General features: G+C 42.4%; 2 protein-coding genes and 1 long non-coding RNA gene across 3 annotated transcripts; all 3 read left to right on the top strand.

Moving 5' to 3' along the window:
- The first annotated feature begins 12,423 nt into the window (after positions 1–12,423).
- LOC311114380 lies at positions 12,424–13,651 on the top strand. The gene is made up of 3 exons (XR_014611099.1): positions 12,424–12,612; positions 12,738–12,797; positions 13,034–13,651. It is a non-coding gene; the product is annotated as an uncharacterized lncRNA (long non-coding RNA).
- Positions 13,652–25,133: 11,482 nt separating this feature from the next.
- Positions 25,134–44,818, top strand: LOC311114379 (tripartite motif-containing protein 16-like). Its single transcript, XM_084189636.1, has 6 exons — positions 25,134–25,736; positions 25,807–25,902; positions 42,217–42,450; positions 42,554–42,713; positions 42,839–42,898; positions 43,135–44,818. The coding sequence occupies exons 1-6, from the start codon at positions 25,155–25,157 to the stop codon at positions 43,641–43,643; spliced, it is 1,641 nt and encodes a 546-aa protein (XP_084045762.1). The 5' UTR covers positions 25,134–25,154; the 3' UTR covers positions 43,644–44,818.
- Positions 44,819–53,897: 9,079 nt separating this feature from the next.
- LOC311114378 (tripartite motif-containing protein 16-like) lies at positions 53,898–65,634 on the top strand (the record flags this gene model as incomplete). The annotated part of the gene is made up of 6 exons (XM_084189635.1): positions 53,898–54,479; positions 54,903–54,998; positions 63,264–63,497; positions 63,644–63,803; positions 63,929–63,988; positions 64,225–65,634. The coding sequence occupies 6 exons, from the start codon at positions 53,898–53,900 to the stop codon at positions 64,737–64,739; spliced, it is 1,647 nt and encodes a 548-aa protein (XP_084045761.1). The 3' UTR covers positions 64,740–65,634.
- Between the last annotated feature and the right edge of the window lie 6,455 nt (positions 65,635–72,089).

Raw genomic sequence — 72,089 nt, 5'->3', positions numbered from 1 at the left:
TTTAGCAGACGCTCTTATCACACCATAGTGCTATCAGACTTCTGATACCAATGCAGGGTGAAAGCGGGGCCACACGATGTGAACCGCTATAAAAAATGGTATAGAAAAGTATTTTGTATTTTCAAAATATATTGGAGTGCAGTTCATCCCAGCATAATTCAAATGACTAAATACTCAGAAGTAATTAATATATGTATTTCAAATGCATGTAACATAAATAAAAACTATCTCTGCCGACTACCAAAAAATCTGTGTACACTTCCTTATCAAAGAAACCACACCCCTTCTACATACAGAGTACACATTTTTGTCATTTACTAGTCACTTTATCAAACCATAGTGCCATCAGACTTCTGATACCAATGCAGGATGAAAGGGGAACACAAAATGTCCAACCCCTATAAAGAATGGGATAGAAAAATATGTTGTATTTTACAACAACAAAATGTTTTTACAAATTACAGGTCTCAAAAGTATCTTGTTCCAAATACATAGGATTGTAGTTCAGGCCAGTGCAATACAAAATGACAAAATAGTCAAAAGTCATTGAAATATGTATTTCAAATACGTATTAACAGAGATACTGCCCATCTCTGTCTCCACATTATCTTCTGTAACATGTTGAAGGGAATGCCTGCTGTTGGAAGCATACTCCACCCTAAAGGCACTCTCCAATTAGGGCCACATCCTAGTTAAGCAGTACACCTTGCTGCAGTCAACTCTCTATGCCCGTTTGGTGAGCCACCATGCGGCTGGTGGGGTCTCCAACCCAGCCACTATCTCAAAGACTATGGACCTCTTGATGAACTCTTTTGATGTAGTTTTGATTGGTATGGTGGCCAAAGACATTTCAGTTATAGTTTTGACTTAAAGGGATACTTCAGGATGTTGTCAATGAAGCCCTATATTTATTTCCCCAGTCAGATGCACTTGTGGATAACATTTGTGGTGACAGAAATTGACTTAGGTACAAGGTAATTAAGTAAGATGACATACAGTTAGTCTTAAAGGTACTAAACGTAAGTTATTGTGTGAAGAAGATATAATGAAGAAAACATTCTGCCAGTAAAACTTCATTAGAACAGTGTGTCGCACAAGTTCCTCTTTCTGGTCCTCTGTCTAAACCAACTGTTCTAGGCGGAGTGCCAAAAGAGCTTCTGGGTGAGGGGCAGCATCCTGTTGTTGATCCTCTGTCTAAACCAACTGTTCTAGGCGGAGTGCCAAAACAGCTTCTGGGTGAGGGGCAGCATCCTGTTGTTGAGATAGAAGTCACAACAGCTCAGCATTAGGGTTGAAAACTGAGATGTGTCAGTTCTCAGAACCCTGTTCCGAGAACTGAAACAACACCCTGATCTTTTGAGTTTGTAAGTGATTGCCCAGTAATTATGCTCTGAGGAGAGATACAGTGAGGGAAAAAAGTATTTGACCCCCTGCTGATTTTGTACGTTTGCCCACTGACAAAGAAATGATCAGTCTATAATTTTAATGATAGGTTTATTTGAACAGTGAGGGACAGAATAACATAAAAAAATCCAGAAAAACGCATGTCAAAAATGTTATAAATTGATGTTTCATTTTAATGAGGGAAATAAGTATTTGACCCCCTCTCAATCAAAAAGATTTCTGGCTCCCAGGTGTCTTTTATACAGGTAACGAGCTGAGAATAGGAGCACACTCTTAAAGGGAGTGCTCCTAATCTCAGTTTGTTACCTGTATAAAAGACACCTGTCCACAGAAGCAATCAATCAATCAGATTCCAAACTCTCCACCATGGCCAAGACCAAAGAGCTCTCCAAGGATGTCAGGGACAAGATTGTAGACCTACACAAGGCTGGAATGGGCTACAATACCATTGCCAAGCAGCTTGGTGAGAAGGTGACAACAGTTGGTGTGATTATTCGCAAATGGAAGAAACACAAAAGAACTGTCAATCTCCCTCGGGCCTGGGGCTCCATGCAAGATCTCACCTCGTGGAGTTGCAATGATCATGAGAACGGTGAGGAATCAGCCCAGAACTACACTGGAGGATCTTGTCAATGATCTCAAGGCAGCTGGGACCATAGTCACCAAGAAAACTATTGGTAACACACTACCCCGTGAAGGACTGAAATCCTGCTGCGCCCGCAAGGTCCCCCTGCTCAAGAAAGCACATATACAGGCCCGTCTGAAGTTTGCCAATGAACATCTGAATTATTCAGAGGAGAACTGGGTGAAAGTGTTGTGGTCAGATGAGACCAAAATCGAGCTCTTTGGCATCAACTCAACTCGCTGTGTTTGGAGGAGGAGGAATGCTGCCTATGACCCTAAGGACACCATCCCCACCGTCAAGAGAGAGAGAGAGAGAGAGAGAGAGAGAGAGAGAGAGAGAGAGAGAGAGAGAGAGAGAGTGAGAGACAGAGACAGAGACAGAGACAGAGACAGAGACAGAGACAGAGACAGAGACAGAGAGAGAGAGAGAGAGAGAGAGAGAGAGAGACAGAGAGAGAGAGAGAGAGAGAGAGAGAGGACATCAGGTAAAGTTCTGGAGATGAGGGAATATGTGTGCAGAAAGAAACCCTCCAGTATGGTTAACCTCAGTTAGGCCCAGTATGGACTATCAATACAAGTGACCATTTAGAATGTGACCCAGTTCAATGGGTCTTAACAGAACTGGGGGATGTCAGCCATGAAGTTGTCTAAACACAACTGGAATATAATTTGTTTGTGATTCATTGTTAATGGATTTTCCATTAGGAACACAGGGGGAAAACCTAACACAACAACACACATAACACACAACCAATAAAAACAAAGGGGGAGGAAACCACTAAAGTCATTACCATATTGTCATTTTCTAACGACAGGGAGAAAACATGTAAAATCTAGAAGACTACTTTAGATCTGGTCAGAAGAAGCCTAGTGCACTACGTAGGGAACAGGGAGAGATTTGGGACAGAGACAGTAACTCCTGTATGGAAATCTTCATTCTAATGACAGTGAGCAAATCTCCACCCTATTCCCTATGTAGTGCACTACTTTAGATCTGATCAGAAGTAGCCTAGTGCACTACGTAGGGAACAGGGTGTCATTTGGGCCAGAGTCAGTAACTCCCCTGGGTATGAATTGTCTCTCTATCTTATCTGTCTATGCTTGGTTGACCTAGCAACTGGGTCTGTTTTAATGTCCAGACAGCATGTACCCAACAGTGAGGTCAGTGGGATTGGAGAGAGTCCCCTCTCCCTCTCTCTGTCTCCTCCCGAGTATCATTTCTTACTCGGCAGGATCCGTCCACGTTATCGGAGGGCTCCTGGCAAGCGGGGAGTCGCCGACCCGCGTTCAATGTGCCGGTCCGCTTAGCGAGTGCGTCCCGCACGCCCCCATGTCTTCTTTTTTTTCATTTTCATATTTTTGAAAAAATAATTTTTCATATTTTTTTTTCTGCTTCAAAGTAGATTAAGTGAAGCTTCACCTCCATTCAGGCAGTTATCACACCCCCCACCCGGATTCGACCCCACTGGTCATTTAAAGACGTGTTTGGCTACGGGCACGTGGTAAGTTATGCGTTCACCTGGTAGTCGTCTTTTTTTTCATTTTCATATTTATGAAAAAAAAATATATATATTTTTTTGGTAGTCATTTAGCAGACACTCTTGTCCAGAGCGACTTACAGTTAGTGATGCATATTTTCTTCATATTTTTTATTTTTTTTTATATATATTTTTTTCTAGCTTTATAAAAAAACAAACGGATAAAAACCTGGTTTTCCTATTTGAAAAAAGTTGAAAGGCAACGTGGATCTACTGTGGTGTAGTTCTTCCCAGCATTGCAACCAAATCAGATTTGTATTACATATTGCCTGGAGTGATTTAAAAAGGAAAGAAAGCTCTAATCTTTACCCAAATGGTCTCAAATTATAGGCCTGATCACCCTGGACCAATGCCTGTTGGTAATTTCAGTAGAACCAAGCAACTCAAGTAGCTATTCAACCTCAAAACTACCTGGTTTTGCTATACATTCAAAACAGCAGTATAATGTGAATTTTTTTTATGGGCATTTAAAAATGACAGAAAATCTTTTCCTAAATGGTCTCAAATGAGCTGTACTCTCAGGCCCATGGGAGAAAGGGTTTTACTAGGCAGGGAGTGTAGAACAAGATGCATGGAGCTCCAGAGGTCATAAGGTCAATGTGGGCCTGCATGGATGTCAGCAGGGCATGAGGGAGAAGGCCCAAGTGAATAGGTGTGTCTGTGTGAGTGTGTGTGTGAGTGATGTATGTTGTTAAGCTATGGAATTAATTGTACAGCATTGGATTGGTGTTGGCATGGGGTAGAGGGAGTTTACATATACCAGTCATTTCCTTTTAAATCCATGAAGGGAAGTGGACAAGTTCACACTTAGAAAGGAGATAATAGTTCCACACCTCATGTGTCCTGATAACTACAGGAATGGAACCATATTGAGGTTGGCTGCTTTCTATACGGTTTGATGGGAGAGAGAGAGAGAGACAGAGACAGAGACAGAGACAGAGACAGAGAGAGGAGAGAGAGAGAGAGAGAGAGAGAGAGAGAGAGAGAGAGAGAGAGAGAGAGAGAGAGAGAGAGAGAGAGAAGAGAGAGAGAGAGAGAGAGAGAGAGAGTGAGAGACAGAGACAGAGACAGAGACAGAGACAGAGACAGAGACAGAGACAGAGACAGAGACAGAGACAGAGAGAGAGAGAGAGAGAGAGAGAGAGAGAGAGAGAGAGAGAGACAGAGAGAGAGAGAGAGAGAGAGAGAGAGAGAGAGGACATCAGGTAAAGTTCTGGAGATGAGGGAATATGTGTGCAGAAAGAAACCCTCCAGTATGGTTAACCCCAGTTAGGCCCAGTATGGACTATCAATACAAGTGACCATTTAGAATGTGACCCAGTTCAATGGGTCTTAACAGAACTGGGGGATGTCAGCCATGAAGTTGTCTAAACACAACTGGAATATAATTTGTTTGTGATTCATTGTTAATGGATTTTCCATTAGGAACACAGGGGGAAAACCTAACACAACAACACACATAACACACAACCAATAAAAACAAAGGGGGAGGAAACCACTAAAGTCATTACCATATTGTCATTTTCTAACGACAGGGAGAAAACATGTAAAATCTAGAAGACTACTTTAGATCTGGTCAGAAGAAGCCTAGTGCACTACGTAGGGAACAGGGAGAGATTTGGGACAGAGACAGTAACTCCTGTATGGAAATCTTCATTCTAATGACAGTGAGCAAATCTCCACCCTATTCCCTATGTAGTGCACTACTTTAGATCTGATCAGAAGTAGCCTAGTGCACTACGTAGGGAACAGGGTGTCATTTGGGCCAGAGTCAGTAACTCCCCTGGGTATGAATTGTCTCTCTATCTTATCTGTCTATGCTTGGTTGACCTAGCAACTGGGTCTGTTTTAATGTCCAGACAGCATGTACCCAACAGTGAGGTCAGTGGGATTGGAGAGAGTCCCCTCTCCCTCTCTCTGTCTCCTCCCGAGTATCATTTCTTACTCGGCAGGATCCGTCCACGTTATCGGAGGGCTCCTGGCAAGCGGGGAGTCGCCGACCCGCGTTCAATGTGCCGGTCCGCTTAGCGAGTGCGTCCCGCACGCCCCCATGTCTTCTTTTTTTTCATTTTCATATTTTTGAAAAAATAATTTTTCATATTTTTTTTTCTGCTTCAAAGTAGATTAAGTGAAGCTTCACCTCCATTCAGGCAGTTATCACACCCCCCACCCGGATTCGACCCCACTGGTCATTTAAAGACGTGTTTGGCTACGGGCACGTGGTAAGTTATGCGTTCACCTGGTAGTCGTCTTTTTTTTCATTTTCATATTTATGAAAAAATAATTTTTTTATTTTTTTGGTAGTCATTTAGCAGACACTCTTGTCCAGAGCGACTTACAGTTAGTGATGCATATTTTCTTCATATTTTGTATTTTTTTTGATATATATTTTTTTCTAGCTTTATAAAAAAACAAACGGATAAAAACCTGGTTTTCCTATTTGAAAAAAGTTGAAAGGCAACGTGGATCTACTGTGGTGTAGTTCTTCCCAGCATTGCAACCAAATCAGATTTTTATTACATATTGCCTGGAGTGATTTCAAAAGGAAAGAAAGCTCTAATCTTTACCCAAATGGTCTCAAATTATAGGCCTGATCACCCTGGACCAATGCCTGTTGGTAATTTCAGTAGAACCAAGCAACTCAAGTAGCTATTCAACCTCAAAACTACCTGGTTTTGCTATACATTCAAAACAGCAGTATATAATGTGAATTTTTTTTATGGGCATTTAAAAATGACAGAAAATCTTTTCCTAAATGGTCTCAAATGAGCTGTACTCTCAGGCCCATGGGAGAAAGGGTTTTACTAGGCAGGGAGTGTAGAACAAGATGCATGGAGCTCCAGAGGTCACAAGGTCAATGTGGGCCTGCATGGATGTCAGCAGGGCATGAGGGAGAAGGCCCAAGTGAATAGGTGTGTCTGTGTGAGTGTGTGTGTGAGTGATGTATGTTGTTAAGCTATGGAATTAATTGTACAGCATTGGATTGGTGTTGGCATGGGGTAGAGGGAGTTTACATATACCAGTCATTTCCTTTTAAATCCATGAAGGGAAGTGGACAAGTTCGCACTTAGAAAGGAGATAATAGTTCCACACCTCATGTGTCCTGATAACTACAGGAATGGAACCATATTGAGGTTGGCTGCTTTCTCTACGGTTTGATGGGAGAGAGAGAGAGAGAGACAGAGACAGAGACAGAGACAGAGACAGAGACAGAGACAGAGAGAGAGAGAGAGAGAGAGAGAGAGAGAGAGAGAGAGAGAGAGAGAGAGAGAGAGAGAGAGAGAGAGAGAGAGAGAGAGAGAGAGAAGACAGAGACAGAGACAGAGACAGAGACAGAGACAGAGACAGAGACAGAGACAGAGACAGAGACAGAGACATAGAGAGAGAGAGAGAGAGAGAGAGAGAGAGAGAGAGAGAGAGAGACAGAGACAGAGAGAGAGAGAGAGAGAGAGAGAGAGAGAGAGGACATCAGGTAAAGTTCTGGAGATGAGGGAATATGTGTGCAGAAAGAAACCCTCCAGTATGGTTAACCTCAGTTAGGCCCAGTAAGGACTATCAATACAAGTGACCATTTAGAATGTGACCCAGTTCAATGGGTCTTAACAGAACTGGGGGATGTCAGCCATGAAGTTGTCTAAACACAACTGGAATATAATTTGTTTGTGATTCATTGTTAATGGATTTTCCATTAGGAACACAGGGGGAAAACCTAACACAACAACACACATAACACACAACCAATAAAAACAAAGGGGGAGGAAACCACTAAAGTCATTACCATATTGTCATTTTCTAACGACAGGGAGAAAACATGTAAAATCTAGAAGACTACTTTAGATCTGGTCAGAAGAAGCCTAGTGCACTACGTAGGGAACAGGGAGAGATTTGGGACAGAGACAGTAACTCCTGTATGGAAATCTTCATTCTAATGACAGTGAGCAAATCTCCACCCTATTCCCTATGTAGTGCACTACTTTAGATCTGATCAGAAGTAGCCTAGTGCACTACGTAGGGAACAGGGTGTCATTTGGGCCAGAGTCAGTAACTCCCCTGGGTATGAATTGTCTCTCTATCTTATCTGTCTATGCTTGGTTGACCTAGCAACTGGGTCTGTTTTAATGTCCAGACAGCATGTACCCAACAGTGAGGTCAGTGGGATTGGAGAGAGTCCCCTCTCCCTCTCTCTGTCTCCTCCCGAGTATCATTTCTTACTCGGCAGGATCCGTCCACGTTATCGGAGGGCTCCTGGCAAGCGGGGAGTCGCCGACCCGCGTTCAATGTGCCGGTCCGCTTAGCGAGTGCGTCCCGCACGCCCCCATGTCTTCTTTTTTTTCATTTTCATATTTTAGAAAAAATAATTTTTCATATTTTTTTTTCTGCTTCAAAGTAGATTAAGTCAGCTTCTCCAACATTACGTTTTTTTCTCTGCTTCAAAGTAGATTAAGTGAAGCTTCACCTCCATTCAGGCAGTTATCACACCCCCCACCCGGATTCGACCCCACTGGTCATTTAAAGACGTGTTTGGCTACGGGCACGTGGTAAGTTATGCGTTCACCTGGTAGTCGTCTTTTTTTTCATTTTCATATTTATGAAAAAAAAAAAAAATTATTTTTTTGGTAGTCATTTAGCAGACACTCTTATCCAGAGCGACTTACAGTTAGTGATGCATATTTTCTTCATATTTTTTATTTTTTTTGATATATATTTTTTTCTAGCTTTATAAAAAAACAAACGGATAAAAACCTGGTTTTCCTATTTGAAAAAAGTTGAAAGGCAACGTGGATCTACTGTGGTGTAGTTCTTCCCAGCATTGCAACCAAATCAGATTTGTATTACATATTGCCTGGAGTGATTTAAAAAGGAAAGAAAGCTCTAATCTTTACCCAAATGGTCTCAAATTATAGGCCTGATCACCCTGGACCAATGCCTGTTGGTAATTTCAGTAGAACCAAGCAACTCAAGTAGCTATTCAACCTCAAAACTACCTGGTTTTGCTATACATTCAAAACAGCAGTATATAATGTGAATTTTTTTTAGGGGCATTTAAAAATGACAGAAAATCTTTTCCTAAATGGTCTCAAATGAGCTGTACTCTCAGGCCCATGGGAGAAAGGGTTTTACTAGGCAGGGAGTGTAGAACAAGATGCATGGAGCTCCAGAGGTCACAAGGTCAATGTGGGCCTGCATGGATGTCAGCAGGGCATGAGGGAGAAGGCCCAAGTGAATAGGTGTGTCTGTGTGAGTGTGTGTGTGAGTGATGTATGTTGTTAAGCTATGGAATTAATTGTACAGCATTGGATTGGTGTTGGCATGGGGTAGAGGGAGTTTACATATACCAGTCATTTCCTTTTAAATCCATGAAGGGAAGTGGACAAGTTCACACTTAGAAAGGAGATAATAGTTCCACACCTCATGTGTCCTGATAACTACAGGAATGGAACCATATTGAGGTTGGCTGCTTTCTATACGGTTTGATGGGAGAGAGAGAGAGAGACAGAGACAGAGACAGAGACAGAGACAGAGACAGAGACAGAGACAGAGACAGAGACAGAGAGAGAGAGAGAGAGAGAGAGAGAGAGAGAGAGAGAGAGAGAGAGAGAGAGAGAGAGAGAGAGAGAGAGAGAGAGAGAGAGAGAGAGAGAGAGAGAGAGAGAGAGAGAGAGAGAGAGAGAGAGAGAGAGAGAGAGAGAGAGAGAGAGAGACAGAGACAGAGACAGAGACAGAGACAGAGACAGAGACAGAGACAGAGACAGAGACAGAGACAGAGACAGAGACAGAGACAGAGACAGAGAGAGAGAGAGAGAGGACATCAGGTAAAGTTCTGGAGATGAGGGAATATGTGTGCAGAAAGAAACCCTCCAGTATGGTTAACCCCAGTTAGGCCCAGTATGGACTATCAATACAAGTGACCATTTAGAATGTGACCCAGTTCAATGGGTCTTAACAGAATTGGGGGATGTCAGCCATGAAGTTGTCTAAACACAACTGGAATATAATTTGTTTGTGATTCATTGTTAATGGATTTTCCATTAGGAACACAGGGGGAAAACCTAACACAACAACACACATAACACACAACCAATAAAAACAAAGGGGGAGGAAACCACTAAAGTCATTACCATATTGTCATTTTCTAACGACAGGGAGAAAACATGTAAAATCTAGAAGACTACTTCAGATCTGGTCAGAAGAAGCCTAGTGCACTACGTAGGGAACAGGGAGAGATTTGGGACAGAGACAGTAATTCCTGTATGGAAATCTTCATTCTAATGACAGTGAGCAAATCTCCACCCTATTCCCTATGTAGTGCACTACTTTAGATCTGATCAGAAGTAGCCTAGTGCACTACGTAGGGAACAGGGTGTCATTTGGGCCAGAGTCAGTAACTCCCCTGTGTATGAATTGTCTCTCTATCTTATCTGTCTATGCTTGGTTGACCTAGCAACTGGGTCTGTTTTAATGTCCAGACAGCATGTACCCAACAGTGAGGTCAGTGGGATTGGAGAGAGTCCCCTCTCCCTCTCTCTGTCTCCTCCCGAGTATAATTTCTTACTCGGCAGGATCCGTCCACGTTATCGGAGGGCTCCTGGCAAGCGGGGAGTCGCGGGGAGTCGCCGACCCGCGTTCAATGTGCCGGTCCGCTTAGCGAGTGCGTCCCGCACGCCCCCATGTCTTCTTTTTTTTCATTTTCATATTTTAGAAAAAATAATTTTTCATATTTTTTTTTCTGCTTCAAAGTAGATTAAGTCAGCTTCTCCAACATTACGGTTTTTTCTCTGCTTCAAAGTAGATTAAGTGAAGCTTCACCTCCATTCAGGCAGTTATCACACCCCCCACCCGGATTCGACCCCACTGGTCATTTAAAGACGTGTTTGGCTACGGGCACGTGGTAAGTTATGCGTTCACCTGGTAGTCGTCTTTTTTTTCATTTTCATATTTATGAAAAAAATATATATATATATTTTTGGTAGTCATTTAGCAGACACTCTTATCCAGAGCGACTTACAGTTAGTGATGCATATTTTCTTCATATTTTTTATTTTTTTTGATATATATTTTTTTCTAGCTTTATAAAAAAACAAACGGATAAAAACCTGGTTTTCCTATTTGAAAAAAGTTGAAAGGCAACGTGGATCTACTGTGGTGTAGTTCTTCCCAGCATTGCAACCAAATCAGATTTGTATTACATATTGCCTGGAGTGATTTAAAAAGGAAAGAAAGCTCTAATCTTTACCCAAATGGTCTCAAATTATAGGCCTGATCACCCTGGACCAATGCCTGTTGGTAATTTCAGTAGAACCAAGCAACTCAAGTAGCTATTCAACCTCAAAACTACCTGGTTTTGCTATACATTCAAAACAGCAGTATATAATGTGATTTTTTTTTATGGGCATTTAAAAATGACAGAAAATCTTTTCCTAAATGGTCTCAAATGAGCTGTACTCTCAGGCCCATGGGAGAAAGGGTTTTACTAGGCAGGGAGTGTAGAACAAGATGCATGGAGCTCCAGAGGTCACAAGGTCAATGTGGGCCTGCATGGATGTCAGCAGGGCATGAGGAGAAGGCCCAAGTGAATAGGTGTGTCTGTGTGAGTGTGTGTGTGAGTGATGTATGTTGTTAAGCTATGGAATTAATTGTACAGCATTGGATTGGTGTTGGCATGGGGTAGAGGGAGTTTACATATACCAGTCATTTCCTTTTAAATCCATGAAGGGAAGTGGACAAGTTCACACTTAGAAAGGAGATAATAGTTCCACACCTCATGTGTCCTGATAACTACAGGAATGGAACCATATTGAGGTTGGCTGCTTTCTATACGGTTTGATGGGAGAGAGAGAGAGAGACAGAGACAGAGACAGAGACAGAGACAGAGACAGAGACAGAGACAGAGACAGAGACAGAGACAGAGACAGAGACAGAGAGAGAGAGAGAGAGAGAGAGAGAGAGAGAGAGAGAGAGAGAGAGAGAGAGAAGAGAGAGAGAGAGAGAGAGAGAGAGACAGAGACAGAGACAGAGAGAGAGACAGAGACAGAGACAGAGACAGAGACAGAGACAGAGACAGAGACAGAGACAGAGACAGAGACAGAGACAGAGACAGAGACAGAGACAGAGACAGAGACAGAGAGAGAGAGAGAGAGAGAGAGAGAGAGAGAGAGAGAGAGAGAGAGAGAGAGAGAGAGAGAGACAGAGAGAGAGAGAGAGAGAGAGAGGACATCAGGTAAAGTTCTGGAGATGAGGGAATATGTGTGCAGAAAGAAACCCTCCAGTATGGTTAACCTCAGTTAGGCCCAGTATGGACTATCAATACAAGTGACCATTTAGAATGTGACCCAGTTCAATGGGTCTTAACAGAACTGGGGGATGTCAGCCATGAAGTTGTCTAAACACAACTGGAATATAATTTGTTTGTGATTCACTGTTAATGGATTTTCCATTAGGAACACAGGGGGAAAACCTAACACAACAACACACATAACACACAACCAATAAAAACAAAGGGGGAGGAAACCACTAAAGTCATTACCATATTGTCATTTTCTAACGACAGGGAGAAAACATGTAAAATCTAGAAGACTACTTTAGATCTGGTCAGAAGAAGCCTAGTGCACTACGTAGGGAACAGGGAGAGATTTGGGACAGAGACAGTAACTCCTGTATGGAAATCTTCATTCTAATGACAGTGAGCAAATCTCCACCCTATTCCCTATGTAGTGCACTACTTTAGATCTGATCAGAAGTAGCCTAGTGCTCTACGTAGGGAACAGGGTGTCATTTGGGCCAGAGTCAGTAACTCCCCTGGGTATGAATCATTTGGTTCTGCTCCCTCTCACTCTCTCTCTCTCTCTCCCTCTCTCTCTCTCTCTCTCTCTCTCTCTCTGTCTCCAGAGTTATCAGTCTCTCTCCAGTACCAGTGTATCTTCAGACTTACCCAGCATCGTTGTCCGTCCTCTTCAGTACTTTGGAGATGTGAGTAAGACTGTGTCTGAACTGAGAGAGAAACTAGAATACGTCCTTAAAGGAGAATGGACCAAGATCTCCACTACAGGTGTGTTGAAAATAATAAGAACATCAACTTTAGACCATTGAAAGTTCCCTACTAGTCATATACATGTGGAATATGGTGTGATGGTAACATTCCCTCTCTCTGTGAATGTGTTTGTGTGTCTGTAGTGAATATAGTGGATGTTGTACTGCCTCCAGAGCCCAAGACCAGAGAACAGTTCTTACAATGTGAGTCTCTTTATTCTGAAGTAACTAACAGTCTCTTTTTACTGACACTCCTAACAATCCCTCTAGAAATATATAGCAATAGTGGATCTAATCAAAGACTGGGTATCTATCTGACTCCTCATATTTCTCTGATTTGATCTCTGCTGTGCTCTAATCAAAGACAGGGTAGATACAGTATCTGACTTCACTTATTGTTCTAACTCCCCTCATTGGTCTCTGCTCTGCTCTTCTCCCAGATTCCTGTCAGCTCACACTGGACCCAAACACAGCACACACACGCCTCTCTCTGTCTGAAGGGAACAGAAAGGTGACCGATTCAGACCAAGTCCAACCATATCCTGTTCATCCAGACAGATTCACCAACTGGTGCCAGGTTCTGTGTAGAGAGGGTCTGTCTGGACGCTGTTACTGGGAGGTGGAGTGGAGTGGGGAGGATGTTTATACAGCAGTCTCATATAAAGACATCAGCAGAACAGGGACAGATGGTGGATTTGGAGACAATGACAAGTCCTGGAGTTTACAGTGTTATAGTGATGGTTATTGTTTCAGACACAATGATGTTGAGACTGAAGTATCAGGCCCTCAGTCCTCCAGAGTAGGAGTGTACCTGGATCACAAGGCAGGTACTCTGTCCTTCTACAGTGTCTCTGACACAATGACCCTCCTCCACAGAGTCCAGACCACATTCACTCAGCCCCTTTATCCTGGGTTTTGTCTCTATATTGGTACTGCTGAGCTGGTTAAACTGTAGTAGGGTCCACATAGATACTAGTCATGCTGGTGTAGTCTATAGCTGAGCTGGTTAAACTGTAGTAGGGTCCACATAGATACTAGTCATGCTGGTGTAGTCTATAGCTGAGCTGGTTAAACTGTAGTAGGGTCCACATAGATACTAGTCATGCTGGTGTAGTCTATAGCTGAGCTGGTTAAACTGTAGTAGGGTCCACATAGATACTAGTCATGCTGGTGTAGTCTATAGCTGAGCTGGTTAAACTGTAGTAGGGTCCACATAAATACTAGTCATGCTGGTGTAGTCTATAGCTGAGCTGGTTAAACTGTAGTAGGGTCCACATAGATACTAGTTATGCTGGTGGTGATGGTCCGCAGATAAAAATGCTGTTTTTCTGTACAATTATTTTTGTCTGACTGATTTAATCTTCAGAGTGTAATTAAAACTTAATAACGTATTTTTATCAAATGCAATGTTTTAATCTTATACATTTACATTAATCATGATGTATGCTGTTAATGTATGTTGGTTGTCATTCAGAACCATTGAAATGTTTTCTCAATTGGTTCTCTGTCTCAATGTAATTTTCCTCAGCATCATGGAACAGGTAGTGTTACTTACTTGCTAATTGAACTATATGGGCCGGTTTCCCGGACACAGATGAAGCCTAGTCCTAGACTAAAAAGCATGTTCAATGGAGATGTCCGGGAAACCGGCCCTAAATTTGGCATCTTTTATTCTCCCATACTGCTCAGTCAAGCAACATTAAACCTGTCTAGCAGGTGGTGCTATTAACCAAACAATAAAAACATCAGCTATCTTGACTTGCCACTCAGTATATCAGTAATGTTCAGAATTGTACTTTAATATAATTGGAGATTGATGGTCTTTTTAATCCACTATCTAGAGTCAGGAACAGATGAAGTTAGGTCTGCTACTGTTCAGTTATTAAATATGATTCATGGTGATGGGAAATAAAAAATCCATCTAGTAGTAGTTTTCCTTTGCTATTTATTCCAAGGTGTGTCTTTAACTTGTAAATGGATTGTGTTGAAGCTGGCATGTGGTGTGGATGATAGAATAGAGTGAATAGAGGAGAGAAGAGAGGAGGAGAGGAGAACATCATATAGAAGACAGATAAGATAGAGAGACAATTCATACCCAGGGGAGTTACTGACTCTGGCCCAAATGACACCCTGTTCCCTACGTAGTGCACTAGGCTACTTCTGATCAGATCTAAAGTAGTGCACTACATAGGGAATAGGGTGGAGATTGGAGATTTGCTCACTTGCATTAGAATATTAGAATATCATACTGTAATGTTAGTGGTTGCCTCATTAGAATATCATACTGTAATGTTAGTGGTTGCCTCATTAGAATATCATACTGTAATGTTAGTGGTTGCCTCATTAGAATATCATACTGTAATGTTAGTGGTTGCCTCGTTAGAATATTAGAATATCATACTGTAATGTTAGTGGTTGCCTCATTAGAATATCATACTGTAGTATTATTGGTTGCCTCATTAGAATATCATACTGTAAAGTTAGTCGTTGCCTCGTTAGAATATCATACTATAATGTTAGTGGTTGCCTCATTAGAATATCATACTGTAATGTTAGTGGTTGCCTCATTAGAATATCATACTGTAATGTTAGTGGTTGCCTCATTAGAAAATCATACTGTAATGTTAGTGGTTGCCTCATTAGAATATTATACTGTAATGTTACAGTGAGGGAAAAAAGTATTTTTATCCCCTGCTGATTTTGTACGTTTGCAAACTGACAAAGAAATGATCAGTCTGTAATTTTAATGGTAGGGTTATTTGAACAGTGAGAGACAGAATAACAAAACAAAAATCCAGAAAAACTCATTTCAAAAATGTTAAAAATTGATTTGTATTTTAATGAGGGGAATAAGTATTTGACCCCTCTGCAAAACATTACTTAGTACTTAGTGGCAAAACCCTTGTTGGCAATCAGAGGTCAGACGTTTCTTGTAGTTGGCCACCAGGTTTGCACACATCTCAGGAGGGATTTTGTCCCACTCCTCTTTGCAGATCTTCTCCAAGTCATTAAGGTTTCGAGGCTGACGTTTGGCAACTCGAACCTTCAGCTCCCTCCACAGATTTTCTATGGGATTAAGGTCTGGAGACTGGGTAGGCCACTCCAGGACCTTAATGTGGTTCTTCTTGAGCCACTCCTTTGTTGCCTTGGCCGTGTATTTTCGGTCATTGTCATGCTGGAATACCCATCCACGACCCATTTTCAATGCCCTGGTTGAGGGAAGGAGGTTCTCACCCAAGATTTGACGGTACATGGCCCCGTCCATCGTCCCTTTGATGCGGTGAAGTTGTCCTGTCCCCTTAGCAGAAAAACAACCCCAAAGCATAATGTTTCCACCTCCATGTTTGATGGTGGGGATGGTGTCCTTGGGGTCATAGGCAGCATTCCTCCTCCAAACACGGCGAGTTGAGTTGATGACAAAGAGCTCCATTTTGGTCTCATCTGACCACAACACTTTCACCCAGTTCTCCTCTGAATCATTCAGATGTTCATTGGCAAACTTCAGACGGGCATGTATATGTGCTTTCTTGAGCAGGGGGACCTTGCAGGCGCTGCAGGATTTCAATCCTTCACGGCGTAGTGTGTTACCAATAGTTTTCTTGGTGACTATGGTCCCAGCTGCCTTGAGATCATTGACAAGATCCTCCCGTGTAATTCTGGGCTGATTCCTCACCGTTCTCATGATCATTGCAACTCCACAAGGTGAGATCTTGCATGGAGCCCCAGGCCGAGGGAGATTGACAGTTCTTTTGTGTTTCTTCCATTTGCGAATATTCGCACCAACTGTTGTCACCTTCTCACCAAGCTGCTTGGTGATGGTCTTGTAGCCCATTCCAGCCTTGTGTAGGTCTACAATCTTGTCCCTGACATCCTTGGAGAGCTCTTTGGTCTTGGCCATGGTGGAGAGTTTGGAATCTGATTGATTGTTTGCTTCTGTGGACAGGTGTCTTTTAAACAGGTAAAAAGCTGAGATTAGGAGCAGTCCTTTTAAGAGTGTGCTCCTATCTCAGCTCGTTACCTGTATAAAAGACACCTGGGAGTCAGAAATCCTTCTGATTTGAGAGGGGATCAAATACTTTTTTCCCTCACTGTAGTGGTTGCGTCCCCCCTTTTTCTTCTGTTGTGTTTTCCCTCAGTGTTCCTTATTGAAAATCAATTAACAATTCATCCCCGCCCAAAAAATCCTATTACGGTTTTGTTTTAATCACTTTGGTACTATTTTCACAAGCAGGTGGTACATTTTCACAACTCTTAGTATAAAACTCCTAGCTGGTCACGCTTGTAAAGCAGCCAGTCTTTCATTCAAAACCTGTCATTGTGCATTCATTTGGATTGGAAACATCTCTCACCACACAACCATTGATCAAAATATAAATGTAATGAGAGCATTGGTTTAATCACCAAAACAACTTAAAACTAATCAATTGAAAATATATCATTAACTACCAGTTAATCCAGTAGCAATCACTGCAAGATAATTGTTTCAAATAACCCTTAGAAGTGCTGAAATTAATATGCTACAGTACTGTAGATGACAGTTTACATTAGGCAATACACTTACATTACCCAACAACATTGACAATCTATCATTTCCATGATATCTATCCAATGTGTAATCAAAGGTGTGATCAATGATGACATCCTCTACAATCATTCATGGGGAACATTTTTTATTTTTCTGATATAATTGCAACATACAGTACTGTCTGTAATTAGATGTAAGACATTAAATGAAACATTACATGAATGAAAATAAAATAATGTTTAGCACACATTAATTAGCATCAAGCCTATCTAGCGCATTTGGCCATAAATTCTCATCCACATCAGTAAATGTCCTCATTGTTCATGCACCGCTGGAGAAACCTTTCGGCATGTTGAATCAAAGCTTGACATTGGTCTGCATTGATGTCATCACATGCCTCTTCCATGGCCAGAAGGAGGGTGGCACGCTCATGGGGATGGCGATCGTACACCTTCCACCTCCATGATGAAAACAATAATTTAATAAGGTTGAGGAAGGAGAGTACCGGGGGGCTGGTATAGGGTCACGAATCAGGGAGGGACCTGAAACCATGCCTGAACCACCTCTGAATGGTGGAACCTGACATTGTCCCACACAATGACATAGGTGACCCCTTCACCTTGACAGGCCTGCTCCATTTCATTGAGAAACACAATGAGGTGTGCAGCGTGGTAGGATCCAAGTAATGGTCTACGTCCTACCACACCATCTTCAGAGATAGCTGCTGCACTTGGAAATGTTTCCCCCGCGTTGTCCAGGCACTTGGACGGACGCCCGTCGGCAAATAGGGTTCCGCCCACGGCGCCAAGTTTTGGCCCAGGTTGAAGCCCGCTTCATCAACAAAGATATACTAGTGATGGTTCACAGCAGCATCAAGCACCATCACCCTCTAAAAAATATATTTTGGTTAGTTCTTTTTACAGTATAGTTCCATTATGATATTGTGAAGTAGCATGTGCATTAATAGCAACAGTAATACAGTGTATTTATATAGTGCTGTACCTGAACATACTCGGCCCCCAGTTGTTTCTCCCAGAAGGCTCCAGGTCAATGTGTTTCATAGATACCTGGTGCCTCTTCAAAAGGCGGGTGATTGTTGGTAGGCTGATGGATGCCACATTGGCAAAGGTGTCATCATTCTCCTCAATGGCCTGCTTTATTTCAGACAGACGTATGTCATTCCTGGCCCTCACCATTTCCACCACTGCCCACTCCTGCTGGTCGGTCAGCACACGGCCACCACCACGGGGTCTTCTGTCAATTCTGAGGGTAGAACAAGAGTATACTGTCAGTAGATCATACTGGAAGAATACTGGAACAAGTTATGTGAATTTACATGCATTACAACATGTAATTTATTGTAAATGTAATGGTAAAGCATAGTGCATATCCTTCAGACTTACCGGTTTTCTTGGAGAAAATGTTCTTATGATCTTATTGACAGTTGATCTTTTCAGATTGGGGTGAACTAATCTGTCAGCCTCTGCCATGGTAAGGCCTCTGTTTACCACATGGTCAACGACAATGGACCGGACTTCATTAGACACAACAGTTCCCTGTCGTCTGCCTCCCTCTCTCTGATGTCCAGCTCTTTGACGGGACCCATGTCCACCTCTTTGACCTCTCTGACCTCTTTAATGGGGCCCATCCCTCCTCTCTGATTGGCCCCTTGTCCACAAGCTCTTTGATTTCTTCCTCTCCCTTGCTGTCTATCCTGCTCCATGTTGAAAGAAATGTTCATAAACATCCTTTTATATGGTGACCAATTGTGGTTCACAATATGTGGAATCAATTAGCAATAATGAGCAGTCATTATGTATGGTTATCATGTATCATACATGTTATCTAGATGTTTATACTTTACAAACACATTTTATTTCTGTAGTTCTCAAAATCCTTATATAGTAGACAAACCAGTTTAAAATCTATAGTTTTACCAAACGGTTAAGTGATTAACCATTAAGCGCAGTTAGACTAATTGAAGGTCAAATGTATTTAAACAAATGAGAAGAGAATCATATGAAAAGTATTGTGAGCATTGCATTGTGAAAGGTATTTACTTTATATGAAAGGCATTTCTAGATGAAACACTGATTAGGTTTTGGTGAAAATGTTACTGTGTGGTTTTGTGTTTTGTACTTAGTCAATTGAAAATGTGCTTCAAGTTTTGAAGAAAAAAGTAACAGCCTTTTTGACGAGTCATATAAAGGGATCATCAGGAAAGGAAAGGTCCCAGAGTCTACATTTCTAGGTAACAGTCAGTCCTGGACTTTGGAGTGCTATCCCCCCATTGTAGGGTTTGGCCCAATGCTAATAAAAGAGAAATATCTGTCCCCTGGTCCTCCAGAGTAGGAGTTGACCAGGACCACAGGGCAGGAACTCTGTCCTTCTACAGCGTCTCTGACACAATGACCCTCCTCCACAGAGTCCAGACCACATTCACTCTGCCCCTCTATCCTGGGTTTGGGATTGGTACAAAATCATATCTCAATAATTACCAGTAGGTACAGATGATTTCAACCATTTCAGACATATTGATGGAGAGCTTCTGGGTTATTAACAGTCTTCCAGTAGGCCTATGATCTGGTTCAATTCCCCCTTTTTAAAGTTATTGTAAAAATAAAAATAAAAGCCTGGTCCCAGATCTGTTAGTGCTCTTGCTAAACAGATGGCATGATGGCACATACAGACTGACACTCAGGCTTCAGACTTTTACTGTCTACCTGATCACCTCTTGGCTGTTGCAATCCTCTGGAAATGGGTCTCTTTTTCTCTTGATGTAAACTGTAGTACTGGCAAACCAGTCAAATCAGAAACTGGGAACATTGTTGATCCATTTATGATCAGATGAGAAGAGTTAAATCACCCATGTACATGTATGAATCCAAACAATTCAGTTGTCTGAATCACTTACTGAATCAATGTGGTCTTTCAAAATAAAAGTCATCATCATGACATTGGAATTGCTCTACTATTGAATTGATTGACCCAATGAATCAGCTATTTCAAGTCATCTATGTACCATTTAGACAAATAGATGACACATAACACACTCCCACATCACATCACCTGTCTCAATACTGTCATCTGTCTCAATACTATCAACTTTCTCAATGCTGTCAGCTGTCTCAATACTGTCATCTGTCTCAATACTGTCATCTGTCTCAATACTGTCACCTGTCTCAATACTGTCATCTGTTTCAATACTGTCACCTGTCTCAATACTGTCACCTGTCTCAATACTGTCACCCATCTCAATACTGTTGTCTGTCTCAATACTGTCATCTGTCTCAATACTGTCATCTTTCTCAATACTATCAACTTTCTCAATACTGTCACCTGTCTCAATACTATCAACTTTCTCAATACTGTCACCTGTCTCAATACTGTCACCTGTCTCATCTGCACAGACTAGTAGGTCTATACTGTCTAAGAGAAAGAAGCATTCATTTGGTTCAAACGTCTCTTGTCTGTCTCTAATACACCAGTAGGGGGCATCCTAACCCTAGCTTCCAGAGTTCAGAATACTATCCTCCATGTTGGCAGTTGGTTCCAAAACTCCACATTCTAACTTCATCTCAACTACATATGGTGTCCATTGACATTGTAAATCTCCAACCCATTTTGTCTCTGTGTACGAACAGTGTAGCAGCAATAGGTGTGTCAGAAATACGTGCTCAGCCAGCCCCAGTAGGATGTACTAGGGGAGCCAGCTGGAAGCAGGCCATGGCGGACACCTGGAGCACCTTCCCTGACAGGGCCTGCTCCGTCAGAGGATAGCCCTTCCTGTGGACCTCAGACAGGCCCGCTACCAGGACAGACTGGGCCGCACACGCATGACCCAGCACTGAGAGAGGAGAGGAGGGAGGGGACAGGGAGAGAAACAGAGAGAGAGGGAGAGAGAGAGAGAGACATTAACATTGACTGGCTCATTGATGAGGATGGTATTTGTGTGTATGTGTCTGTGTCTGTGTGTGTCTGTGCGTGTGTGTCTCTGTCTGTGTGTGTGTGTGTGTGTCTGTTTGTCTGTTTGTCTGTCTGTCTGTCAGTGTGTGTGTCTGTGTGTGTCTGTGTGTGTGTGCCGTGTGTGTGCTTACTGATGACTCTGTCGGGGGAGAAGGGTGTTGTGATCTCCACATGAATCTAGGTAGCCATAACCAAATCAGCTAGTCACTGAGAGACGATATATCAACACAGAGATGGGCAAAATATACTGTACATCAAAAATGGATCTTGTTAAAAATACCAGATACTCTAAAGACTAATGTATCAAACTTAAATACAAAATACTTTTGTAGTTGTATGTAGATAAAATACAAATACATACAGGTAAATACATTTGCTAGTATACACCTTCACTACAACAACATTCTCAGTGACGGAAGAAAACAGCTTTTAACTTTCTATGACTGTGATATGAGATTGTTCATCTACCCTAGTTGAATGTACTGATGGTAAGTCTCTCTGGATATGAGTCTCTGCTAAATGACTAAAATGACAATGTAAAAATGAACAATTGCAAAGCACACTGGGTATTATTATTGGCCTTCTTTTGGGTGCAGAGCTCATTATTTTAATACCCAGCATATTTTTCAAGTGTTCTTTTTTACATGTATATTTAGTTCATTTAGCAGACACTCTTATCACACCATAGTGCTATCAGACTTCTGATACCAATGCAGGGTGAAAGCGGGGCCACAAGATGTCAACCGCTATAAAAAAATGGTATAGAAAAGTATTTTGTATTTTCAAAATACATTGGAGTGTAGTTCATCCCAGCATAATTCAAATGACTAAATACTCAGAAGTAATTAATATATGTATTTCAAATGCATGTAACATAAATACAAACTATCTCTGCCGACTACCAAAAAATCTGTCACACTTCCTTATCAAAGAAACCACACCCCCTCTACATACAGAGTACACATTTTAGTCATTTACTAGTCACTTTATCAAACCATAGTGCCATCAGACTTCTGATACCAATGCAGGATGAAAGGGGAACACAAAATGTCCAACCCCTATAAAGAATGGTATAGAAAAATATGTTGTATTTTACAACAACAAAATGTTTTTACAAATTACAGGTCTCAAAAGTATCTTGTTCCAAATACATAGGATTGTAGTTCAGGCCAGTGCAATACAAAATGACAAAATAGTCAAAAGTCATTGAAATATGTATTTCAAATACGTATTAACAGAGATACTGCCCATCTCTGTCTCCACATTATCTTCTGTAACATGTTGAAGGGAATGCCTGCTGTTGGAAGCGTACTCCACCCTAAAGCCACTCTCCAATTAGGGCCACATCCTAGTTAAGCAGTACACCTTGCTGCAGTCAACTCTCTATGCCCGTTTGGTGAGCCACCATGCGGCTGGTGGGTCTCCAACCCAGCCACTATCTCAAAGACTATGGACCTCTTGATGAACTCTTTTGATGTAGTTTTGATTGGTATGGTGGCCAAAGACATTTCAGTTATAGTTTTGTTCTTAAAGGGATACTTCAGGATGTTGTCAATGAAGCCCTATATTTACTTCCCCAGTCAGATGAACTTGTGGATAACATTTGTGGTGACAGAAATTGACTTAGGTACAAGGTAATTAAGTAAGATGACATACAGTTAGTCTTAAAGGTACTAAACGTAAGTTATTGTGTGAAGAAGATATAATGAAGAAAACATTCTGCCAGTAAAACTTCATTAGAACAGTGTGTCGCACAAGTTCCTCTTTCTGGTCCTCTGTCTAAACCAACTGTTCTAGGCGGAGTGCCAAAACAGCTTCTGGGTGAGGGGCAGCATCCTGTTGTTGATCCTCTGTCTAAACCAACTGTTCTAGGCGGAGTGCCAAAACAGCTTCTGGGTGAGGCGCAGCATCCTGTTGTTGATCCTCTGTCTAAACCAACTGTTCTAGGCGGAGTGCCAAAAGAGCTTCTGGGTGAGGCGCAGCATCCTGTTGTTGAGATAGAAGTCACAACAGCTCAGCATTAGGGTTGAAAACTGAGATGTGTCAGTTCTCAGAACCCTGTTCCGAGAACTGAAACAACACCCTGATCTCTTGAGTTTGTAAGTGATTGCCCAGTAATTATGCTCTGAGGAGAGATAGGTATTTTATTTTGCCTTTTCAATGCCTTTTCAAAGTGATTTGTGAAACATTCATTTTTAATAAAACTCCAGGACATTTTCCTGTTTAAACCGGTCCTTTGCCTCCAGTGTCCTGGTCATGCCCTGAAAACCCCCTGCAGACAGAGTATTCTACTACCACGGATGGGTAAAAATTACTACATACAATTACAAAATACAGATATAAAAATACCATCAAGATCAATGTATCAAAATAAACTACTAAATACTTGTATTTTGTAATGTATTTCATTCAATGTAATGTATTCATTTTAAATACAAAAACACATTTGCAAGTAACCGATCCGAACACCAACAACATTCTCAGAAACAGTGACAAAACCTTTTTTCTTGCTATGACAGTGACACTGTATTTTGCTATCTACCTTAGTTGAGCAAGTCACTCTGGATAAGCTAGATGACTAAAATGTAAATGTATATGTGAAAATGAACCTACCAAATTAACTGTAAAGCACACTGGGTATTATTATTGGCCTTGTTTAGGGGCGGAGCTCTTTAGAATAATACTCAGCATGCTTTGCAATTATTCATTTTTACATCGACATTTACATTTTAGTCATTTAGCAGACGCACTTATCCAGGGTGACTTTTAATTAGTGCCTTCATCTTAAGACAGCTTGGTGAGACAACAAAATATTACAATCATATCAAGTACATTTTCCCTCAACAAAGTATTTATCAACATGTTTACATATACATGTATATTTAGTTAATTTAACAGACGTTCTTATCACACCATAGTGCTATCAGACTTCTTATACCATTGCAGGGTGAAAGGGGGGCCACAACATGTGAACCGCTATGATAAATTGTGTAGAAAAGTATTTAGTATTTATTTGGAAAATAAAAAATACAAAATGCATTGGAGTGTAGTTCAGCCCAGTGTAATTCTAATGACAAAATATTCAGAAGTAATTAAAATACGTATTTCAAATACATGTAACATAAATACTAACCATCTCTGCCTACTACCCAATCAATCAATCAATTGTATTTTATATAGCCCTTCGTACATCAGCTAATATCTCGAAGTGCTGTACAGAAACCCAGCCTAAAACCCCAAACAGCTAGTAATGCAGGTGTAGAAGCACGGTGGCTAGGAAAAACTCCCTAGAAAGGCCAAAACCTAGGAAGAAACCTAGAGAGGAACCAGGCTATGAGGGGTGGCCAGTCCTCTTCTGGCTGTGCCGGGTGGAGATTATAAAAGAACCATGCCAAGATGTTCAAAAATGTTCATAAGTGACAAGCATGGTCAAATAATAATCAGGAATAAATCTCAGTTGGCTTTTCATAGCCGATCATTAAGAGTTGAAAACAGCAGGTCTGGGACAGGTAGGGGTTCCATAACCGCAGGCAGAACAGTTGAAACTGGAATAGCAGCAAGGCCAGGCGGACTGGGGACAGCAAGGAGTCACCACGGCCGGTAGTCCCGACGTATGGTCCTAGGGCTCAGGTCTCTCAGTTGGCTTTTCATAGCCGATCATTAAGAGTTGAAAACAGCAGGTCTGGGACAGGTAGGGGTTTCGTAACCGCAGGCAGAACAGTTGAAACTGGAATAGCAGCAAGGCCAGGCGGACTGGGGACAGCAAGGTGTCAGCATGCCCGGTAGTCCCGACGTATGGTCCTAGGGCTCAGGTTCTCAGAGAGAAAGAGAGAACGAGAGAATTAGAGAGAGCATACTTAAATTCACACAGGACACTGGATACCCAACACTCTGTCACGCTTCCTCATCAAATAAACCACATCCCCTCTACATACAGAGTACACAGTCAAGAGGAAGCCACTTCCTGTCCTCTGGTGTAGAGTTCCATGAAACAGAAAGTCATCTTTGACACTGAACAGAAAGTTATCTTTGACACTGCCATTGCTTAACCTACGGGAGAGAGCACCAAAATGGCAGAGAATCAGGAACTGTTCTCTTGCTCCATCTGTCTGGATCTACTGAAGGATCCGGTGACTACTGCCTGTGGACACAGCTACTGTATGGGCTGTATTAAAGAAAGCTGGGATCAGGATGATCTGAAAGGTGTCTACAGCTGTCCACAGTGCAGACAGACCTTTACCCCAAGGCCTGTTCTGAACAGGAGCACTGTGTTGGCTGAAGTGGTGGAGAAACTGAAGAAGACAGGACTCCAGGCTGCTCCCCCTCCTGCTCTGTGCTATGCTGGACCTGGAGATGTGGCGTGTGATGTCTGCACTGGGACCAGAAAGCAGAAAGCTCTCATGTCCTGTCTGGTGTGTCTGGCCTCTTACTGTGAGACTCACCTCCAATCTCACTATGAATCTCCTGCTTTGAAGAAGCACAAGCTGGTCAAAGCCACCGCACAACTACAGGAGAAGATCTGCTCTCATCATGACAAACTGCTGGAGGTTTACTGTCGTACCGATCAGCAGTGTATCTGTTATCTGTGTACAATGGATGAACATAAAGGCCATGATACAGTGTCAGCTGCAGCAGAGAGGACTGAGAAACAGGTAAGACCAGAACTACTTGTTGGTTACTGTCTGATAAACAAATAATTAAAGATAGAGTGATTCTCCACAGAGGCAGCTGGGGATGAGTCAGCAGAAAGTCCAGCAGAGATTCCAGGAGAGAGAGAAGGAGCTGAAGGAGCTCAAACAGGCTGTAAAGTCTCTCAAGGTGAGTATTGTTGACCAGAGGAGACACACCATTTCACTTCTCTACTCCAGTCAGAGAGAGAGAGAGGGGGGGGGGGGAGAGGGGCCCCTCTCCAATCCCACTGACCTCACTGTTGGGTACATGCTGTCTGGACTCTTTTCAGAGAATAGACTGCTTAATGTAACCGACGGGATATGAACCAGGTCTACCGCGGTAGAAAGCAACAGCTTGACCGTTACACAAAGAGGACATTCCCTATTGGGCTGAGGGCTGACACTGATTTTGAAATCGCTGGCGGGGCTACTTCATCACATAACCATGAGTAACCATGACTGACTCATGTCCCCTGTACATTAACATGGAGCCCTCTCTCTCTCTCTCTCTCTCTCTCTCTCTCTCTCTCTCTCTCTCTCTCTCTCTCTCTCTCTCTCTCTCTCTCTCTCTCTCTCTCTCTCTCTCTCTCTCTCTCTCTCTCTCTCTCTCTCTCTCTCTCTCTCTCTCTCTCTCTCTCTCTCTCTCTCCCTCTCTCTATTCAATCAATTCAAAGGGCTTCATTGACTCTATTCAAAGGAATAGAGACTTTCAAATGTTATAATTCAAGTGCAAACAGAGTGAGCCATTCGCCAGACTGAGTTCAGGAGGTGAAATGGAAATGAATGAGGGAGAGTTAAGTGAGGTAGAAGGTGTGGTGAAGAGCTCAGAACCAGAGCCTGGCATCAATGGACATGATAAAGAAGAATCTGGTGCAGTAGGAGTTACATTGTAGGAGAACGTGGATCCATACCTTTTGGCAGATCCATTTGTGGTTTCAGGGTGGGTGGGAAAGCAGTTGGGTGCAGTTGAATCAGTGAAGGTAACATGTAGTGGACTTGGGATATTTGTTTGTTACTTCTGACCAGAGGGAGTGGGCGATCCGTGTCACGCAACTTGGGTCAAAATCTGTTTCTTGCTTTGCTCTTAGGAACAGGGCACCATTGAAAGGAGTGATTTCTGGGGTAATGTTAAGTGTGGAGGTGGAGAAATTCAAGTTGAAGATTCCTGGTGTTTGTGATGCCCGCCGTTTGGTGGGATGCATCCAGTCCTTTTGAGTTTTGAGTCTTTACCCGACAAAGTCAAAGGCCAAAGAGTGATATATGATTCAGTAAAGTTAGCTTCTTAGCATTCATAGCAATGGTTATCGACTGTACCGCAGAAATGGAACGTAAATCACAGAAAATAGATGTTGTTGTGGCAGCTGCAGCGAAGTATTTGGGCATACAAGATTAGACTTCAGAAGAGTTCCAGGGTGTGTTGAGTGGTGGTGTCCCGTCCTCCCAGGCCGTTGGCATGGTGCAGGAGCAGATAGGGTCAAAGTAGTGGAATGGGGTAGTGGGTATTTAATGAGTGTAGGGTTAGTTGGAAGGGTGTTTTTTGTATTATTATAATTTCCCCTTTTCCCATTTTGTGTCACAAAGTATAATGGATTTATATTATAGTCCAGTTGGGGGCGGTAATGCAACATATTGGATGCCAACCGCCGTTAAACTCCAAAGAAGAAGAACCGTTATATTATGGCTATGTACAGTATTGTAATGATGTTCATGTCTCTCTCATTCATTAACTTTCATGGTAGTTGGTTGTGTGGGTCTCTGGTTATGAATAGGGTGCTGACAGACAATCGTTGATAGATATTTATAGAGCTCTGATCAGGACGACAATTGATTATGAGTGTATAGTTTATGGAACAGCGGCATGGACAGAATCCAGTATATAGCTTTAAGGATATTGTAGTGTATGTTATTCGTAGGTGTTACCGTCAATCAAGGAGTCTGCTCATACTGAACGTCGATCATAAGGTTTATTCAGATCATAAGCTTCAGCATGAGTAACAGGTGACATGACACCCGGAGAGCAGTAGTGTTGTCCAATTCTGATGTCTGCTCTGACCTATCTTCTTCGTGCACCCCTATTTATAACCAATGCAACAAGATGGCTCCCTCTGCTGGCCAGTTTACAATACACTTCCTGTCTATTATATGTTACATTATACTAACAACCAACATTCCATTTCGTCATGAAAAACATTTAACAAAGGCATAATCTTCAGATACGATATTCCCCCCTTTCGAGACGAAATAAACGTCTCGAAAACAAACAGAATAAGATTATGACTATTAATCATTTATCTCATTGAATATTCTTAACCTTAAACCCAAAAACATTCTCCTCTAGAGTGTAAATACCTTTCTATGAAATACCTGTTTATGAAGTGTGAATACATTACTATGACATATGAACAACTGTTTATGAAGTATGAACACATTACTATGAATTATGAATAAATCTCTATGGAGTGTAAATACATTACTATGAATTATGAATATATCTCTATGGAGTGTGAGAGCGAAAAACTGTCCAGCAGCCATCCATCCATATCAATCAAGACAGTAAAATTCTCTCACCGTCCCTCTGCCCCAGGCAACCACCGTCGGTACTCCAGATAACCTCATAACTCATGTAAATGCATTTGAAACTATGATGTAATTAAATACCCATGTAAACAAAATCCTATCCATAAATATCCACTCTCAGGCTGGTCAACCCATAGGACCTGAAAGGGAATCTCTCCCTGCTTAAACATTCTGTCCCTAACCCCATCGAAACAAACAAAAGCATCTACGATCCTCATCTGCATTCAATAACCTCAAACATAATTATACTAAAATCAATACCTAAGAATATGACACAATTATGTATTACACATCAAATATGTCTATATTTCATTGCAGACACTGGAATGTAGTCCACTACACTTCATCTCCCTGTAATGTCCTCTTCCAACGGACTTGTTGATGATGGAATCAGCCACACCCTCCTTGTTTCCTCTCCTCCAGTCATATTGTCTTTGTTTGAGTATTCCAATCTCCACATGCTTCTCCCACATGCCTCTGGAATGACAAGAAAATAAACGACCAAACAGTATCCTTTGCAAAACAACCACTTTCAAATTAAACCTCCATTTCACCTAAGAATTTAAAAAATGATACATAAATGATGCATGAATCACATTATCCATTCCCCCCATTGATTCATAAATCACACTAAAAATCATACTAATATTGAAAAACCAATTTGAAAAATCATAAAATAATCCAAAATGATATTTATCCCTCAGTTCCACTTGTCCATCTTTATCCAGATCAGGAACAGTCCACACCGGCATCTGAGTGTTGTCTCCAGGCACCACGTCTCCAACCTATCTCAATCTCATAACTTTCTCAAAAATCAGTACAAACATCACACAGTGTTATCAAAGCTTATTATCTTCCCAAATGTTACACCATACCATGAATGAAGTCCCCCCTTCTCCCTTAAACTTATTCTTCAATGATAGGCTTGAAGACTATGACATGTCGCCATGTGTCTGCTAAATGACCAAAATGTAAATGCAATGTCACCCTTTTAACCCTAGATTTAGCTGTATCCAATGCTATCCCTCTTATAATGGTAAAACCTCATATGGAAGCTTCAACGTTGACCTGTAACAACATCCTATCCCCATAGGGTAAGAATATACTCTATCATAATTTCCCCTTATCCTCTAAAATTCCCATAGTCACATTGTCAGTCAAAAGCTAATCTTTTAACCATCAAAGTCCTGCTCTTCTTACTACCTGATATATAAAAAGTAACCTATTATTTGTCATTACTACCCTTAAGGTCATACTTATCCAAAGTTATCATCTAACATCCCAATCTGATCTTTCCATAAACATACCCCTTACCTCATATGTTTTATTAGACTTTTATCCCTCAATATTTCACCTGAATACTTAAGGTTTCCACTGTTACCTGACTTCACATCTAACAATTCCCATTGGGTAATCCATTTACCCAAGAACACTTAAACCCTACTGTTTTGACAACAACTTAATTTTATCTGTCAATGACTGTTGCCAATTCCACAGTTATGACAAAGCTCAAAACTGATTCACACCTGACAGAGGCTGCGCAACCGTCTAACAGGTCCTGGATGGAATTCTCAACAGACATGGACCCTCAAGATTCCTCACTGATTCTTACAGAATGAGTTAATCTATCTCTAATTTTCACAACAGAGGAACGAGCAGCACTGATCAGATGCCCCCCCCCCTCTGTCATCAAAATCAAAAGACCCCATACTGTAGCTTCCATGACGAATCTCTATTCTCCATTTCAGATTAATCTATATTGTTTCTATCTGCTCTATTTTAACCCCATTCGTACCATAACCTCCTGAGTCCCTCTTGCTACCTCTTTAATTTCAGAACAATTGTTGTCAGTATCATACTCCTATATTTGCTATTGCCATAGTATCATTAATCCCTTCCAAAGTTACTCTTAAAGTAGTTGATTTAGCTGCTGTATCAACCCTAATTACTTCTAGTGCAAAGCTACCAACATCCTATTCGATTATTCCCTGTTGGAGTGACTACTGTAATAAACTTATCCTTAACTCCCTCTGTGACTGTGGAAAGTTCCACAGACTTCAAATCTTCCATTATAAGCGTTACTTTATGAATTACATTGCCCTTTAACCAATAATTCCTAACCGAAACAAATTCTAATGCTTGCCCTAAATAAGTACACATATATTCTCCCTAACCTTTCTCTATAATATTACGCAACATAAGTGAACAGTCACTCCTAACCCTATTCCAAACTATACCTCCTTCTACTCCTGGTCCTGATAACAATACTTATTCTCCATATTTATCTCTCCATATGAGAGAAACGTCCCCATCTTAAACCATAATAAGTATTTTTCCCCCTAAAATTGGTGCTGTATTGGTTCCCTTATAATCAAATGCAATATGTTTATGACTTTAATACCTATCAATGTTGAAAGAGTTAAATTGCTTCTCCCTGTTGTTATAATAGACTGAAGTGTTAATGTCCTTAGTTACTCCTAGTTTTCCCCAAAGGAAAAAAAAATGGTCTTTGCTTGTACTTCCATCTATCACCACTAGTGTCACTTTTTCCCCCTTTCAGTTCTACCTCTAAACTTTAAACTTTTGATTACACAAAATACACCTATAATGACATTGATCTCCCTGCTGGAAACTGTAAATATAGATACTCAATCACCCTCAATCTTCTCTTATCATTCAGCAACACATACTTTCTCAATGCATCTGCTCCTAACCGATCTAAACTCCTCCCCTATCTTCCCACTAAACGTTAAAATGTCCTTCCTCACTGTTCTCTCTCTGTCTTACTACTAACTTTGAAACTTAGCTTACTGTCTCAGAGTTCCTTCACCCCTAGTTCTCCTAACCTATTTTAATCTAATCTTTTCTCTCATAACATTTAAAACCTTTTCCCCTGATTTATTGACAAAATCTCTTACCACCAAATTTTAGAATATGTGATTGGGAAAGTTCCCCACCTGCTTCTGACTCATTACACACAGACTTGGCAAAACCGACTAAACACCTTTTAGCCTAACCTCAAATCTCTTAGTGTAAGAATGTAACCCAAAATAACAGTCACCCCTATTAAGTTTTTTCCCAGACAGATTGTCTAACATGTAATCTAATACATTATCATCCTTCCTATGATATTATCTTTTAAGCAAATGATTCCCAAAAAACCCTACTTCTTAAAATATTCTACCAGACAGTCAGTATGCCTCTGATTGAACACTTAAATTTACACCATGCATCTCTTCCCAACACTGCCATAACAGCATCTTCTAATATTAGTATGTCTCTTTTACTTCCTCTTTGACTTTTATAGCAGAGCTCAATTGATTCCCTAAGAGTAATTAAACTATTTTACTACTTCCAATCCCTATCCTAACCTAATTAGTTTATTTTACATAGTGATATGTTTAACCTTTTTAGACTGAACCCAGATAAGTTTTCCCCTATTCACTATCACTTCTAATGGTCAGTTGTTTCAACTGTTAGCTATTTCCTCTTCTTCTCTAATCGATGCTCTCAGCAATGCACCCCCCTTCATCTCTTCTAGAACAGGTGATCTTTTTCTCCTTCATCTTCCTCTGTTGTTTTCTCCTGTTCTTGTTGCATGAACATGTAAAGTACCCAATCTGTCCATAATTATACCAGTCTTCTGAAAGTTGCTGAAAGTGTAGCTGAAATATTCCTCCTTCTTCTTTGTTCTTCTCCCTCTCCAATTCTGTGTCTGTCCAGAAACTGACAGTCTATATGGAACATCTGGTCCCCCCTTGGCTGGTACAATTGCCTTTGATATTGTTCAGTTAAAGCTGTAACAGTGATTGTTGATTTGATTCACTCTGATTCTTCATAACCAACACTTCTTTTCTTCTTCTCCACCACCAGTTATAAGTTGTATTTGATAGAGTTTTCTTCGTCCGGTTCTTCTCGTTGTGGACCTATCAGTATTCTTCAAAAGGTTATCTTCTAAGTTCTGTTCTTGAAATATCATCTTCCATCATCTTCTTACTTTTCTTCATCAGAACTCGAATATCTTGTCTTCTTCTTCGTTCAACTTTCATCCGAGATCAAGTCTCCAGTATCCTTCTTTCCTCTCTTGCCACTTCCTTCTGATCACAGAGTCACCTCCACCCATGGCCTCTCATCAATCACTCTCATCGTCATCATCGTCATCTCCTTAAGTTCCCAGACATCTCGGTTTTCTTCCGTCTTCTGGATTCATCTTCATCGTTGTTTCTGCTCGTATTCGTCTTCATCTCTGATGCCATAATCACCCTGCTGGATGATGTCTTTCTGCTGAATCCATGTGAGAAAGGTGTACTAACATCTGCCATTAGTCTCCCCCAACACTACTCTAACCCTACTTTGATTAAAAAATGACTATTTTAATCAATTTTCCCCTATATCAAGCCCTTTATATTCCTTTATTGTGAACTATCCTATTTTAGACTATTTAAGTTATATAGACTTCCCCCCTGTAATTATTAATATAACCCTAACAACTCCAAATAAATCCTGAATAATAAACCCAATTTTTATTCCTATATCCTATGTCACCAATATCAATTAGTGTTGAGTATATCTCACCACAACCCATCAACTGCCAGTAAATGCAAGTTAGTCATCTTCAGACTAAAATACCCCTAAACAAAGCCTTTTAACCCCTTGCTCTAACCCCTAATTATCATAAATTTACAGAAGAATCCTCAATCCATCCTGGATTCCCAACACATCTGTAATTAAACCCCAGTGATGCACATAGCCTCCAAAATGCAATTTTTAATGAAATAGAATTTGCCAAGCCCCTTGTAAAATCGTCATAACATCACATATCCTGTTAGGGAAAGATCTTGTAACCATAATCAGTACCAAAACCTTTTTTTGACTTGATCCTCTGCCACGTGACGTGATCACTTCCTGTATCTCCTCGCTCCCCCCACTTAGCGTTCCTCTCATATGACAGAAGAACAAAGACACAACATAACATTTAGTCGTTAATGCAGTCACTGAGTATCTCCAACCATTCAATATTCGTTTGTTCTACATTATTCACTCTAAGACTAAACTCAGAATTAAATAAATCGCTCAAAAACCTTTTTATTTTTTATTTTAATCCGTTATTTAATTCTTTAATTAAATGTATTATAATCCGCTACCATATATCTAATTTATAAATTCAATAGGCTACAAAGCAAGTTTCATCTTCAACCAATCTCTAAACTAGAATACTCGTGCTAAAATCTCTCTGTCTGTGTGTTTCTCCGTCTCCCTGCAGCCCCCATGTGTTGTTTTGCAGAATCCCACGCATGCGCAAATATCATTTATTACATAGATCGCTCCAAAACATTTCATTTAATCTTAATCGTTTTATTTTAATTAATTATACTCCGTCAACATATATTTGATCTATAAATGTACTACATCGCCAAATAGTTTAACGTTCACATAACAGTTACTTTAACGATTTTAAAAGTCGTGTTCACCTCTCTCTTCCGGTAGCCCTTACCCCTGAAAAGAAGCCTGAAACAATCACATGACCGTACTGGCCACCATTTTGTTCCGTCGCCTCAGCACGACCGCATGTCGAAGATTTAGTGCCGTAAACCAAAACGTGTCATAATCTCGTGTCATAAACTCCCCCTTTCTGTAGTGTAGTGTCGCAAAATTAAACGCATGCGCATAACCATTCAAAAATACTTTTCACCGTGGAAGAAAGATTCTCTCTTCTCTCTCCCCAAACATAATACCAGTCCAGCTGTAATTCCCATTTCCCCCTTATAATCAAACAACATTTAACAGCGCTCACAAAACATACAACCTGACTTACAAACACATAAACAAGTTTAAGAGACTTTCACCCGTCGCAACGGAATCTCTAAGGATATCCGTTAGCATGTAGCACGCAATACAATTAGCATTCAACCTTAGCAGCTAGCTTAGCCTACGGTACATCGTGACACAAAACACAATTAGCACTAGCCTCCACCCCAGCCACCATGATGTAGCATGATTCACAGCCTCAAGCCTTAACAAAAATTAGCCTTTAGCCTCAAGCCTTAGCATTTAGCATTTCGCCACGATGTACCACGTGACCCGAACCATACAATCAAGCCTTAGCAACGAGGCACCACGTGGCCTGAAACAATCCAGCCTTAGCTTCAGCCTCTAGCCAACAGCGGCCTACAACACAAATCAATATCCTGCACCGTGGCCAAATAAATAATCGTCCAATTCTCTCCCCGTCTAACTTTTTGTTGCCTTGAAAGATGAATCTCATATCAAGCGGTTACCCCCAACCAATTACCCGTCGGCCAGAGGCGGAGTATAACATAGATACACCAATTCACTTCATAATTTCCGCTTAAGAAATCAACCTGCCAAAGCCTACCACTTAACACAGGATTTGTAGCCCACTTAATAATAATAATAATTATTATTACAAGTCGCCTCGTTTCGAGGTCTTTTCCGTATTCCCGGTGCCCTAATTATGCAGATATCTCCCAACATATATTCTCTACCAATCCATTTGTACAATCCATTGTTGTAAACAGCGTTTACACATCAACCAAATTTAGAATATTTTCGTTCAGACTCCCAGTTAACAGCAACACCATACCTCAATAACGACCCAAGTACTTTTAACTGTGCACCGTCAAAGCCCTCCCCCCAATCAACGAAATGACTAGGGTCCAAAGTTTGTGAATCATCTCACCTTTAGCCGGCTTGAACAATAGTCAATTCACGAATCCAGGAAAGGGACCAATAACGATGCAATCAATATCTCAGCGGAGCCTCCATTATGTAGTGTATGTTATTCGTAGGTGTTACCGTCAATCAAGGAGTCTGCTCATACTGAACGTCGATCATAAGGTTTATTCAGATCATAAGCTTCAGGATGAGTAACAGGTGACATGACACCCGGAGAGCAGTAGTGTTGTCCAATTCTGATGTCTGCTCTGACCTATCTTCTTCGTGCACCCCTATTTATAACCAATGCAACAAGATGGCTCCCTCTGCTGGCCAGTTTACAATACACTTCCTGTCTATTATATGTTACATTATACTAACAACCAACATTCCATTTCGTCATGAAAAACATTTAACAAAGGCATAATCTTCAGATACGATAATATCTATTGGTGCATTTAAATCAACATCTGTATGTACAGTGGGGAAAAAAAGTATTTAGTCAGCCACCAATTGTGCAAGTTCTCCCACTTAAACAGATGAGAGAGGCCTGTAATTTTCATCATAGGTACACGTCAACTATGACAGACAAATTGAGGGAAAACAATCCTGAAAATCACATTGTAGGATTTTTTATGAATTTATTTGCAAATTATGGTGGAAAATAAGTATTTGGTCACCGACAAACAAGCAAGATTTCTGGCTCTCACAGACCTGTAACTTCTTCTTTAAGAGGCTCCTCTGTCCTCCACTCGTTATCTGTATTAATGGCACCTGTTTGAACTTGTTATCAGTATAAAAGACACCTGTCCACAACCTCAAACAGTCACACTCCAAACTCCACTATGGCCAAGACCAATGAACTGCCAAAGGACACCAGAAACAAAATTGTAGACCTGCACCAGGTTGGGAAGAAATCAACTGTGGGAGCAATTATTAGGAAATGGAAGACATACAAGACCACTGATAATCTCCATCGATCTGGGGCTCCACGCAAGATCTCACCCCGTGGGGTCAAAATGATCACAAGAACGGTGAGCAAAAATCCCAGAACTACACGGGAGGACCTAGTGAATGACCTGCAGAGAGCTGGGACTAAAGTAACAAAACCTACCATCAGTAACACACTACGCCGCCAGGACTCAAATCCTGCAGTGCCAGACATGTCCCCTTGCTTAAGCCAGTACATGTCCAGGCCCATCTGAAGTTTACTAGAGGATTGAGAGAATGTCATATGGTCAGATGAAACCAAAATAGAACTTTTTGGTAAAAACTCAACTTGTCGTGCTTGGAGGACAAAGAATGCTGAGTTGCATCCAAAGAACACCATACCTACAGTGAAGCATGGGGGTGGAAACATCATGCTTTGGGTCCGTTTTTCTGCAAAGGGACCAGGACGACTGATCCGTGTAAAGGAAAGAATGAATGGGGCCATGTATCGTGAGATTTTGAGTGAAAACCTCCTTCCATCAGCAAGGGCATTGAAGATGAAACGTGTCTGGGTCTTTCAGCATGACAATGATCCCAAACACACCGCCCGGGCAACAAAGGAGTGGCTCAAGAAGAACCACATTAAGGTCCTGGAGTGGCCTACCCAGTCTCCAGACCTTAATCCCATAGAAAATCTGTGGAGGGAGATGAAGGTTCGAGTTGCCAAACGTCAGCCTCGAAACCTTAATGACTTGGAGAAGATCTGCAAAGAGGAGTGGGACAAAATCCCTCCTGAGATGTGTGCAAACCTGGTGGCCAACTACAAGAAACGTCTGACCTCTGTGATTGCCAACAAGGGTTTTGCCACCAAGTACTAAGTCATGTTTTGCAGAGGGGTCAAATACTTATTTCCCTCATTAAAATGCAAATCAATTTATAACATTTTTGAAATGCTTTTTTCTGGATTTTTTTGTTGTTATTCTGTCTCTCACTGTTCAAATAAACCTACCATTAAAATTATAGACTGATCATTTCTTTGTCAGTTTGCAAACGTACAAAATCAGCAGGGGATCAAATACTTTTTTTAAGCACAATTGACTAAATACTTTTTATCCCCAGATAGTGGGCTCACAGGAGCAGGCGTTTACGTTCCTGAATTTGATGTGCAGATATGTAGAAGACTAACAGATGAACTGTCAGTATACTCAGTTGAACTGTTGGTGATAATAGTTGCCCTCCAGTGGGTGGAGGACGTACAACCTGTTAGAATTATAGTATGGTCAGATTCTCTGTCTGTATTGAATAGTTTATCATCTGGTAAATCTAATAGGAGTGACTTGCTATTGGAGGTATTCATGCTATTTTGGAGAATTGAGAGAATGGGTGTAGTAGTGAGATTCTGCTGGGTCCCAGCACATTCGGGTGTGGAAGGGAATGAAATTGTAGGCCAGTTAGCTAAAAGAGCTTTGAAACTAGATATATACAAGATTTGAAGGTCAGATTAGGAAGGAAGAGGTGGTGTTTACTAGATTGCGCTTAGGACATTGTACATTGATCTCGTCATTACATCTGGTTGGCAAGCATGGGAAGGGTTTGTGTCTGGGGGGTACGGTCGATGAAACGGTGGAGCATGTGTTGTTATATTGTTGTAAGTATGTTGAAGAGAGGGAAATATTGAAGTTTAGGGTCATTGAGGTTGGACGGGGTTGGACGGGGTTGGAAGGGATTTAGGGGATGGGGGAGGGTCTATTAGAAGTTAGTAGGGATCTTCTTTCTTTTCTCAGAAGTACTGAGTTAAGTAGGAGGATTTAGAAATGTTGGAAACCGTGATTGACCACACACTCCAGCACAGTAGGTGGCGGCATGCACCTTTAATGTTGGTTTGTGGAACGCCATTTTATCATAGAAGAAGAAGTTGGTTGTGTGAGAGATTTGTGGTTCGTGAGGAGGGCTACTATTCTTTTTTCTTTTGTTTCTTGCGTATTTTCTGAATTTATTTTCTGATGGTGGAGGGTTTGTTTATTGGTTTCCACTGTTTATCGTTTAGAGTTGAGGAGGGAGTAGGGGTAGTTTGTTAGGGCGGCGTGATGGCCTCAACCGAGTGGAGAAGAAACGCTGTCGCTTCGGGTGTGTTCCGGAGAAAGGTGTGGAGGAAGTTTTGCTCATGGTCGGCGAACAGGTTGGAGCGGAACATCTGCACTCTAAATCCAGAATGAACAAGGCGGTGGTTGTGTTTATGAAAAAGGTTTGTCTTGTTGTGAGTGGGTTTTTTTGTGAGGGGTGTGTTGGTGCAGATGTCGCCTCTTTCGACAAGAGTTGTGGTGGCTAATCTGCCTCCGTTTATTGCTTACGAACAGACCGCAAGTAGTTGGTTAGTTTTGGTAAATTTGCAAGTGGTTTTCGTGTGCTCTCGGCTGGGTGCCAAGCGGAATCCGTTAAACATGTCTCTTTTCGTAGACAAGTGTTTGTTTCTTAACAAACCTCAAGGTTACACAGGGGATGGGTGGAACACAGGGTTTGCTAGCACAGATAGTTTTCGGTGTTTCTAGTGTGGGGATCATTAGTTATAGGCTACAAGCAGCAATATGATTGATAGGTAGGACAGGTATTGAACCCAAATAATCCCTACTCAGATGCGCTAACCTCAATCCTAGTAAACATGCATTATAAAAACCTTCTATATAAAATTATCTCATATTGGGAGTAAATAGCCTCTGAATAGAAAATAAAAAACACTGCATCTTCCAGCCCACCAATAAATTACATAATGCAACCGTCGCGGTTAGCATATTTACCTCAACATGCCCCTCGCTTGCGTGAGAAGGCTGAGTGCTCGATGCTGGTTGATGAATTTGACAATTAATGTACTAGGAAAATAAGTTTTTGTCGACCAGAGGTGACTGAATTAATGTTCAGGCGTATTGATAATCATTATAGTAATGAAGTATAATTTCAAAACATGACCATAAAAACAGGTAATAATAAACATGAATCAACATTATATTACTTCACAGTAATGTGTTAAATGCTTTTTCAGTCCTTCCTCTTGCGTTAGCAGTGTGGAAAGGGACAGTAAAAAGCTCAGGCAGGAGGAGTTTTCCTGTGAGGTGGAGTGGTGGTGTATCCAGGGAGAGAACTAAACTAATCTTCTGAAATGTCATTCATGGTCTTATGCTGCCATCTATTGGAATTATTAAGCAACTGCAGTAGTACTGAATAAAGTGTTTTTCCTTACTAAAGTAGTGATGACTCAGAATTGCAAAAAAAATGGCAGGGGTACCAGGAGGGAGGAGAGTACATTTTTTACATTTTAGTCATTTAGCAGATGCTCTTATCCAGAGCGACTTAAAGTTATTGCAGTGCATACATTTTCATACTGTCCCCCCATGGAAAACGAACCCACAATCCTGGCGTTGCAAGCGCCATGCTCTACCAACTGAGCTACACGGTAGTAGTGCATGGCCAAGTGGTGGTGCGCAGGCCGTGGAGAAAGCGGTGGTGTGGAGGGTTGCAGCTGGGCTACATGAGCTGAGGCAGGTTTCTGTAGTAACAGAGACTCCGGTGGGCGAAGGCTTGGTGGGCTCATCCCAGGAAATATTGCCTGTCATTGGGGAAGAGGCTCTGATCAGGGGGGAAGTGCAGGGGGGCAGAGACTGGGGAGGAGGAAGAAGAGGGGGGAGGTGAGTCTGCGGGAGCGGAGGACCAGGCGTCTCGTTTTCAGACGGCTCATTGGGTCCTTAGCTGTCAGCCAGTCAGGCTGAGTGCCCAGTATATACGGTGAGAGAACTTTCTAGGTTCCTGATGGAGACTAAAGGGGAAAAAGAAGATTCTGCTGGAGTCTTATTTGATTGATCCTGGAAGGTTTGTAAGGTCAGTACAACACGTGATGAAGAATGAGGGGTTTAGTGTCCTCTCACCCAGGAAGCGGTATAGGCTGTGAAAATGGGTCATGGGTTCTTAAGGGCATGTCTTCAGAATCTGCTTAAATTGATGTTTTTTTCTGGCATGGCGGCTTCATGTGCTTCTCTACTGGTTTCTGATTGTGGTGATTTCCCTCCCACCTCTTATGGAGATTTCACGGTTAGACTTCCTTAACATGAACGGCAGCAGAGACTGGGAGAATAAGTCAAACAAAAACATTAAAATGTCAAAAGAGGTGTGTAAGGGTAGGTTGTTATGTGGTTAGCGCCAAAATCAATTTCCTTGTCTTTGCTTTCCAAAATGTGTCTGCACCTAGTACAGGGCTCAGTTCTCTGTTTCAACAGGGCCCAGGCAGGTATCCTATTGGAAATTCCATGTAAAGCTCTTCCAAGATGCCACTTTTTGCTCAAACTTCCAAGGCTTTTGGGAGAGGTGGGGACAGCAGAAGGGGGAGTTTGAGTCTCACAGTCAGTGGTGGGACGTAGGGAAAGCCCAGATTCAGGTTTTCAGTCAGCAGTATACATATTTTTCCTCTTCAGAGGCCAGGAGAGTACTGGGGGAGCTTGAGCGGTTCATAAGTGAGGTGGAGGCTGAGCTGGTGGGGCAAGGTAGGGTGGGGCTACAAGATAATCTATCTGAACTACGCAGGGACCTAGTGGCTTTCATTTCAGAGAAAGCAAAAGGATCACTTGTAAGAGCTAGTTTTTCCATGTTGAGGGAGATGGATGCTCCCAGCTCTTTTGGGTTGGAGAAACAGAGTGGGGAAACCAAGAAAATCCATTGTTTACGTTGGTCTGATGGGCGTGTAACTTCTGTTGTGGGGAGATGAGGGAGCCTGATGGGTGGGTAACTTCTGTTGTTGGGGAGATGAGGGAGCCTGATGGGTGGGTAACTTCTGTTGTGGGGAGATGAGGGAGCCTGAGGGTGGGTAACTTCTCTTGTGGGGAGATGAGGGAGCCTGATGGGTGGGTAACTTCTGTTGTGGGGAGATGAGGGAGCCTGATGGGTGGGTAACTTCTGTTGTGGGGGAGATGAGGGAGCCTGATGGGTGGCTAACTTCTGTTGTGGGGAGATGAGGGAGCCTGATGGGTGGGTAACTTCTGTTGTGGGGAGATGAGGGAGCCTGATTGGTGGGTAACTTCTGTTGTGGGGAGATGAGGGAGCCTGATGGGTGGGTAACTTCTGTTGTGGGGAGATGAGGGAACCTGATGGGTGGGTAAGGAGGGACAGGGCTCCTCCGCAGCTTCCAGGGGGGTTGCAGTGGGGCTGTGAGTGGCTCAAGATGCTTGGGGTGTATCTGGGCTCGGAGGGGTGGGGTTCGGAAGAAATGGGAAGCGGTGGTGTCGAGGCTGACGAAGTGGAGGTGGCTCATCTCCCAAGTGGCATACAGAGGGACGGTGCTGATCATCAACAACTTGGTGGCATCCTCTCTATGGCTTAAATTGGCCATTCTCAACGCCCCCGGTGGTCTGCTTGTGGACCTGCAGCGCAAGTTAGTGAATTTTTTCTGGTCAGGGTGGCAGCGTTCTGACTCAGCAAAACAGAGGCTACTGTACCGTATGGAGGTGGGCTGGAGGGAACCAGCATGTGCTCTGTTGAGGATGGCTGGTGGATTGGGGCTGGATCAGCAGATCTTCATCATGCGGCAGGAGAGACTCAATACAGCAGGGGTCTCAGATTTCTATGCTGCAGTACTGAGGGCTGGAGCAGCCTGAGGAGGGGCCACCACCGTTTCCACTACTGCAAGTGACAGCAGAGACTGGGGACTGGCAGGAGAGTCCGGAGGACTTACTGACTTTTAACACTCTGAGCTTAGTGGGAGTGAAGGGGCATCATTGGCAGGTGGTTGTGGGGGCTGAGAGCATGGCAGGGTATAGGTGGAGGGGCTCTATAAGCTCCCAGTGCTGGAAAGGTCAGGGGTCCTCCAGTGGAGGGTATTACATGGAGCCCTGGACACCAATAGCTGGTTGGCTCGGGTTGACCTGGGAGTTGGGGAGGGGTGTCCGTTTTCTGCAATGACAGACTGTTCATCATGTTTTTTCTGTGTTGCCAGGGTAATGCCATTACTGTTGACGCCTTAGGGTTGAGTTTGAGTTGTACAAAATGATCAACAGTGTGGAGATGTTTCAGGAGGTATGGGGGCTCAGGGGGGCTGTCTGTACGGCTGGAGAGGAGGGGTTGGATGGACGGTTGGAATGTGCTGCTGGTTGGTGTATTGTACTGTGGTGTTGGGTACTGGATAATGTGATTGTGTGGAGGTTGTGGTGTCACGCAATGTGTTTTTAGGGGTGGGGGTGTTAGTGTAATGAGGATGGCTCATTAAAGTAAGACAAGTCAGTCTCTCTCTCTCTCTTAACAGCGCTCTGCACAGGCAGCAGTGAAGGACAGTGATAAGATCTTTACCGAGCTGATCCGCTCCATTGAGAGAAGGCGCTCTGAGGTGAAGGAGCTGATCAGAGCCCAAGAGAAGGCTCAAGTGAGTCAAGCTGAAGGACTCCTGGAGCAACTGGAGCAGGAGATAGCTGAGCTGAGGAAGAGAAGCACTGAGCTGGAGCAGCTCTCACACACAGAGGATCACATCCATTTCCTCCAGGTAACTCAACTGCCTTGATACAAAAAATGTGATATGAAACTAAAACTCAATGTGAAACTCTCAATCATTTGGTTCTGTTCTCTCTCTCTCTCTCTCCCCCCAGAGTTATCAGTCTCTCTCCGGTACCAGTGTATCTTCAGACTTACCCAGCATCGTTGTCCGTCCTCTTCAGTACTTTGGAGATGTGAGTAAGACTGTGTCTGAACTGAGAGAGAAACTAGAAGACGTCCTTAAAGGAGAATGGACCAAGATCTCCACTACAGGTGTGTTGAAAATAATAAGAACATCAACTTTAGACCATTGAAAGTTCCCTACTAGTCATATACATGTGGAATATGGTGTGATGATAACATTCCCTCTCTCTGTGAATGTGTTTGTGTGTCTGTAGTGAATATAGTGGATGTTGTACTGCCTCCAGAGCCCAAGACCAGAGAACAGTTCTTACAATGTGAGTCTCTTTATTCTGAAGTAACTAACAGTCTCTTTTTACTGACACTCCTAACAATCCCTCTAGAAATATATAGCAATAGTAGATCTAATCAAAGACTGGGTATCTATCTGACTCCTCATATTTCTCTGATTTGATCTCTGCTGTGCTCTAATCAAAGACAGGGTAGATACAGTATCTGACTTCACTTATTGTTCTAACTCCCCTCATTGGTCTCTGCTCTGCTCTTCTCCCAGATTCCTGTCAGCTCACAGTGGACCCAAACACAGCACACAAACACCTCTCTCTGTCTGAAGGGAACAGAAAGGTGACCTATACAAACCAAGAACAACCATATCCTGTTCATCCAGACAGATTCACAAACAACTTGATGGTTCTGTGTAGAGAGGGTCTGTCTGGACGCTGTTACTGGGAGGTGGAGTGGAGTGGGTTGTGTATTACAGCAGTCTCATATAAAGACATCAGCAGAACAGGGACAGATGGTCAATTTGGACTCAATAACAAGTCCTGGAGTTTACACTACTATAGTGATGGTTATTGGTTCAGACACAATAATGTTAAGACTAAAGTTTCAGGCCCTCGGTCCTCCAGAGTAGGAGTGGACCTGGATCACAAGGCAGGTACTCTGTCCTTCTACAGTGTCTCTGACACAATGACCCTCCTCCACAGAGTCCAAACCACATTCACTCAGCCCCTCTATCCTGGGTTTAATCTCAATGGTACTGCTGAGCTGGTTAAACTGTAGTAGGGTCCACATAGATACTAGTCATGCTGGTGTAGTCTATAGCTGAGCTGGTTAAACTGTAGTAGGGTCCACATAGATACTAGTCATGCTGGTGTAGTCTATAGCTGAGCTGGTTAAACTGTAGTAGGGTCCACATAGATACTAGTCATGCTGGTGAAGTCTATAGCTGAGCTGGTTAAACTGTAGTAGGGTCCACATAGATACTAGTCATGCTGGTGTAGTCTATAGCTGAGCTGGTTAAACTGTAGTAGGGTCCACATAGATACTAGTCATGCTGGTGTAGTCTATAGCTGAGCTGGTTAAACTGTAGTAGGGTCCACATAGATACTAGTCATGCTGGTGTAGTCTATAGCTGAGCTGGTTAAACTGTAGTAGGGTCCACATAGATACTAGTCATGCTGGTGTAGTCTATAGCTGAGCTGGTTAAACTGTAGTAGGGTTCACATAGATACTAGTCATGCTGGTGTAGTCTATAGCTGAGCTGGTTAAACTGTAGTAGGGTCCACATAGATACTAGTCATGCTGGTGTAGTCTATAGCTGAGCTGGTTAAACTGTATTAGGGTCCACATAGATACTAGTCATGCTGGTGTAGTCTATAGCTGAGCTGGTTAAACTGTAGTGGGGTCCACATAGATACTAGTCATGCTGGTGTAGTCTATAGCTGAGCTGGTTAAACTGTAGTAGGGTCCACATAGATACTAGTCATGCTGGTGTAGTCTATAGCTGAGCTGGTTAAACGGTAGTAGGGTCCACATAGATACTAGTCATGCTGGTGTAGTCTATAGCTGAGCTGGTTAAACTGTAGTAGGGTCCACATAGATACTAGTCATGCTGGTGTAGTCTATAGCTGAGCTGGTTAAACTGTAGTAGGGTCCACATAGATACTAGTCATGCTGGTGTAGTCTATAGCTGAGCTGGTTAAACTGTAGTAGGGTCCACATAGATACTAGTCATGCTGGTGGTGATGGTCCCCAGATGTGATGATTCATTCTGCTCTGTTTTTATGTACAATGATTTGATTGATTTGATCTTCAGAAGATGTTATGAATTACAATTCAATGCATTCATTTTTTTTTTAAGTGCAATGTTTTAATCTTATATATTCACATTAATCATGATGTATGCTGTTAATGTATGTTGGTTGTCATTCAGAACCATTGAAATGTTTTCTCAATTGGTTCTCTGTCTCAATGTCATTTTCCTCAGTATCATGGAACAGGTAGTGTTACTTACTTGCTAATTGAACTATATGGGCCGGTTTCCCGGACACAGATGAAGCCTAGTCCTAGACTAAAAAGCATGTTCAATGGAGATGTCCGGGAAACCGGCCCTAAATTTGGCATCTTTTATTCTCCCGTACTGCTCAGTCAAGCAACATTAAACCTGTCCAGCAGGTGGTGTTATTAACCAAACAATAAAAACAGCAAATATCTAGACTTGCCACTCAGTATATCAGTAATGTTCAGAATTGTACTTTAATATCATTGGAGATTGATGGTCTTTTTAATCCACTATCTAGAGTCAGGAACAGATGAAGTTAGGTCTGCTACTGTTCAGTTATTAAATATGATTCATGGTGATGGGAAATAAAAAATCCATCTAGTAGTAGTTTTCCTTTGCTATTTATTCCAAGGTGTGTCTTTAACTTGTAAATGGATTGTGTTGAAGCTGGCATGTGGTGTGGATGATAGAATAGAGTGAATAGAGGAGAGAAGAGAGGAGGAGAGGAGAACATCATATAGAAGACAGATAAGATAGAGAGACAATTCATACCCAGGGGAGTTACTGGCTCTTGCCCAAATGACACCCTGTTCCCTACGTAGTGCACTAGGCTACTTCTGACCAGATCTAAAGTAGTGCACTACATAGGGAATAGGGTGGAGATTGGAGAATGGTTGCCTCATTAGAATATCATACTGTAAAGTTAGTGGTTGCCTCATTCCAATATTAGAATATCATACTGTAATGTTAGTGGTTGCCTCATTCGAATATCATACTGTAATGTTAGTGGTTGCCTCATTAGAATATCATAATGTAATGTTAGTGGTTGCCTCATTAGAATATCATAATGTAATGTTAGTTTTTGCCCCATTAGAATATCATACTGTAATGTTCGTTTTTGCCTCATTAGAATATCATACTGTAATGTTAGTGGTTGCCTCATTAGAATATCATAATGTAATGTTAGTGGTTGCCTCATTAGAATATTAGAAAATCATACTGTAATGTTAGTGGTTGCCTCATTAGAATATTAGAATATCATACTGTAATGTTAGTGGTTGCCTCATTAGAATATAAGAATATCATACTGTAATGTTATTGGTTGCCTCATTAGAATATCATAATGTAATGTTAGTGGTTGCCTCATTAGAATATCATACTGTAATGTTAGTGGTTGCCTCATTAGAATATCATACTTTAATGTTAGTGGTTGCCCCATTAGAATATCTTACTGTAATGTTAGTGGTTGCCTCATTAGAATATCATACTGTAATGTTAGTGGTTGCCTCATCAGAATATCATATTGTAATGTTAGTGGTTGCCTCATTAGAATATCATACTGTAATGTTAGTGGTTGCCTCATTAGAAATCATACTGTAATGTTAGTGGTTGCCTCATTAGAATATTAGAAAATCATACTGTAATGTTAGTGGATGCCTCATTAGAATATTAGGATATCATACTGTAATGTTAGTTGTTGCCTCATTAGAATATCATAATGTAATGTTAGTGGTTGCCTCATTCGAATATCATACTGTAATGTTAGTGGTTGCCTCATTAGAATATCATAATGTAATGTTAGTGGTTGCCCCATTAGAATATCTTACTGTAATGTTAGTGGTTGCCTCATTAGAATATCATACTGTAATGTTAGTGGTTGCCTCGTTAGAATATCATACTGTACTGTTAGTGGTTGCCTCATTAGAATATCATACTGTAATGTTAGTGGTTGCCTCATTAGAATATCATAATGTAATGTTAGTGGTTGCCTCATTAGAATATCATACTGTAATGTTAGTGGTTGCCTCATCAGAATATCATATTGTAATGTTAGTAGTTGCCTCATTAGAATATCATACTGTAATGTTAGTGGTTGCCTCATTAGAAATCATACTGTAATGTTAGTGGTTGCCTCGTTAGAATTTTAGAAAATCATACTGTAATGTTAGTGGATGCCTCATTAGAATATTAGGATATCATACTGTAATGTTAGTTGTTGCCTCATTAGAATATCATAATGTAATGTTAGTGGTTGCCTCATTCGAATATCATACTGTAATGTTAGTGGTTGCCTCATTAGAATATCATAATGTAATGTTAGTGGTTGCCCCATTAGAATATCTTACTGTAATGTTAGTGGTTGCCTCATTAGAATATCATACTGTAATGTTAGTGGTTGCCTCATTAGAATATCATACTGTAATGTTAGTGGTTGCCTCGTTAGAATATCATACTGTACTGTTAGTGGTTGCCTCATTAGAATATCATACTGTAATGTTAGTGGTTGCCTCATTAGAATATCATACTGTAATGTTAGTGGTTGCCTCATTAGAATATTAGAAAATCATACTGTAATGTTAGTGGATGCCTCATTAGAATATTAGGATATCATACTGTAATGTTAGTTGTTGCCTCATTAGAATATCATAATGTAATGTTAGTGGTTGCCTCATTAGAATATCATACTGTAATGTTAGTGGTTGCCTCATCAGAATATCATATTGTAATGTTAGTGGTTGCCTCATTAGAATATCATACTGTAATGTTAGTGGTTGCCTCATTAGAAATCATACTGTAATGTTAGTGGTTGCCTCGTTAGAATATTAGAAAATCATACTGTAATGTTAGTGGATGCCTCATTAGAATATTAGGATATCATACTGTAATGTTAGTTGTTGCCTCATTAGAATATCATAATGTAATTTTAGTGGTTGCCTCATTCGAATATCATACTGTAATGTTAGTGGTTGCCTCATTAGAATATCATACTGTAATGTTAGTGGTTGCCTCATTAGAATATCATATTGTAATGTTAGTGGTTGCCTCATTAGAATATCATACTGTAATGTTAGTTGTTGCCTTATTAGAATATCATACTGTAATGTTAGTGGTTGCCTCATTAGAATATTATACTGTAATGTTAGTGGTTGCCTCATTAGAATATCATACTGTAATGTTAGTGGTTGCCTCATTAGAATATTAGAATATCATACTGTAATGTTAGTGGTTGCTTCATTAGAATATCATACTGTAATGTTAGTGGTTGCCTCATTCGAATATCATACTGTAATGTTATTGGTTGCCTCATTAGAATATCATACTGTAATGTTAGTGGTTGCCTCATTAGAATATCATACTGTAATGTTAGTGGTTGCCTCGTTAGAATATCATACTGTAATGTTAGTGGTTGCCTCATTAGAATATCATACTGTAATGTTACAGTGATTGAAAAAAGTATTTGATCCCCTGCTGATTTTGTAAGTTTGCAAACTGACAAAGAAATGATCAGTCTATAATTTTCATGGTAGGTTTATTTGAACAGTGAGAGACAGAATAACAACAAAAAAATTATAAATTGTTATAAATTGATTGAGAGCTCTTTGGTCTTGGCCATGGTGGAGAGTTTCGAATCTGATTGATTGTTTGCTTCTGTGGACAGGTGTCTTTTATACAGGTAACAAGCTGAGATTAGGAGCACTCCCTTTAAGAGTGTGCTCCTAATCTCAGCTCGTTACCTGTATAAAAGACACCTGGGAGCCAGAAATCCTTCTGATTTGAGAGGGGATCAAATACTTTTTTCCCTCACTGTAGTGGTTGCGTCCCCCCCTTTTTCTTCTGTTGTGTTTTCCCTCAGTGTTCCTTATTGAAAATCAATTAACAATTCATCCCCGCCCAAAAAAATCCTATTACGGTTTTGTTTTAATCACTTTGGTACTATTTTCACAAGCAGGTGGTACATTTTCACAACTCTTAGTATAAAACTCCAAGCTGGTCACGCTTGTTAAGCAGCCAATCTTTCATTCAAAACCTGTCATTGTGCATTCATTTGGATTGGAAACATCTCTCACCACACAACCATTGATTCAAAATATAAATGTAATGAGAGCATTGGTTTAATCACCAAAAACAACTTAAAACTACTCAATTGAAAATATATCATTAACTACCAGTTAATCCAGTAGCAATCACTGCAAGATAATTGTTTCAAATAACCCTTAGAAGTGCTGAAATTAATATGCTACAGTACTGTAGATGACAGTTTACATTAGGCAATACACTTACATTACCCAACAACATTGACAATCAATCATTTCCATGATATCTATCCAATGTGTAATCAAAGGTGTGATCAATGATGACATCCTCTACAATCATTCATGGGGAATTTATTTTTATTTTTCTGATATAATTGCAACATACAGTACTGTCTGTAATTAGATGGAAGACATTTAAATGAAACATTACATGAATGAAAATAAAATAATGTTTAGCACGCATTAATTAGCATCAAGCCTGTCTAGAGCATTTGGCCATCAATTGTCATCCACATCAGTAAATGTCCTCATTGTTCAGGCACCGCTGTAGAAACCTTTCGGCATGTTGAATCAAAGCTTGACATTGGTCTGCATTGATGTCGTCGCATGCCTCTTCCATGGCCAGAAGGAGGGTGGCACGCTCATGGGGATGGCGATCGTACACCTTCCACCTCCATGATGAAAAAAATAATTTAATAAGGTTGAGGAAGGAGAGTACCGGGGGGGCTGGTATAGGGTCACGAATCAGGGAGGGACCTGAAACCATGCCTGGACCACCTCTGAATGGTGGAACCTGACATTGTCCCACACAATGACATATGTGACCCCTTCACCTTGACAGGCCTGCTCAATTTCATTGAGAAACACAATGAGGTGTGCAGCGTGGTAGGATCCAAGTAATGGTCTACGTCCTACCACACCATCTTCAGAGATAGCTGCTGCTCTTGGAAATGTTTCCCCCGCGTTGTCCAGGCACTTGGACGGACGCCCGTTGGCAGATGAGGTTCCGCCCACGGCACCAAGTTTTGGCCCAGGTTGAAGCCTGCTTCATCAACAAAGATATACTGGTGATGGTTCACAGCAGCATCAAGCACCATCACCCTCTAAAAATATATTTTGGTTAGTTATTTTTACAGTATAGTTCCATTATGATATTGTGAAGTAGCATGTGCATTAATAGCAACAGCAATACAGTGTATTTATATAGTGCTGTAACTGAACATACTCGGCCCGCAGTTGTTTCTCTCAGAAGGCTCCAGGTAAATGTGTTTCATAGATACCTGGTGCCTCTTCAAAAGGCGGGTGATTGTTGGTAGGCTGATGGATGCCACATTGGCAAAGGTGTCATCATTCTCCTCAATGGCCTGCTTTATTTCAGACAGACGTATGTCATTCCTGGCCCTCACCATTTCCACCACTGCCCACTCCTGCTGGTCGGTCAGCACACCACCACCACCATGGGGTCTTCTGTCAATTCTGAGGGTAGAACAAGAGTATACTGTCAGTAGATCATACTGGAAGAATACTGGAACAAGTTATGTGAATTTACATGCATTACAACATGTAATTTATTGTAAATGTAATGGTAAAGCATAGTGCATATCCAGCAGACTTACCGGTTTTCTTGGAGAAAATGTTCTTATGATTGAATTGACAGTTGATCTTTTCAGATTGGGGTGAACTAATCTGGCAGCCTCTGCCATGGTAAGGCCTCTGTTTACCACATGGTCAACAACGATGGCCCGGACTTCATTAGACACAACAGTTCCTTGCCGTCTGCTGTTGTAGAAATATATATGACTCGTGAAGTAGTCAACTCAAACATATCTCACAAGAAACTGGAGCCTGTGAATCCAAGAATTAGACTTTTATTATCTAATAACGAAAGCCGAGCAGTTCCATGAAACGGCTGTCTCTCTCTGTCTTAGACATCCCTTTTATAAACCAAATGCACAAACATGCGTACATGGCATATACAGTTACCCCCGGTTAAGTGATTAATCATTAAGCGCAGTTAGATTAAGTGATGGTCAAATGTATTTAAACAAATGAGAAGAGAATCATATGAAAAGTATTGTGAGCATTGCATTGTAAAAGGCATTTACTTTATATGAAAGGTATTTCTAGATGAAACACTGATTCGGTTTGGTGAAAATGTTTCTGTGTGGTTTTGTGTTTTGTACTTAGTCAATTGAAAATGTGCTTCAAGTTTTGAAGAAAAAAGTAACAGCCTTTTTGACGATCTGTGATGAGTTTTGTTCTAAGAGTTGTGAAATTTTACCACACACTTGTGAAAATAGTACAAAGACAACACTGGGGAACAGGTTGTCTGGAATCCAGTAACAGTGGAAATTGACCCCCTGCTCTCTCTCTGTGAGTTATCAGTGCTCTGTACAGGCAGAAGTTAGTAAGTATGAGACAATCTTTACTGAGCTGATCCGCTCCATTGAGAGAAGGCGCTCTGAGGTGAAGGAGCTGATCAGAGCCCAAGAGAAGGCTCAAGTGAGTCAAGCTGAAGGACTCCTGGAGCAACTGGAGCAGGAGATAGCTGAGCTGAGGAAGAGAAGCACTGAGCTGGAGCAGCTCTCACACACAGAGGATCACATCCATTTCCTCCAGGTAACTCAACTGCCTTGATACATGTGATATGAAGTTGCATTTTTTAATAGTGACAGAATTCGAAATGTCTCCTTAGCTGAAGACCAAAGAAGAGTTGTCCCTCTGTAAGTGATATTCAAACACCCTCTCAAAGACAACATACATGGTCTTTCTTTTACTTATTGGGTTTTGTTGTTCATCAGTCAGACGTCCTCCAGCTGACATTGGATCTGAATACAGCTCATCCAGAACTCAGCTTGTCTGAGGAAAACAGGAAGGTGACAGCCACTGATAAAGCCCAGCCCTATCCTGACTACTGGAGACAGCTGCTGTGTAGAGAGGGCCTGTCTGGAGTCTGCTACTGGGAGGTAGAGTGGAGCGGTGGATGGGTTGAAATAGCAGTGTCATATAGAGGGATCATCAGGAAAGGAAAGGTCCCAGAGTCTACATTTCTAGGTAACAGTCAGTCCTGGACTTTGGAGTGCTATCCCCCCCATGGTAGGGTTTGGCACAATGCTAATAAAACAGAAATATCTGTCCCCTGCTCCTCCAGAGTTGGAGTGTACCTGGACCACAGGGCAGGAACTCTGTCCTTCTACAGCGTCTCTGACACAATGACCCTCCTCCACAGAGTCCAGACCACATTCACTCAGCCCCTTTATCCTGGGTTTGGGATTGGTACAAAATCATATCTCAATAATTACCAGTAGGTACAGATGATTTCAACCATTTCAGACATATTGATGGAGAGCTTCTGGGTTATTAACAGTCTTCCAGTAGGCCTATGATCTGGTTCAATTCCCCTTTTTTAACGTTATTGTAAAAATAAAAATAAAAGCCTGGTCCCAGATCTGTTAGTGCTCTTGCTAAACAGATGGCATGATGGCACATACAGACTGACACTCAGGCTCCAGCCTTTTACTGTCTACCTGATCACCTCTTGGCTGTTGCAATCCTCTGTAAATGTGTCTCTTTTTCTCTTGATGTAAACTGTAGTACTGGCAAACCAGTCAAATCAGAAACTGGGATCATTGTTGATCCATTTATGATCAGATGAGAATAGTTAAATCACCCATGTACATGTATGAATCCAAACAATTCTGTATTCTGAATCAATTACTGAATCAATGTGATCTTTCAATATAAAACTCATCATCATGACATTGGAATTGCTCTGTTATTGAATTGATTGAAACAATGAATCAGCTATTTCCAGTCATCTATGTAGCACTATATCCACAGGGGGAGGAAGTGCAGGGAGATGCCTCTGATATGACTGGGTGTCAGGTGGAAGGAGATCACAGAGCCTGGAACAGTGAAGAGAGGAAGACTGGGAAGAGAAAGAAGCATTCATTTGGTTCAAACGTCTCTTGTCTGTCTCTAATACACCAGTAGGGGGCAGGTACACCAGTAGGGTGTGTGTGTGTGTCTTTCTCTGTGTGTGTTTGTGTGTGTGTGTGTGTGTGTGTCTTTCTCTGTGTGTGTGTGTGTGTGTGTGTGTGTGTGTGTGTGTGTGTGTGTGTGTGTGTGTGTGTGTGTGTGTGTGTGTGTGTGTGCTTACTGATGACTCTGGCGGGGGAGAAGGGTGTTTTCTCCATGGACAGGTAGCAGGAGGTGACACACTCCATGAGAGGGGCCAGCAGCAGCAGAGGTAGGATGCTGATGACGTTCATGGCACCGATGGGCAGGAGGAAGCTGTTCAGGTGCAGGTTAGAGGTCATGGTCTGAATGTAGTAACCTGATGGAATCTGTGGGAGAGGTCAGGCTAACAACAGATTCTAGGACAACTTTATGGAGCAGAAATAAACATTATAGATTTGCCAGTTTTACCCCCAACATCTGAAAAATAATGTATTTGGACTTTCCACTGAAAACAAACAATGACCTGAAAATGTTCTAAAAATCAATGAATGAATGGAACCATTTATTTGTCTCTACAGTTTGAAGGAAGTTTCTAACTAGCATTAGCGCTATGAAGTCTATAGTAACTGCTAGCATGCCATAGACTTCCAGTCATTGCGCTAACGCTAGTTGGCATTGGCTCCCAAAACGACCTCTAACTTCCTTCATACAGGATGCAGAGACATTAAAATGGTGTCCATGAGTTCATCTGACTCTGGGGAAATAGATAAAGGGCTTCATTGCCTAAATCCCGAAGAATCCCTTTAAATTGAGTTTTTCAGTGATTGCAATTATTAATTTTTGCATTTACATTTACATTGTAATAATTTAGCAGACACTATTATCCGGAGCGACTTTCAATTATTGCAAAATGTGAATCACAATTTTAAAAAATGGTATAGAAAAGTATTTAGTATTTTGAAAAGTTTAGTTCAGCCTAGTGTGAATCAAATGACTAAATACTCAGAAGTCATTAAAATACGTATTTCAAATAGATGTAAGAGAAATACTGAACATCTCTGGCTACTACCCAACACTCTGTCACATTTCCTTATCAAAGAAAACACAACCCTTCTACATACAGAGTACACAGTCAAGTAGGAAGCCCCTCCCTGTCCTCTGGTGTAGAGTTCCATGAAACACAAAGTCATCTTTGACACTGAACAGAAAGTAATCTTTGACACTGCCATTGCTTAACCTACGGGAGAGAGCACCAAAATGGCAGAGAATCATGAACTGTTCTGTTGCTCCATCTGTCTGGATCTACTGAAGGATCCGGTGACTACTGCCTGTGGACACAGCTACTGTATGGGCTGTATTAAAGAAAGCTGGGATCAGGATGTTCTGAAAGGTGTCTACAGCTGTCCACAGTGCAGACAGACCTTTACCCCAAGGCCTGTTCTGAACAGGAGCACTGTGTTGGCTGAAGTGGTGGAGAAACTGAAGAAGACAGGACTCCAGGCTGCTCCCCCTCCTGCTCTGTGCTATGCTGGACCTGGAGATGTGGCGTGTGATGTCTGCACTGGGACCAGAAAGCAGAAAGCCCTCATGTCCTGTCTGGTGTGTCTGGCCACTTACTGTGAGACTCACCTCCAACCTCACTATGAATCTCCTGCTTTCAAGAAGCACAAGCTGGTCAAAGCCACCGCACAACTACAGGAGAAGATCTGCTCTCATCATGACAAACTGCTGGAGTTTTACTGTCGTACCGATCAGCAGTGTATCTGTTATCAGTGTGTGATGGATGAACATAAAGGCCATGATACAGTGTCAGCTGCAGCAGAGAGGACTGAGAAACAGGTAAGACCAGAACTACTTGTTGGTGACTGTTTAATAAACAAAGAATTAAAGATACAGTAGGAACTAAGGCTGTTTGAATATGAGAGAAATCAAATTAAATTGATCCTCAGCAGAACAAATATGAACACAAACCTTGAGTATATTGAGTTTGATCCAAATGTATCACCATTTTCTGAAGTCAAACACTATTATCATTCCGAATGCCCTTTTATGAGTCCAAAGTTCAGCCTCAACCCCTTGATACATGTACGCCTACCATAAAAACTATAATCATTCACATAGCAACATGATAAAATAATTTCAAACAGACAGTTCCTCAACATTTTAATCCCTAACTTCTATGGGTACTATGTCACATTACTATACTATTGATCTACTCGACAAATAAAGCTTGATAGCTCATTGAAGAGTGATTCTCCACAGAGGCAGCTGGGGATGAGTCAGCAGAAGGTCCAGCAGAGATTCCAGGAGAGAGAGAAGGAGCTGAAGGAGCTCCAACAGGCTGTGGAGTCTCTCAAGGTGAGTATTGTTGACCAGAGGAGACACACCATTTCACTTCTCTCCTCCAGTCAGAGAGAGAGAGATGCCCCTATCCAATCCCACTGACCCCACTGTTGGGAACAGGCTGTCTTAAAGTCACAAGTGGGGCTACCTCATCACATAACCATGAGTAACCATGAGTGACTCATGTCCGCTATACATTAACAGAGCTCTCTCTCTCTCACTCTCTCTCAATTCAATTAAATGGGCTTTATTGACATGGTAAACATGTTACATTACCAAAGCAGGTTAAATAAATAATAAACAAAAGTGAAATCAATGATCAGAAATTAACAGTAAACTTTACACTCACAAACGTTTCAAAGTAATAGAGACATTTCAAATGTTATAATTCAAGTGAAAACAGAGTGAGTCAGACCAAGTTCTGGAGGTGAAATGGAAATGAATGAGGGAGAGTTAAGTGAGGTAGAAGGTGTGGTGAAGAGCTCAGAACCAGAGCCTGGCATCAATGGACATGATAAAGAAGAATCTGGTGCAGTAGGAGTTACATTTTTGGAGAAAGTGGATCCATACCTTTTGACAGATTCATTTGTGGTTTCAGGGTGGGTGGGAAAGGAGTTGGGTGCAGTTTAATCAGTGAAGGTAACCTGTAGTGGACTTGTGATATTTGTTTGTGTTTCTTCTGACCAGAGGGAGTGGGCGCTCGGTGTCACGCAACTTGGGTCAAGATCTGTTTCTTGCTTTGCTCTTAGGAACAGGACACCATTGAAAGGAGTGATTTCTGGGGTAGCGTTAAGTGTAGAAGTGGAGCAATTAAGGTTGAAGACTGCTGGTGTTTGTGATTCCCGCCGTTTGGTGCAACACAGACCCGGTGGTGAGCGTGGTGAAACAGAGGAGTCACTGTCAGTCCTTTTTGAGTTTTGAGACTTTACCCAAAAAAAGTCATGGTAAGATATATCAGTTATCCTGCTAGAGCTTTTGTGGCGAATCCACTGTGCTGTTTCAGGTGCAACGTTTATGGTCATGTTGCAGCAGTTTGTAGGAGGGAGATTCCAAGATGTGGGAAGTGTGCAGGAGGGCATGGGATAGAGGATTGTGTAGTTTCGGTGGATAAAGTTGTGTGTGTCAACTGTTGGGATGCCCATGTTGCTGGGGATCGGAAGTGTCCGGTGCGAGAGAGGCAGGTTGAGGTGGCTAGAGTCAGAGTAGTGCAGAAGGGGTCGTATGCTGAGGCAGTGAAGAAAGTAGAGGAGGATGGGTCAAGGGTGAGAGATCCTGAGAGTATCCCTGTGAGTAGTAGATCTGTGCCAGCAGAGAGGGATAGGCCAACGAGTAATATATGCTTTAGGAAAGTTAGCTTCTTAGAGTTCATAGCAATGGTTATCAACTGTACCGCACAAATGGAACGTAAATCACAGAAAATAGATGTTGTGGTGGCAGCTGCAGAGAAGTATTTGGGCATACAAGATTAGACTTCAGAAGAGTTACAGGGTGTGTTGAGTGGTGGTGTCCCGTCCTCCCAGGCCGTTGGCATGGTGCAGGAGCAGATAGGGTCAAAGTAGTGGAATGGGGTAGTGGGTATTTAATGAGTGTAGGGTTAGTTGGAAGGGTGTTTTTTGTATTATTATAATTTCCCCTTTTCCCATTTTGTGTCACAAAGTATAATAGATTTATATTATAGTCCAGTTGGGGGCGGTAATGCAACATATTGGATGCCAACCGCCTTTAAACACCAAAGGAGAAGAACCGTTACATTATGTCTATGTACAGTATTGTAATGATGTTAATGTCTCTCTCATTCATTAACTTTCATGGTAGTTGGTTGTGTGGGTCTCTGGTTATGAATAGGGTGCTGACAGACAATTGTTGATGGATATTTATAGAGCTCTGATCAGGACGACAACTGATTACTGGTGTATAGTTTATCGAACAAGGCAAAACTTGGCTTCAGAAGCTGGACAGAATCCAGTATATAGCTTTAAGGATATGTATTGGTGCATTTAAATCAACATCTGTATGTGCCTTACTGGTGGAGGCAGGCGAGATGCCTTTGGATATACAGCGTAAAAAATTGTCATTATCTTATTGGGTTAGGTTGAAAGGCTGTGAGGTTGAGCATCCCACTGCTACTGTTCTAGATGACTGTTGGGAATATACTAGTAGACAAGGCAGTGGTTTTGGTTGGACAGTTGGAAAGCTTGCTGATGAGAGTGGTTTGAGGGAGTTGGAGGTTGGCCCTTCTGTGGTGATAGGGGATGTTCCTCCATGGTTACTCAAAGACCCTGTTGTTGATCTAACCTTGGTAGAGAAAAGGAAAGATTGGTCAGAAGTCAGTGATATAGTGAAACTGGTTGACAATTACATTGGTATACGTTTTTATAATTTTTTACTGCTTTTCACAGATGGATCCAAGAACCCAGATAGTGGGCTCACAGGAGCAGGTGTTTACGTTCCTGAATTTGATGTGCAGATATGTAGAAGACTAACAGATGAACTGTCAGTATACTCAGTTGAACTGTTGGCGATAATAGTTGCCCTCCAGTGGGTGGAGGACGTACAACCTGTTAGAATTATAGTATGCTCAGATTCTCTGTCTGTATTGAATAGTTTATCATCTGGTAAATATAATAGGAGTGACCTGCTATTGGAGGTATTAATGTTATTATGGAGAATTGAGAGATTGGGGGTAGTAGTGAGATTCTGCTGGGTCCCAGCACATAAGGGAATGAAATTGTAGAGCAGTTAGCTAAAAGAGCTTTGAAACGAGATATAATTGATATTAATGTTCCACTGGGTAGAGGTGAGGCCAAATGTAAGATCAGAGACATTTTGATAGATGTGTGGCAGAAGAGATGGTACTCTGAGCACAAGGGCCGGCATTTATATGAATAGTTTACAGTTTTACAGAAAGGTCGATGGACCAAGATTCAAAAGTCAGATTAGGAAGGAAGAGGTGGTGTTTACTTGATTGCGCTTAGGACATTGTACATTGATCTGGTCATTACATCTGGTTGGCAAGCATGGGAATGATTTGTGTCTGGAAGGTACGGTCGATGAAACGGTGGAGCATGTGTTGTTATATTGTTGTAAGTATGTTGAAGAGAGGGAAAGATTGAAGTGTAGGGTCATTGAGGTTGGACGGGGTTGGGGGGGTTGGAAGGGATTTTGGGGATGGGGGGGGTCTATTAGAAGTTAGTAGGGCTCTTCTTTATTTTCTCAGAAGTACTGAGGTAGGTAGGAGGATTTAGAAATGTTGGAAACTGTGATTGACCACACACTCCAGCACAGTAGGTGGCGGCATGCACCTTTAACGTTGGTTTGTGGACCGCCATTATATCATAGAAGAAGAAGTTGTTTGTGTGAGAGATTGTGGTTCGTGAGGAGGGCTACTATTCTTTTTTCTTTTGGTTCTTGCATATTTTCAGAATTTATTTTCTGATGGTGGAGGGTTTGTTTATTGGTTTCCACTGTTTATCGTTTAGAGTTGAGGGGGGAGTAGGGGTAGTTTGTTAGGGCGGCGTGATGGCCTCAACCGAGTGGAGAAGAAACGTTGTCGCTTCGGGTGCGTTCCGGAGAAAGGTGTGGAGGAAGTTTTGCTCATGGTCGGCGAACAGGTTGGAGCAGAACATCTGCACTCTGCATCCAGAATGAACAAGGCGGTGGTCGTGTTAATGAAAAAGGTTTGTCTTGTTGTGAGGGGTGTGTTGGTGCAGATGTCGCCTCTTTCGATAAGAGTTGTGGTGGCTAATCTGCCTCCGTTTATTGCTTCCGAACAGACCGCAAGTAGTTGGTTAGTTTTGGTAAATTTGCAAGTGGTTTTCGTGTGCTCTCGGCTGGGTGCCAAGCGGAATCCGTTAAACATGTCTGTTTTCATAGACAAGTGTTTGTTTCTTAACAAACTTCAAGGTTACACAGGGGAGGGGTGGAACACAGGGTTTGCTAGCACAGATAGTTTTCGGTGTTTCTAGTGTGGGGATCATCAGTTATAGGCTACAAGCAGCAATATGATTGATAGGTAGGACAGGTATTGAACCCAAATAATCCCTACTCAGATGCGCTAACCTCAACCCTAGTAAACATGCATTATAAAAACCTTCTATAGAAAATTATCTCATATTGGGAGTAAATAGCCTCTGAATAGAAAAGAAAAAACACTGCATCTTCCAGCCCACCAATAAATGACATAATGCAACCTTGGCGGTTAGCATATTTACCTCAACATGCCCCTCGCTTGCGTGAGAAGGCAGAGTGCTCGATGCTGGTTGATGAATTTGACAATTAATGTACTAGGAAAATACGTTTTTGTCGACCAGAGGTGACTGAATTAATGTTCAGGTTTATTGATAATCATTATAGTAATGAAGTATAATTTCAAAACATGACCATAAAAACAGGTAATAATAAACATGAATCATCATTATATTACTTCACAGTAATGTGTTTTCAGTCCTTCCTCTTGCGTTAGCAGTGTGGAAAGGGACAGTAAAAAGCTCAGGCAGGAGTTTTCCTGTGAGGGGGAGTGGTGGTGTATCCAGGGAGAGAACTAAACTAATCTTCTGAAATGTCATTCATGGTCTTATGCTGCCATCTATTGGAATTATTTAGCAACTGCAGTAGTAATAAAGTGTATATCCTTACTAAAGTAGTAATTACTTAGAGTTGCAGAATATATTGAGGGGGTACCAGGAGGGAGGAGAATAGAGCAGGGTCAAGTGGTGGTGGTACCAGGAAGGAGGAGAGTAGAGCAGGGTCAAGTGGTGGTGGTACCAGGAAGGATGAGAATAGAGCAGGGTCAAGTGGTGGTGGTACCAGGAGGGAGGAGAGTAGAGCAGGGTCAAGTGGTGGTGGTACCAGGAGGGAGGAGAATAGTGCAGGGTCAAGTGGTGGTGGTACCAGGAGGGAGGAGAGTAGAGCAGGGTCAAGTGGTGGTGGTACCAGGAGGGAGGAGTGTAGAGCAGGGTCAAGTGGTGGTGGTACCAGGAGGGAGGAGAGTAGAGCAGGGTCAAGTGGTGGTGGTACCAGGAGGGAGGAGAGTAGAGCAGGGTCAAGTGGTGGTGGTACCAGGAAGGAGGAGAGTAGAGCAGGGTCAAGTGGTGGTGGTACCAGGAGGGAGGAGAGTAGAGCAGGGTCAAGTGGTATTGGTAGCAGGAAGGAGGAGAGTAGTGAATGGCCAAGTGGTGGTGCGCAGGCCGTGGAGAAAGCGGTGGTGGGGAGGGTTGCAGCTGGGCTACATGAGCTGAGGCAGGTTTCTGTAGTAACAGAGACTCCGGTGGGCGAAGGCAAATATTGCCTGTCATTGGGGAAGAGGCTCTGATCAGGGGGGAAGTGCAGGGGGGCAGAGACTGGGGAGGAGGAGGACGGTACCGTGCCAATGGAGGAAGAGGAAGAGGGGGGAGGTGAGTCTGCGGGAGCGGAGGACAAGGCGGTCTCGTTTTCAGACGGCTCATTGGATCCAGAGCTGACAGACAGTCAGGCTGAGGGCCCAGTATATACGGTGAGAGAACTTTCTAGGTTCCTGATGGAGACTAAAGGGGAAAAAGAAGGTTCTGCTGGAGTCTTATTTTATTGATCCTGGAAGGTTTATAAGGTCAGTACAACACGTGATGAAGAATGAGGGGTTTAGTGTCCTCTCACCCAGGAAGCGGTATAGGCTGAGAAAATGGGTCATGGGTTCTTAAGGGCATGTCTTCAGAATCTGCTTAAATTGATGTTTTTTTCTGGCATGGCGGCTTTATGGGCTTCTCTACTGGTTTCTGATTGTGGTGATTTCCCTCCCACCTCTTATGGAGATTTCACGGTTAGACTTCCTTAACATGAACGCCGGCAAAGACTGGGGGAATATGTAAACCAAAAACATTTAAATGCCATGGCAGAAATCTTAGTGCAGGGGTAGCAAAATAGGTGTGTAAGGGTAGGTTGTTAGTGTTTAGAGCCCAAATAATGACCTTGTCTTTGCTTTCATGAATGTGTCTGCACCTGGTCCTCTGTAGCTCAGCTGGTAGAGCACGGCGCTTGTAACGCCAGGGTAGTGGGTTCGATCCCCGGGACCACCCATACACAAAAAAGATATATATATATATATATGCACGCATGACTGTAAGTGGCTTTGGATAAAAGCGTCTGCAAAATGGCACATTATATTATATTATAGTACAGGGCTCAGTTCTCTGTTTCACCAGAGGGGTTGGAAAAACAGAGTGGGGAAACCAAGAAAATTCCTTGTTTTACGTTTGTCTGATGGGCGGGTAACTTCTGTTGTGGGGGAGATGAGGGAGCCTGATGGGTGGGTAACTTCTGTTGTGAGGAGATGAGGGAGCCTGATGGGTGGGTAACTTCTGTTGTGGGGAGATGAGGGAGCCTGATGGGTGGGTAACTTCTGTTGTGGGGAGATGAGGGAGCCTGATGGGTGGGTAACTTCTGTTGTGGGGGAGATGAGGGAGCCTGATGGGTGGGTAACTTCTGTTGTGGGGGAGATGAGGGAGCCTGATGGGTGGGTAACTTCTGTTGTGGGGAGATGAGGGAGCCTGATGGGTGGGTGACTTCTGTTGTGGGGAGATGAGGGAGCATGATGGGTGGGTAACTTCTGTTGTGAGGAGATGAGGCTGTGGAGTTGTACTCTGATTCATAGAGGGCAGATCTCTGTGGTCCTCTGTAGCTCAATTGGTAGAGCATGGCGCTTGTAATGCCAGGGTAGTGGGTTCGATCCCGGGGACCACCCATATGTAAAAATGTATGCACATGACTGTAAGTCGCTTTGGATAAAAGCGTCTGCTAAATGGCATATTATTATTATTATTATTATTATCCTGGGTTTTCTCAGGTTCTGCTCACAGACCTTTCCAAACTCTCTGTCACAGAGAATTCAAAATAGACATTTCCCTGGCCTTTCACAAACTCTCAGCTGCTGTCTCTCAGACGGTCTGCATGTGGATTTTTATGAAAAGTTCTGGGGAATTATTTTACAGGACGTGTGTTGTGTGAGTGCGTCGGGGTGGGGGAGCTGTCGCTAAGCTGTAGACGGGAGGCTTTGACTCTCCTGCCCAAAAAAGGGATTTGAGCGACATAAAGAACTGGAGGCCTGTGGCATTGCTCTGTTTGGACTATAAGGTCTTTGCCAAGGTCCTCGTTAACAGACTGAAGTCCCACCTGGACTCTATTGTACAGAAGGACCAAACGTACTGTGTACCAGGACGCTCAAACACAGACAATCTGTTCATAATCAGGAGAAAGCCTTTGATAGGGTGGACCATGAATATCTGTTCAATGTGTTGTTTTGGTTGTGGGGAGAATTTTGTGGCCTGTGTTCAAATGTTAAATAAATAAATATAAATAATATGCCATTTAGCAGACGCTTTTATCCAAAGCGACTTACAGTCATGCGTGCATACATTTTTGTGTATGGGTGGTCCCAGGGATCGAACCCACTACCCTGGCGTTACAAGCGCCGTGCTCTATCAGCTGAGCTACAGAGGACCACATAGTTCTGCCCTCTATAAATCAGAGTACAACTCCACAGCCTCATCTCCTCACAACAGAAGGACCTGCAGCGCAAATTAGTGATTTTAAATTAGTGCACGCAAATTAGTGCACCTCAGCAGCTTCCAGGCGTTCTGCTTGTGGACCATTGCAAGTTAGTAAACATTTTATGGTCAGGGTGGCAGCGTTCTGACTCCCTCAGTGTCAATGTTAGACACATCAGGAGCTTAGCAGGAGTGAAGGGGCATCAGTGGCAGGGGGTTGTGGGGGCTGAGAGCATGGCAGGGTATAGGTGGAGGGTGCTCTATAAACTCCCAGTGCTGGAAAGGTCAGGGGTCGTCCAGTGGAGGGTATTACATGGAGCCCTGGAAACCAATAGCTGGTTGGCTCGGGTTGACCTGGGAGTTGGGGAGGGGTGTCCGTTTTCTGCAATGACAGACTGTTCATCATGTTTTTTCTGTGTTGCCAGGGTAATGCCATTACTGTTGACGCCTTAGGGTTGAGTTTGAGTTGTACAAAATGATCAACAGTGTGGAGATGTTTCAGGAGGTATGGGGGCTCAGGGGGGCTGTCTGTACGGCTGGAGAGGAGGGGTTGGATGGACGGTTGGAATGTGGTGCTGGTTGGTGTATTGTACTGTGGTGTTGGGTACTGGATAATGTGATTGTGTGGAGGTTGTGGTGGCACGCAATGTGCTTTTAGGGGTGGGGGTGTTAGTGTAATGAGGATGGCTCATTAAAGTAAGACAAGTCAGTCTCTCTCTCTCTCTCTCTCTCTCTCTCTCTCTCTCTCTCTCTCTCTTAACAGAGCTCTGCACAGGCAGCAGTGGAGGACAGTGATAAGATCTTTACTGAGCTGATCCGCTCCATTGAGAGAAGGCGCTCTGAGGTGAAGGAGCTGATCAGAGCCCAAGAGAAGGCTCAAGTGAGTCAAGCTGAAGGACTCCTGGAGCAACTGGAGCAGGAGATAGCTGAGCTGAGGAAGAGAAGCACTGAGCTGGAGCAGCTCTCACACACAGAGGATCACATCCATTTCCTCCAGGTAACGCAACTGCCTTGATACATGTGATATGAAATTAAAACTCTCAATCATTTGGTTCTGCTCTCTCCCTCTCTCTCACTCTCTCTCTCTCTCTCTTCCTCTCCCTCTCCCTCTCTCTCTCTCTCTCCCTCTCTCTCTCTCTCCAGAGTTATCAGTCTCTCTCCGGTACCAGTGTATCTTCAGACTTACCCAGCATCGTTGTCCGTCCTCTTCAGTACTTTGGAGATGTGAGTAAGACTGTGTCTGAACTGAGAGAGAAACTAGAAGACGTCCTTAAAGGAGAATGGACCAAGATCTCCTCTACAGGTGTGTTGAAAATAATAAGAACATCAACTTTAGACCATTGAAAGTTCCCTACTAGTCATATACATGTGGAATATGGTATGATGATAACATTCCCTCTCTCTGTGAATGTGTTTGTGTGTCTGTAGTGAATATAGTGGATGTTGTACTGCCACCAGAGCCCAAGACCAGAGAACAGTTCTTACAATGTGAGTCTCTTTATTCTGAAGTAGCTAACAGTCTCTTTTTACTGACACTCCTAACAATCCCTCTAGAAATATATAGCAATAGTAGATCTAATCAAAGACTGGGTATCTATCTGACTCCTCATATTTCTCTGATTTGATCTCTGCTGTGCTCTAATCAAAGACAGGGTAGATACAGTATCTGACTTCACTTATTGTTCTAACTCCCCTCATTGGTCTCTGCTCTGCTCTTCTCCCAGATTCCTGTCAGCTCACACTGGACCCAAACACAGCACGCACACTCCTCTCTCTGTCTGAAGGGAACAGAAAGGTGACACGTACAGACCAAGTCCAACCATATCCTGATCATCCAGACAGATTCACCAACTACTATCAGGTTCTGTGTAGAGAGGGTCTGTCTGGATGCTGTTACTGGGAGGTGGAGTGGAGTGGGTGGTGTGTTGTTACAGCAGTCTCATATAAAGACATCAGCAGAACAGGGACAGATGGTGATTTTGGATACAATGACAAGTCCTGGAGTTTACAGTACTATAGTGGTAGTTATTGTTTCATACACAATAATGTTGTGACTAAAGTATCAGGCCCTCAGTCCTCCAGAGTAGGAGTGGACCTGGATCACAAGGCAGGTACTCTGTCCTTCTACAGTGTCTCTGACACAATGACCCTCCTCCACAGAGTCCAGACCACATTCACTCAGCCCCTCTATCCTGGGTTTCATCTCTATAATGGTACTGCTGAGCTGGTTAAACTGTAGTAGGGTCCACATAGATACTAGTCATGCTGGTGTAGTCTATAGCTGAGCTGGTTAAACTGTAGTAGGGTCCACATAGATACTAGTCATGCTGGTGTAGTCTATAGCTGAGCTGGTTAAACTGTAGTAGGGTCCACATAGATACTAGTCATGCTGGTGTAGTCTATAGCTGAGCTGGTTAAACTGTAGTAGGGTCCACATAGATACTAGTCATGCTGGTGTAGTCTATAGCTGAGCTGGTTAAACTGTAGTAGGGTCCACATAGATACTAGTCATGCTGGTGGTGATGGTCCCCAGATGTGATGATTCATTCTGCTCTGTTTTTATGTACAATGATTTGATTGATTTGATCTTCAGAAGATGTTATGAATTACAATTCAATGCATTCATATTTTTTGTAAGTGCAACGTTTTAATCTTATACATTTACATTAATCATGATGTATGCTGTTAATGTATGTTGGTTGTCATTCAGAACCATTGAAATGTTTTCTCAATTGGTTCTCTGTCTCAATGCAATTTTCCTCAGTATCATGGAACAGGTAGTGTTACTTACTTGCTAATTGAACTATATGGGCCGGTTTCCCGGACACAGATGAAGCCTAGTCCTAGACTAAAAAGCATGTTCAATGGATATGTCCGGGACACCGGCCCTACATTTGGCATCTTTTATTCTCCCATACTGCTCAGTCAAGCAATATTAAACCTGTCCAGCAAGTGGTGAAATTAACCAAACAATAAAAACATCAGCTATCTTGACTTGCCACTCAGTATATCATTAATGTTCAGAATTGTACTTTAATATCATTGGAGATTGATGGTCTTTTTAATCCACTATCTAGAGTCAGGAACAGATGAAGTTAGGTCTGCTACTGTTCAGTTATTAAATATGATGCATGGTGATGGGAAATAAAAAATACATCTAGTAGTAGTTTTCCTTTGCCATTTATTCCAAGGTGTGTCTTTAACTTGTAAATTGATTGTGTTGAAGCTGGCATGTGGTGTGGATGATAGAATAGAGTGAATAGAGGAGAGAAGAGAGGAGGAGAGAACATAATATAGAAGACAGATAAGATAGAGAGAGAATTCATACCCAGGGGAGTTACTGACTCTTGCCCAAATGACACCCTGTTCCCTACGTAGTGCACTAGGCTACTTCTGACCAGATCTAAAGTAGTGCACTACATAGGGAATAGGGTGGAGATTTGCTCACTGTCATTAGAATGAAGATTTCCATACAGGAGTTACTGTCTCTGTCCCAAATCTCTCCCTGTTCCCTACGTAGTGAACTAGGCTTCTTCTGACCAGATCTAAAGTAGTCTTCTAGATTTTACATGTTTTCTCCCTGTCGTTAGAAAATGACAATATGGTAATGACTTTAGTGGTTTCCTCCCCCTTTGTTTTTATTGGTTGTGTGTTATGTGTGTTGTTGTGTTAGGTTTTCCCCCTGTGTTCCTAATGGAAAATCCATTAACAATGAATCACAAACAAATTATATTCCAGTTGTGTTTAGACAACTTCATGGCTGACATCCCCCAGTTCTGTTAAGACCCATTGAACTGGGTCACATTCTAAATGGTCACTTGTATTGATAGTCCATACTGGGCCTAACTGGGGTTAACCATACTGGAGGGTTTCTTTCTGCACACATATTCCCTCATCTCCAGAACTTTACCTGATGTCCCGTATCTATCTCTCTCTCTCTCTCTCTCTCTCTCTCTCTCTCTCTCTCTCTCTCTCTCTCTCTCTCTCCAAACCGTATAGAAAGCAGACAACCTCAATATGGTTCCATTCCTGTAGTTATCAGGACACATGGGGTGTGGAACTATTATCTCCTTTCTAAGTGTGAACTTGTCCACTTCCCTTCATGGATTTAAAAGGAAATGACTGGTATATGTAAACTCCCTCTACCCCATGCCAACACCAATCCAATGCTGTACAATTAATTCCATAGCTTAACATGGGAAATGCTCACTGCCTCCCATAAGAGTCATTGAAGCATTGGATGAGATAGGACCCTGCCTTCACCAGGGGATATTTGTTGGACCCGTCACAACAGGTGAGGAGGGCCTCATCCTCCAGCTGCCCAAAGAAAGCCAGGGACTGCCTTGTGCTCCAGTCTCCAGCAGGGGGCAGCAAAACCCTATAGACCTGAAAGGGAAAGTGAGGAGTAAAAACCTAAGGTGAATTTACATTGATGTTTCCATAGAAACCTGAGTCGTATTCACTAGGCACCAAACTGAAGATAATTAGCTGAAACAGAGAAAAATTTTTGATGTTTGTACTTTTAGGACTTTTCTATTGGTTCCATTACTACAGGAAAACTCAATCAAGCACTGCTTATTAAGTATTCAACATTATTTTAAATAGTATTTGAACGCAGGTCTGTTTCCACATGCAATAAGCCTGTAACATCTTGTATGATCTTATGAGTTAACAGTGTATCAAATGGAAGGGCAAGTCTCACCACTGAGAGGAAAACATCACTGGTCCACCTCTGCATCAGGTCAGCTATGTTGATCAGTACTGTCCCAGGGATGCTGGGAGCAGAGATGAACTCCCCTGACCTGGTACCCACCTATGGAGTTGTCATTTTAATATCAGTTTAACCCCATTACTGCCATAACACACACAAGCCATGTTCATAGAATGAAATGGATCCAGGTTCCATTTATTCTACAATAGATTTACTGCCTGTGGAACACTTCTCAAAAGTGGTCTTAAATCAAGGTGACTGCAGGTCTCAATCCCAAACGAATGGGGGAAGAATTAATCAAATGGCCACCTGGACTATTTACATTGACCCCACCCCCTTTTTGATTTTACACTGCTGCTACTTGCTGTTTATCTATGCATAGTCACTTTACAAATGACCTCAACTAACCTGTACCCCCACACATTGACTGGCAGAGCTACTCCACCTCAAGAATGACCCTTACTTACTTTTTGATTTGATTTGTTTTTTAAATTTAGTTTATTTTGTAAATATTTTCTTAACTCTATTTCTTGAACAGCATTGTTGGTTAAGGGTTTGTAAGTAAGCATTTCACGGTAAGGTCTACACCTGTTGTATTCGGCGCATATGACAAATGTAATTACATTTTATTTTATTTTATTTGAAAATGGCACCATCTAGAAAGATGGCATTTAGGCGGCAGGTAGCTTAGTGGTTAAGAGCGTTGTGCCGCATGGGCGGCAGGTAGCTTAGTGGTTAAGAGCGTTGTGCCAGTAACCGAAAGGTCACTGGTTCTAATCCCCAGAGCCGACTAGGTGAAGAATCTGTCGATGTGCCCTTGAGCAAGGCACTTAACCCTAATTGCTCATGTAAGTTGCTCTGGATAAGAGCGTCTGCTAAATGACTGAAATGTAAATGTAGAGGTATGGAGAAACAAGATTCACACAACAGAGCTGACCGCAACTGGACTGGACTGGACTGGCTGGGATATTTTCTTTACACATTGTCCTTTCAAGGATGGTTCCAGAACTTGGCTTGACTCAGCTCTGTAGTGTTAGCCAGCCCAGTTTGGCCCTGCTTGACTCAGCTCTGTAGTGTTAGCCAGCCCAGTTTGGCCCTGCTTGACTCAGCTCTGTAGCGTTAGCCAGCCCAGTTTGGCCCTGCTTGGCTTGACTCAGCTCTGTAGCGTTAGCCAGCCCAGTTTGGCCCTGCTTGACTCAGCTCTGTAGTGTTAGCCAGCCCAGTTTGGCCCTGCTTGACTCAACTCTGTAGTGTTAGCCAGCCCAGTTTGGCCCTGCTTGACTCAGCTCTGTAGTGTTAGCCAGCCCAGTTTGGCCCTGCTTGGCTTGACTCAGCTCTGTAGTGTTAGCCAGCCCAGTTTGGCCCTGCTTGACTCAGCTCTGTAGTGTTAGCCAGCCCAGTTTGGCCCTGCTTGGCTTGACTCAGCTCTGTAGTGTTAGCCAGCCCAGTTTGGCCCTGCTTGGCTTGACTCAGTTCTATAGTGACAAACCGTCATCAGTGTGTTGGAGGGGATCAGTCTGATCAAGGAGAGGCGCAGAATCACTGATCTGGACCACTTAGTGAGTCAATATTTGAGATGCAAGTGGATTTGTAGATTAGTGAGTCTGTGCAGTTCACCGCAATGGATTTGATCTAAAACATGCACAATGTCATGAAGACCACTGCTACTCCATAGAATGAAACCATCCCCTATGAGGACTAATGACCAACTCTGAAACTCACCACACTATGCTGTACTGACAGCATCATCATCACACTAGCATTAATGTTCACACTCTGGGGCTCATTTGTCCACATTTAAACTGGTCTAGGTCTCCTTACAGGTGAGACACATTTAAACTGGTCTAGGTCTCCTTACAGGTGAGACACATTTAAACTGGTCTAGGTCTCCTTACAGGTGAGACACATTTAAACTGGTCTAGGTCTCCTTACAGGTGAGACACATTTAAACTGGTCTAGGTCTCCTTACAGGTGAGACACATTTAAACTGGTCTAGGTCTCCTTACAGGTGAGACACATTTAAACTGGTCTAGGTCTCCTTACAGGTGAGACACATTTAAACTGGTCTAGGTCTCATGTGTGATGCACTTCAACAACTATCTGAATTGTCACTCGAGCTACAAAAGAGAGACTGCACAATTATTACTGCACACAGGGCAGTCACCAGGGAAGTGAGGGTGTTATTACTGCACACAGGGCAGTCACCAGGGAAGTGATGGTGTTATTACTGCACACAGGGCAGTCACCAGGGAAGTGAGGGTGTTATTACTGCACACAGGGCAGTCACCAGGGAAGTGAGGGTGTTATTACTGCACACAGGGCAGTCACCAGGGAAGTGAGGGTGTTATTACTGAACACAGGGCAGTCACCAGGGAAGTGAGGGTGTTATTACTGCACACAGGGCAGTCACCAGGGAAGTGAGGGTGTTATTACTGCTCACAGGGCAGTCACCAGGGAAGTGAGGGTGTTATTACTGCACACAGGGCAGTCACCAGGGAAGTGAGGGTGTTATTACTGCACACAGGGCAGTCACCAGGGAAGTGAGGGTGTTATTACTGCACACAGGGCAGTCACCAGGGAAGTGAGGGTGTTATTACTGCACACAGGGCAGTCACCAGGGAAGTGATGGTGTTATTACTGCACACAGGGCAGTCACCAGTGGACAATACAGGATACAGCCAGTTCATAGAGGAGCTGAAGGTGCTTTATGCTCAATACTGGCCAGAGGATGCAGGAGCACTGTATGGAGAAACAGTGATAGAATCTCTCTGCCAGAGGTTTGGCATTGGCAGTCCACGTACGGTCATACGGGCCTACAGGCAGTACAGGGACACTGATGGTAATGATAAAGGAGACTTTCCAGATGGACTTAAAGAGATGTTGATGGAGGTCAGCACCATCCCCATCTCCAGATGGACTTAAAGAGATGTTGATGGTGGTCAGCACCATCCCCATCTCCAGATGGACTTAAAGAGATGTTGATGGTGGTCAGCACCATCCCCATCTCCAGATGGACTTAAAGAGATGTTGATGGTGGTCAGCACCATCCCTATCTCCAGATGGACTTAAAGAGATGTTGATGGAGGTCAGCACCATCCCCATCTCCAGATGGACTTAAAGAGATGTTGATGGAAGACGCACCAGGAAATGGCCGTGTTGTGGAAGGTTCTGGAAAACTTTACAAACTTGTTCTGTCCTGTGAAGTTAATCTGAATATGCGCTTCATATTATCAGATAGGCAGGAGGCCTATATACTATAATATGTGGTCTGCTGTAGCATACATTGATTTATTTTATTTGAAGTATATTCTGATATCAAATCAAATGTTTGTCCTACAGTGATGTCTTGAAAAGTATATGAAATGTGAGTATTGTAAGCCCCACCTCTGAGTATATGAAATGTGAGTATTGTAAGCCCCACCTCTGAGTATATGAAATGTGAGTCTTGTAAGCCACACCTCTGAGTATATGAAATGTGAGTCTTGTAAGCCCCACCTCTGAGTATATGAAATGTGAGTCTAGTAAGCCCCACCTCTGAGTATATGAAATGTGAGTCTTGTAAGCCCCACCTCTGAGTATATGAAATGTGAGTCTTGTAAGCCCCACCTCTGAGTATGTGTTCATATGCATATGGAGGGTGTTCTGCAGTGACACCTAAAAATGTTGCTGTACATTGAATTCTTGAAAATTAGGCTGTAAGAAATTCAGACTTGTAAGCCCCACAGCTACACTAGAGTATGTGGGCATAGTATATGTTGGAGACAAACGCGTGGCCGACGCGTGACGGTGGCTGTGTGAGAAGCACGCCTGTATCTCTCACATAACTAGAATGACTGTGATGAGTGTGGTGGAAGGAGTCAGGCGCAGGAGGGTAATCACCGAATACAGAGTTTATTCCTACGTTGACACACAAATGCGCTCCAATAGCGATCAACGAAACAGGCACAGGGCAAACTAACATCCCTGGCAAATACACTGTAACGGAATCCAATAATACATAGGCACAGGAGGGGAAATCTACCCTGGCAACACAATGTTATGAGTAGCTCCACCGAGCTACACTACTCTCACAATTATCAATCCCCCACAAGGACAAGGGGGTAGAGGGAACACTTATACACTGACTAATTAGGGGATAGGAACCAGGTGTGTGTGATTGACAAGACAATTGTGATGATGATTGGGGCGGCAGTGGTTAGTAAGCCGGTGACGACGAACGCCGAAGCCTGCCCGAACAAGGAGGAGAGGCAGCATCGGCCGAAGTCGTGACAATGACATTCACTCTCTACGATCTCTCTCCCTCTCTGCTCTGATAAACTGAGTTGAAATGTATTTGGCTAAGGTGTATGTAAACTTCCGACTTCAAATGTAACTAGAATGAGATTCACTTTCTTTGATCTCTCTCTCTGCTCTGATAGACAGGAGCCTGAACTCTCATCTCTCAAGCGTTGCACTTCATCATTTATTTAGACTCTATGCTGGAGGCCACCAAAATATTTGATCAACTTCCAAATATTGTTTTACAAAAGAGAGAGAGAGAGACAGGCTTTTGGCACGAGTGCATCGGCCATCACCAGTGAGGGAGCTATGCATCATTGGGTGAGTCAGTGAAACTGGAAAGCATTTTTAGGACTATAATTTCCTCCTCATATTGTAGCCTACAATATGTGTCTCCACACACCTAGGCCTCGGCTATTGATGGATTCAAGACAAGGTCGTTTTTATTGATCTCTGATTCTCAGTTTGTCAGTGTCAAAGTAGCATTTCATTCCCAGGGTTAGAGTTAGTTAGAGTTAGAGTTAGGGTTACTGCTGCTAGTACAGTGTAAGAATGAGGCATCACAATACTTTACAGTATAGAACACCATCTAGAAGACAT

The sequence above is a fragment of the Coregonus lavaretus genome, assembly GCF_964263955.1.
Source record: "Coregonus lavaretus genome assembly, contig: HAP1_SCAFFOLD_1417, whole genome shotgun sequence".
NCBI classification, from domain to species: domain Eukaryota; kingdom Metazoa; phylum Chordata; class Actinopteri; order Salmoniformes; family Salmonidae; genus Coregonus; species Coregonus lavaretus.
Note: the sequence above shows the minus strand (reverse complement) of the source record. Positions and strands in the feature narration are given on the sequence as shown.

Excerpts from the sequence above, each read along its gene's own strand:
- LOC311114379 (XM_084189636.1), top strand. The coding sequence starts at position 25,155 with ATGGCAGAGAATCAGGAACTGTTCTCTTGCTCCATCTGTCTGGATCTA. Across the intron at positions 25,737-25,806 it reads CAGAGAGGACTGAGAAACAG|AGGCAGCTGGGGATGAGTCA; the intron begins GTAAGACCAGAA and ends GATTCTCCACAG. Across the intron at positions 42,451-42,553 it reads ATCACATCCATTTCCTCCAG|AGTTATCAGTCTCTCTCCGG; the intron begins GTAACTCAACTG and ends CTCTCCCCCCAG.